Below are 70,865 nucleotides of genomic sequence, written 5' to 3' on the forward strand. Positions count from 1 at the left end.
TTTTGGTCAGTTTCCGGTTTGCTTTGGGTGTTTTGGCCTGTTTTTCGCCTTGTTTTGGTCTGTTTTGGGGCTGTTTTGGATCTGTTTTGCGGCTCTGACCTTGTATCCCATAGGAGAAGCAGGGCAAGGTGGTTTTGGGCTGGGTTTTGGGTTGTTTCTGGCCTGTTTTTGGTCTGTTTTGGGGCTCTGAAATGTGTCCCATAGGAAAAGCAGTACAAGGTTTTTTGGGGTGGTTTTGGTCAGTTTCCGGTTTGCTTTGGGTGTTTTGGCCTGTTTTTCACCTCTTTTTGGTCTGTTTTGGGGCTGTTTTGGATCTGTTTTGCGGCTCTGACCCTGTATGCCATAGCAGAAGCAGGACAAGGTGGCTTGGGGTGTTTTGGGGCTGTTTTGGGGGTTTTTGACTGTTTTTGGCATGTTTTGGGGCTGTTTTGGGGCTCTGACCCTGTATCATATAGCAGAAGCAGGAGAAGGTGGTTTTGGGGTAGGTTTGGGCCATTTTAGGGGTGTTTTTGTGTGATTTGGGGTGTGTTTTTGGCCTGTTTTGGGTCTGTTTTGGGGCTCTGACCCTGTATCCCACAGGAGAAGCAGGACAAGGTGATTCTGGGCTGGTTTTGTCCTGGTTTTTGGGTGTTTTGGGGCTGTTCTGGGGCTCTGACCTTCTATCCAATAGCAGAAGCAGGAGAAGGCGGTTTTGGGCTGTTTTTTCGGGTGTTTTGGGGGTTGTGTTTGGTCGGTTTTGGGTCTGTTTTGGGGCTCTGACCCTGTATCCCATAGGAGAAGCAGGGCATTGTGGTTTTGAGGTGTTTTGGGCCTGTTTTGGCGGTTTTGGAATGTTTTTGGCCTGGTTTTGGCCTGTTCTGGGGCTCTGATCCTATATCCCACAGAAGAAGCAGGATGAGATTTTGGGGTGGTTTTGGCCGGTTTTGGGGTTTACTTGGGGGTTTTAGGCCTGGTTTTCACCTGGTTTTGGCCAGTTTTGGGGCTATTTTGAGGCTCTGACCCTGTATCCCACAGGAGAAGCAGGACAAGGTGGTTATGGGTCTGTTTTGGGGCTCTGACCCTGTATCTCATAGCAGAAGCAGGACAAGGTGGTTTTTGGCGTTTTTTGGGGTGTTTTGGGTTGGGTTGGGGTTTATTTTGGGCCTCTGACCCTGTATCCCATAGCAGAAGCAAGACAAGGTGGGTTTGGGCTGGTTTTGGGGTGTTTTGGGTTGTTTTTGGCCTCTTTTGAATCTGTTTTGGCTCTCTGACCCTGTATCCCATAGTGGAAGAGGGACAAGTTGGTTTTGAGGCGTTTTGGGGCTGTTTTGAGGGGTTTGGTTTTTTTTTGTCCTGTTTTAGGTCTGTTTTGGGGCTCTGACCCTGTATCTCATAGCAGAAGCAGGAGAAGTTGGTTTTGGGCTATTTTTTGGGTGTTTTGGTTTGGTTTTGGCCATTTTGGGGGCTCTGACCCTGTATCCCATAGGAGAAGCAAAACAAGGTGGCTTTGGGTTGGTTTGGGGGTGTTTTGGGGCTGGTTATGGGTGATTTTCTTCTGTTTTTCTCCTGTTTTGGGGCTGTTTCGGGGCTCTGACCCTGTATCCCATAGCAGAAGCAGAACAAGGTGGGTTTGGGGTGTTTTGGGAGGTTTTTTTGGCCTGTTTTGTGTTTCTTTTTGGGCTCTGACCCTGTATCCCACAGCAGAAGCAGGACAAGGTGATTTTGGGGTGGTTTTGGCGTGTTTTGGGCTTTACTTTGCGTGTTTTGGCCTGGTTTTTGCCTGTTTTTGGCGTGGTTAGAGGCTGTTTTGAGGCTCTGACCCTGTATCCCATAGCAGAAGCATTACAAGGTGGTTTTGGGCTGGTTTTGTCTTGTAGGAGAGGGACTGGTTCGAGACCATCTTAAAAATCTGAATGTGCACAAGTCCATGTGAGATCCACCCGCGGGTCCTGAAGGAGCTGGCGAATGAAGTTGCGAAGTCGCTGGCCGTCATATTTGAGAAGTCCTGGCAGTCAGGGGAAGTTCCCAATGACTGGTGTCGTGGTTTAAACCCAGTCAGGTAACTCGTTCACTCACTTCCCCCCCTTCTTTCCCTCCCCCTACTCCCGGAGGGACGGAGAGGAGAATCGAAAAGAATGCAACTCCCATGGGTTGAGATAAGAACAGTTTAGTAACTAAGGTATAACACAAATCACTGCTGCTACCACCAATAATAATAATGATAAAGGAAATAACAAGGGAAGAGAATACAACACCTCACCACCAGCCAACTGATAACTCGCCCCCCCAGCCCGACCAAGCACCGACCGATACCTCCTCCAACCCTGCAGTCCCCCAGCCCTTCCAGCTAACTCCCAGTTACATCCTGGGCATGACGTGCTGTGGTATGGAATACCTCTTTGGTCAGTTTGGGTCAGGTGTCCTGTCTCTGCCTCCTCCTGGCTTCCCCTCCTCCCGGCTTCCCCTCCTCCCTGGCAGAGCATGAGGCTCACAAAGTCCTTGGCCAAACCAAAACATCCTTGTTATCAGCTCTGTTCCCAAGCCGAAAGTCAAAACACTGCACTGCACCAGCTACCAAGGAGAAACATGACTGCTACTGCTGAACCCAAGGACAAGGAGTCATGCAGGAGTCATGGAGGAGTCCTGAAGGATTCATGGAGGACTCATGGAGGAGTCATAGTGGAGTCATAGAGGAGTGGTATAGCTGTCATGGTGGATTCCTGGAGGAGTCATGGAGGAGTCATATAGAAGTCATCAAGTTACTCTGGTGTCATATAGTCATAGAGGAGTCATAGAAAAGTCATAGAGGAATCATAGAGGAGTCTGAGGTGCCATAGAGGAGTCAGAGGAATCATAGTGGAGACCTAGAGGAGTCATAGAGAAGTCATAGAGGAGTCATATAGAGTTCATAGACCAGTCATAGAGGGGTCATAGAGCGGTCATAGAGGAGTCACGGAGGATTCATAAAAGAGTCATAGCTGAGTCATAGAGGAGTAATAGAGGAGTCATAGAGGAGTCCTAGGCAAGTCATAGGGGAGTCATAGAGGAGCAATTGTGTCATAAAGTCTAGAGGAGTCATAGAGAATTCATAGAAGAGTCATGGAGGCGTCATAGAGGAGTCATGTAGGAGTCATAGGGGTATCATAGAGGAGTCATAGAAAAGTCTTAGAGGAGTCATAGAGGGTTCATAGTGAGGTCATAGAGGAGTCATAGATGAATCATAGTGGGGACGTACAGCACTCATACCGGAGTCATAGACAGGGCACAGAGTCATCATAGAAGCGTCATAGAGGTGTCATATTGGAGGAGCCATAGAGGGCTCCTAGAGGGCTCCTAGAGGAGTCATAGGAGTCATAGGGGTCATAGAGGCGTCATAGAGGAGTCTTAGAGGCATCATAGAGGTGTCATAGAAGAGTCAAAGAGGAGTCATAGAGGAGTCAGAGGAGTCATAGTGGAGACAAAGAAGAGTCATACAGAACTCATAGAGGTGTCATAGAAGAGTCACAGAGGAGTCATAGGGGAGTCTTAGAGGACTCATATAGGAGTCATAGAATATTCATAGAGGACTCATAGTGTCCTAGAGTCATAGAGGAGTTGGAGAGGAGTCATAGTGTCATAGAGTCATAGAGGTGACCTAGAGGAGTCATAGAGCAGTCAAGTATCATAGAAGAGTCATAGAAGGGGCCATAGAGGGGTCATAGAAGGGTCATAGAAATCATAGCAGAGTCACAGAGGTAGCATAGAGCTGTCATAAAGGCATCATAGAAACATCAGAGAGGTGCCATGGAGGAGTCATAGAGAGTAATAGAGGAGTCATAGAGTTATAGAGGAGTCATCGGAGAGTCATATTGGAGTCATAGAAGAGTCATAGAGGAGTCATGGTGAAGTCACAGAGTAGTCAGAGCAGTCATAGAGGAGTCAGAGGAGTCACAGCGGAGTCATAGAGGAGTCAGAGCAGTAACAGCAGTCATAGAGAACTCATAGAGGAGTCATACAGCAGTCAGAGCAGTCATAGAAGAGTCATAGAGTAGTCATAGAGGAGTCAAAGAAGAGTCATAGAGGAGTCATAGAGGTGTTATAGTGTCATAGAGAAGTCATAGAGGATTAAAGAGCAGTCAATTAGGGGTCATAGAGGAGTCATAGAGGAGTCTGAGATGTGTCAGAGAGGAGTCCGAAAAGAGTCTTAGGGGAGTCATAGAGAACGCATAGAGAAGTCATAGATGGGTCATAGAGGATTCAAAGAGGGGTCACTGAGGGGTCATAGAGGATACATAGAGGAGTCAGAGAGGAGTCATACTGTCATAGAGGAGTCATAGAGTCTTAGAGGAGTCATAGAGGAGTCTAAGAGAATTCATACAGGAATCATATAGGAGTTGGAGAGGAGTCATAAAGTCATAGAGTCATAGAAGTGTCATAGCAAAGTCATACAGGAGTCATAGAGTAGTCAGAGGAGTCATAGAGTAGTCATAGAGGAGTCAATAAGGAGTGATAGTGGAGTCATGGAAAAATCATAGAATCATAGAATGGTTCAGGTTGGAAAGGACCTTAAGATCATCCAGTTCCAACCCCCCTGCCATGAGCAGGGACACCTCACTCTAAACCGTATCACCCAAGGCCTCATCCAACCTGGTCTTGAACACTGCCAGAGATGGAGCATTCACAACCTCCCTGGGCAACCCATTCCAGTGCCTCACCACCCTAACAGGAAACAATTTCCTCCTTAGATCCAATCTAATCTTCCCCGGTTTCAGTTTTAACCTGTTACCTCTTGTACTGCCACTACAGTCCCTAATGAAGAGTCCCTCCACAGCATCCCCATAGCCCCCTTTCAGATACTGCAAGGCTGCTATGAGGTCTCTGCGCAGCCTTCTCTTCTCCAGACTGAACAGCCCCAGCTTCCTCAGCCTGTCTTCATACGGGAGGTGCTTCACACCCTGATCACCCTCTTTCCCTCCTCTGGAATTGTTCCAACAGTTCCATGTCCTTTTTATGTTGAGGACACCAGAACTGCACACAATGCTCCAGGTGAGGTCTCACGACAGAAGAGTAGAGGGGCAGGATGACCTCCTTTGACCTGCTGGTAATGCTCCTTTTGATGCAGTCCAGGATAAGTTTGGCTTTCTTGCCTGCACGCGCACACTGATGGCTCATGTTCATTTTCTCATCAAATACTAATACTGGGGCTCTATGGGGCTATGATGGGGCACTATGAAGCAATAATCGGGCTCTATGAGGCAATAATGGGGCTCTATGAGACAATAATGGGGCTCTGTGAGGCTATAATGCGGCTCTATGACGAAATAATGGGCTCTATGAGGCAATAATGGGGCTCTATGAAGGAATAATGGGGATCTATGAGGCAACAATGGGTACCTATGATGAAATAATGGGGCTCTATGGGGCAATAATGGGGCTCTGTGATGCAATAATGGGGCTCTATGTGGTTATAAAGAGGATCTATGATGCAATAATGGGGCTCTACGAGGTAATAATGGGGCTCTATGAGGCTATACTGGGGCTCTATGAGGCAATAATGGGAGACTATGATGCAGTAATGGGGATCTACGTGGTTATAAAGGGGCTCTCTGAGGAGATAATAGGGCTCTATGACGCAATAATGGGGCTCCGTGATGCAATCATGAGATCTATGAGGTTATAATGGGGCTATAAGAAGCAATAATGGGGCTCTAAGAAGCAATAATGGGGGTTCTATGACGCAATAACGGAGCTCTATGATGCAATAATGGGGATCTATGAGGCAATAATGGGGCTCTGTGATGCAATAATGGGGCTCTATGAGGCAATAATGGGGCTCTGTGATGCAATAATGGGGCTCTATGAGGTTATAATAGGGCTCTATGAGGCAATAAGGGGCTCTATGGGGCAATAATGGGGCCCTGTGAGGCAATAATGGGGCTCTATGAGGCTATAATGGGGTCTATGAGGCTATAATAGGGTTTACGAGGCAATAATGGGGCTCTTTGATGCAATAATGGAACTCTATGAAGCAATAATGGGGCTTTATAACCCAATAATGAGGCTGTACGAGGTAATAATAAGGCTCTATGATGCAAAACCGGAGCTCTATGATGGCTATAATGCGGTTTATGAGGCTATAATGGGGCTCTATGGGGTTACAATGAGGCTCTATGAGGCAGCAATGGGGCTCTATGAGGGAATAATGGGGCTCTACATCCAAACAATGGGGCTCCATGAGGCAATAATGGGGCTCTATGAAGCAATAATGGGGCTATATCAGGCAATAATGGGGCTTTATGAGGCTATAATGGGGCTCTATGAGGCATTAATGAGGTCTATGAGGCTATTAAGGGGCTCTATGGAGCAATAACGGGGCTCTGTGAGGCAATAATGGGGCTCTATGAGACAATAGTAGGGCTCTATGAGACAATAATGGGGCTCTACGAGGTTATAATGGTGCTCTATAGTGCAATAATGGGGCTCTATGAGGCAATTATTGGGGGTTCTATGATGCAATAATGGAGCTCTGTGACGCAATAATAGGGCTCTATCATGCAATAATGGTGCTCTATTACACAATAATGGGGCTCTACGAGGTAATAATGCGGCTCTATAAAGCCATATTGGGGATCTATGAGGCAATAATAGGGCTCTATGAGGCAATAATGCGGCTCGATGAGGAAATAACGGGCTCTATGAGGTAATAATGGGGCTCTACGAGGCAATAATGGGGCTCTATGTTGCAATAATGGGGCTCTATGATGCAATAATGGGGCTCTATTAGGCAATAATGGGGCTCTATAAGACAATAATGGGGCTCTACGAGGTTATAAGGGTGCTCTATAATGCAATAATGGGGCTCTATGAGGTAAGAATGCGGCTCTATGAAGCCATATTAGGGCTCTATGAGGCAATAATGGGACTCGATGAGGTTATAATGGTGCTCTATAACGCAATAATGAGGGTCTATGAGGCAAATATGGGGGTTCTATGACGCAATAATGGAGCTCTATCATGGATAAGAGGGTTCTATCATGCAATAATGGTGCTCTATAACGCAATAATGGGGCTCTACGCAATAATGCGGCTCTATGAAGCCGTACTGGGGCTCTATGAGGCAATAATGAGGCTCTACGAGGCAATAATGGGGCTCCACGAGGCAATAATGGGGCTCTATGAGACAATAATGGGGCTCTATGAGGCAATAATGGGGCTCTATGAGTCTATAATTGGGTATATGAGGCAATAATGGAGCTCTATGAGGCAATAACGGGGCTCTACGAGGTAATAATGCGGCTCTATGAAGCCATACAGGGGCTCTATGAGGCAATAATGGGCTCTATGAGGTAATAATGGGGCTCTAAGAGGACATACTGGGGCTCTATGAGGCAATAATGGGGGTTCTATGACGCAATAATGGAGCTCTATGACGCAATAATAGGGCTCATGAGGCAATAACGGGGCTCTATTATGCAATTATGGGGCTCTATGAGGCAATAATGGGGCTCTATGAGGCAATAATGGGGCTCTATGTCGCAACAATGGGTCTCTATCAGGCTTTAATGAAGTCTATGAGGCAATAATGGGGCTCTATGTGGTTATAAAGGGTCTCTATGATGCAATAATGTGGCTCTATGAGCCAATAATGGGGCTCTAAAACGCAATAATGGGGCTCTACGAGGTAATAATGGGGCTCTATGATGCAGTAATGGGGCTCTATGAGGCAATAATAGGGCGCTATGATGCAGTAATGCGGCTCTATGAGGCAATAATGGGGCTCTATGAGGCTATAATGGGACTCTCTGAAGCAATAATGGGGCTCTATGAGGCAATAATGGGGCACTAAAACGCAATACCGGGGCTCTACGAGGTAATAATGGGGCTCTATGAGGCTATAAATGGGTCTATGAGGCTATAATAGGATTTATGAGGCAATAATGGGGCTCTGTGATGCAATAAAGGAACACTAGGAAGCAAAAATGGGCTTTATAACGCAATAATGGGGCTCTACGAGGTAATAATGGGGCTCTATGAGGCAATAACGGGGCTCTATGATGCAATACTGGGGCTCAATGATGGCTATAATGAGGTCTATGAGGCCATAATGGGGCTCTATGGGGTTATATTTGGCCACTATGAGGCAGTAATAGGGCTCTATGAGGGAATAATGGGGCTCTATATAGCAACAATGGGACTCTATGAGGCTATAATGGGGTATATGAGGCTATTCTGGGACTCTATGGAGCAATAATGGGACTCTACGAGTAAATAATGGGGCTCTATGTTGCAATCATGGTGCTCTATGAGGTAAGAATTGGCCTCTATGATGCAATAATGGGGCTCTATGAGGCAATAACGGGGCTCTGATGCAATAATGAGGCTCTATGAGGTTATAATGGGCCTCAATGATGCAATACTGGGGCTCTATGAGGCAATAATGAGGTCTTTGAGGCTATAATGGGCCTCTATGAGGTTATAATGGGGATGTGTTAGGCTATAATAGGGTTTATGAGGCAATAATGGGGCTCTATGCAGCAATAATGGGGCTCTATGATGCAATAATGGGGCTCTATGAGGCAATAATGGGGCTCTATGCAGCAATAATGGGGCTCTATGATGCAATAATGTAGCTCTATCAGCCAATAATGGGGCTCTAAAACGCAATAATGGGGCTCTACGAGGTAATAATGGGGCTCTATGAGGCAATAATGGGGCTCTATGAGGTAATATTGGCGCTCTATGAGGCAATACTGGGGCTCTGTGAGTCAGTATTGGGGCTCTATGATTCAATAGTGGGGCTCTATGATGCAATAACAGGGCTCTATGAAGCAATAATGTGGCTCCAGAGGCTATAATGGGGTCTATGACGCAATAATGGAGCTCTCTGTTGCAATAATGGGGCTCTATGAGGCAATAATGGGGTTCTACATCGTTAGAAAGCGGCTCTATGACGCAATAGTGGGGCTCTATGAGGCAATACTGCGGCTCTATGAGGCAATAATGGAGCTCTATGTCGCAACAATGGGGCTCTATGAGGCAATAATGGGGCTCTATGAGGCAATAATGGGGCTCTAGGAGGCAATAATGGGGCTCTAAGAGGAAATAATGGGGCTCTATGAGGCAATAATAGGGGTCTATATAGCAACAATGGGGCTCTATGAGTCAATAATGCGGCTCTGTGAGGCTATAATGAGGTCTTTGAGGCTATAATGGGCCTCTATGGGGTTATAATGGGGCTCTGTTTGGCTATAAAAGAGTTTATGAGGCAATAGTGGGGCTCTATGACGCAATAATTGGGCTCTATGAGGCAATAATGGGCACAGTGGGGAAATAATTTGGCTCTATGAGGTTATAATGGGGCTCTAAAAAGCAATCATGGGGCTCTATGATGTACTAATGGGGGTTCTACGACGCAATAATGGGGCTCTATGAGGCAATAATGGGGCTCTATGTCGCAACAATGGGGCTCTATGAGGCAATAATGAAGGTCTATGAGGCTATAATGGGGCTCTATGATGTTATAATGGGGCTCTATGAAGCTATAATGGGGCTCTATGACGCAATAATGGTGCTCTACGATGCAATAATGGAGCTCTATGAGGAAATAATGGGGCTCTATGAGGCAATAATGCGGCTCTATGAGGCTATAATGAGGTCTTTGAGGCTATAATGGGCCTCTATGGGGTTATAATGGGGCTCTGTTTGGCTATAATAGGGTTTATGAGGCAATAATGCGGCTCTATGACGCAATAATGGGGCTCTATGAATCAATAATGGGCACTGTGGGGAAATAATTTGGATCTATGAGGCTATAATGGGGTCTATGAAGCAATCATGGGGCTCTATAATGCACTAATGGGGGTTCTATGACGCAATAATGGGGCTCTATCAGGCAATAATGCGGCTCTATGTCGCAACAATGTGGCTCTATGAGGCTATAATGGGGCTCTCTGATGTTATAATGGGGCTCTATGAAGCTATAATGGGGTCTATGATGCAATAATGGTGCTCTATGATGCAATAATAAAGCTCTATGAGGCAATAATGGGGCTCTATGAGGCAATAATGGGGCTCTATGTCGGAACAATGGGGCTCTATGAGGCAATAATGGGTCTCTATGTCGCAACAATGGGGCTCCATGAGGCAATAATGCGGCTCTATGAGGCTATAATGAGGTCTTTGAGGCTATAATGGGCCTCTATGGGTTATAATGGGGTTCTGTTAGGCTAAAATAGGGTTTATGAGGCAATAATGGGGCTCTATGACGCAATAATGGGGCTCTATGAGGCAATAATGGGCTCTGTGGGGAAATAATTTGGCTCTATGACGTTATAATGGGGCTCTATGAAGCAATCATGGGGCTCTATGATGCACTAATGGGGGTTCTATGACGCAATAATGGGGCTCTATGAGGCAATAATGGGGCTCTATGTCGCAACAATGGGGGTCTATGAGGCAATATTGGGGCTCTATGTCGTTATAAAGGGGCTCTATGAGGCAATAACGGGGCTCTATTAGGCAATAATGGGGCTCTATGAGGCAATAATGGGGCTCTATGTCGCAACAATGGGGGTCTATGAGGCAATATTGGGGCTCTACGTCGTTATAAAGGCGCTTTATGAAGCAATAATGGGGCTCTATGAGGCAACAATGGGGGTCTATAAGGCAATAATGGGGCTCTATTAGGCAAGAATGGGGCTCTATGAGGTAATAATCGGGCTCTATGAGGCAATAATGGGGCTCTATGTCACAACAATGGGGGTCTATGAGGCAATATTGGGGCTCTATGTCGTTATAAAGGCGCTCTATGAAGCAATAATGGGGCTCTATGAGGCAACAATGGGGGTCTATAAGGCAATAATGGGGCTCTATTAGGCAAGAATGGGGCTCTATGAGGTAATAATCGGGCTCTATAAGGCAATAATGGGGCTCTATGTCGCAAAAATGGGGCTCTATGAGGCAATAATGGGCCTCTATTAGGCAATAATGGGGCTCTATGGGATAATTATCGGGCTCTTTGAGGCAATACTGGGGCTCCATGATGCAATCATGGGGCTCTATGAGGTTTCAATGGGGCTCTATGACACAATAATGGGGCTCTATGAGGCTATAATGGGGTATATGAGGCAATAATGGGGGTCTATGAGGAAATAACGGGGCTCTATGAGGCAATAACGGGGCTCTATTAGGCAATAATGGGGCTCTATGAGGCTATAATGGGGCTCTATAAGGCAATAATGGGGCTCTATGAGGTTATAATGGGGCTCTATGAGGTTATAATGGGGCTCTGTTAGGCTATAATAGGGTTTATGAGACAATAATGCGGCTCTATGACACAATAATGGGGCTCTATGAGGCAATAACAGGCCCTATGGGAAAATAATTTGGCTCTATGAGGTTATAATGGGTCTCTATGAAGCAATCATGGGGCTCTATGATGCACTAATGGGGGTTCTATGACACAATACTGGGGCTCTACGAGGTAATAATGGGGCTCTATGAGGCAATACTGGGGCAATGTGAGTCAGTACTGGGGCTCTATGATGCAATAATGGGGCTCCATGAGGTAATAATGGGGCGCTATGACGCAATCATGGGGCTCTATGAGGCAATAATGGGGCTCTATGAGGCTATAATAAGGCTCTATGAGGCTATAATAGGATTTATGATGCAATAATGGGGCTCTGTGATGCAATACAGGAACACTATGAAGCAATAATGGGGCTCTATGTGATTATAAGGGGTCTCGATGCAATAATGGGGCTCTATGAGCCAATATTGGGACTCTAAAACGCAATACTGGGGCTCTACGAGGTAATAAGGGGGCTCTATGAGGCAATAACGGGGCTCTATGACGCAATACTGGGGCTCAATGATGGCTATAATGAGGTCTATGAGGCTATAATGGGGCTCTATGGGTTATAATTGGCCTCTATGAGGCAGTAATAGGGCTCTTTGCAGGAATAATGGGTCTCTGTATAGCAACAATGGGACTCTATGAGGCTATAATGGGGTCTATGAGGCTATTCTGGGGCTCTATGGAGCAATAATGGGAATCTACGAGTAAATAATGAGGCTCTATGTTGCAATCATGGTGCTGTATGAGGTAAGAATTGGCCTCTATGATGCAATAATGGGGCTCTATGAGGCAATAACGGGGCTCTGATGCAATAATGAGGCGCTATGAGGTTATAATGGGCCTCTAGGATGCAATAATGGGGCTCTATAAGGCAATAATGCGGCTCTATGACGCTATAATGATGTCTTTGAGGCTATAATGGGCCTCTATGAGGTTATAATGGGGATGTGTTAGGCTATAAAAGGGTTTATGAGGCAATAATGGGGCTCTACGATGCAATAATGGGGCTCTATGATGCAATAATGGGGCTCTATGAGGCAATAATGGGGCTCTATGTCGCAAAAATAGGTCTCTATGAGGCAATAATGAAGTCTATGAGCCAATAACGGGCCTCTATGTGGTTATAAACGGTCTCTATGATGCAATAATGGGGCTCTATGAGCCAATAATGGGGCTCTAAAACGCAATAATGGGGCTCTAAAACGCAATAATGGGGCTCTATGAGGCAATAATGAAGCTCTACGAGGTAATAATGGGGCTCTATGAGGCAATAATGGTACTCTATGAGGTAATAATGGGGCTCTATGAGGTAATAATGAGGCGCTATGATGCAATAATGGGGCTCTATGAGGCAATAATGTGGCTCTATGAGCCAATAATGGGGCTTTAAAACGCAATAATGGGAATCTACGAGGTAATAATGGGGCTCTATGTCGCAACGATGGGGGTCTATGAGGCAATATTGGGGCTCTATGTCGTTATAAAGGGGCTCTATGAGCCAATAATGGGGCTCTATGAGGCAATAATGGGGCTCTATGTGGTTAAGAAGGGGCTCTATGACACAATAATGGGGCTCTATGAGGCAATAATGGGCCTCTATTAGGCAATATTGAAGCTCTATGGGGTAATAATCGGGCTCTATGAGGCAATACTGGGGCTCTGTGATGCAATCATGGGGCTCTATGAGGTTTTAATGGGGCTCTATGAGGCAATAATGGGGCTCTATGAGGCAATAATGGGGCTCTATGATTCTATAATGGGGTATATGAGGCAATAATGGGGCTCTATGAGGGAATAACGGGGCTCTATTAAGCAATAATGGGGCTCTATGAGGCTATAATGCGGTCTACGAGGCTATAATGGCGTCTATGGGGTTATAATGGGGCTCTATGATGCTATAACGGTGCCCTACGAGTCTCTATGATGCAATAATGGGTCTCTATGATGCAATAATGGGGCTCTATGATGCAATAATGGGGCTCTATGAGGCAATAATGGGGCTCTATGTCGTTATAAAGGGGCTCCATGACGCAATAATGGGGCTCTATGAGGCAATAATAGGGCTCTATGTCGCAACAATAAGGGTTTATGAGGCAATATTGGGGCTCTATGTCGTTATGAAGGGGCTCTATGAGGCAATAATGGGGCTCTATGAGGCAACAATGGGGGTCTATGAGGCAATAATGTGGTTCTATTAGGCAATAATGGGGCTCTATGAGGTAATAATGGGGCTCAATGAGGCAATACTGGGGCTCTATGATGCAATAATGGGGCTCTATGAGGTTTTAATGGGGCTCTATGAGGCAATTAAGGGTGCTCTATGAGGCAATAATGGGGCTTTATGTCGAAACAATGGGGCTCTAGGAGGCTATAATGAAGTCAATGAGGCAATAATGGGGCTCTATGTGGTTTTAATAGGGCTCTATGAGGTTTTAAAGGGGCTCTATTAGGCAATAATGGGGCTCTATGACGCTGTAATGAGGTCTACGAGGTTATAATGGAGTCTACGGGGTTATAATGGGGCTCTATGAGGCTATAACGGGGCTCTACGAGGTAATGGCGCTCTGTGAGCAGTACTGGGGCTCTATGAGGCAAAAGTGGGCTCTATAAGGCAATAATGGGGCTCTATGAGGGTATAATGGGGCTCTAGGAAGCAATCATGGGGCTCTATGATGCACTAATGGGGGTTCTATGACGCAATAATGGGGCTCTATGAGGCAATAATGGGGCTCTATGTCGCAATAATGGAGCTCTAGGAGGCTATAATGAAGTCTATGAGGCAATAATGGGGCTCTATGTGGTTATAAAGGGTCTCTATGATGCAATAATGGGCCTCTATGAGGCAATAATGGGGCTCTGTGATGCAATAATGGAACACTAGGAAGCAATAATGGGGCTCTATAACGCAATAATGGGGCTCCATGAGGTAATAGTGGTGGTCTATGAGGCAATAACGGGGCTCTATGACGCAATACTGGGCCTCAATGATGGCTTTAGTGAGGTCTATGAGGCTATAATGGGGCTCTATGGGTTATAATTGGCCTCTATGAGGCAGTAATAGGGCTCTATGAGGGAATAATGGGGCTCTATATAGCAACAATGGGACTCTATGAGCTATAATGGGGTCTATGAGGCTATTCTGAGGCTCTATGGAGCAATAATGGGACTCTACGAGTAAATAATGCGGCTCTATGTTGCAATCATGGTGCTGTATGAGGTAAGAATTGGCCTCTATGATGCAATAATGGGGCTCTATGTGGCAATAATGGGGCTCTGATGCAATAATGAGGCTCTATGAGGTTATAATGGGCCTCTAGGATGCAATAATGGGCCTCTATGAGGCAATAATGCGGCTCTACGAGGCAATAATGATGTCTTTGAGGCTATAATGGGCCTCTATGAGGTTATAATGGTGATGTGTTAAGCTATAATAGGGTTTATGAGGCAATAATGGGGCTCTATGATGCAATAACGGGGCTCTCTGAGGCAATAATGGGGCTCTATGATGCAATAAAGGGGCTCTTTGTCGCAACAATGGGGGTCTATGAGGCAATATTGGGGCTCTATGTCGTTATAAAGGGGCTCTATGATGTAATAATGGGGCTCTATGCGGCAGCAATGGGGGTGTATCAGGAAATAATGGGGCTCTATGAGGCAATAATGGGGCTCTATGAGGATATATTGGGGTATATGAGGCAGTAATGGGGCTCTATGGGGTTATAATGCGGCTCTGTGGGGCAATAATGGGGCTCTATGGGGTTATAATAGGGCTCTATGACACTATAATGAGGTCTATGAGGCCACAATGTGGCTTTATGGGGTTAAAATGGGGCTCTATGAGGCTATAATGGGGGTCTATGAGGCTATAATGGGGTCTATGAGGCTATTCTGGGGCTATATGTGCAATAACGGGGCTCAATAATACAACAATGGGGCCCTATGACGCAATAATGGGGCTCTATAAGGGAATTACGGCAGTTCTATGACAAAATAATTGAGCTCCTTGACGCAATAATGAGGTTTATGATGCAATAATGGAGCTCTATGAGGCAATAATGGGGTTCTATGAGGCATTAATGGGGCTCTATGTCGCAACAATGGGGGTCTATGAGGCAATAATTGGGTTCTATGAGGCATTAATGGGGCTCTATGTCGCAACAATGGGGGTCTATGAGACAATATTGGAGCTCTATGTCGTTATAAAGGGGCTCTATTAGGCAATAATGGGGCTCTATGAGGCTATAATGAGGTATACAAGGCTATAATGGCGTCTATGGGGTTACAGTGGGGCTCTATGAGGCAATAATGGGGCTCTACGAGGTAATAATGGGGCTCTGTGAGCAATACTGGGGCTCTATGAGGCAAGAATGGTGCTCTATGAGCCAATAATGGGGCTCTATGAGGCTATAATGGGGCTCTATGAGGTTATAATGGGGCTCTGTTAGGCTATACTAGGGTTTTTGAGGCAATAATGGGGCTCTATGACGCAATAAGGGGGCTTTATGAGGCAATAATAGGCTCTATGGGGAAATAATTTGGCTCTATGAGGTTATAATGGGGCTCTATGAAGCAATCATGGGGCTCTATGATGCACTAATGGGGGTTCTATGACGCAATAATGGGGCTCTATGAGGCAATAATGGGGCTCTATGAGGCAATAATGGGTCTGTATGTGGTTATAAAGGGTCTCTATGATGCAATAATGTGGCTCTATGAGCCAATAATGGGGCTCTAAAACGCAATACTGGGGCTCTACGAGGTAATAATGGAGCTGTATGATGCAATAATGGGGCTCTATGAGGTAATAATGGGGCTCTATGAGGCAATACTGGGGCTCTGTGAGTCAGTACTGGGGCTCTATGATGCAATAATGAAGCTCTATGAGGTAATACTGGGGCGCTATGATGCAATAATGGGGTTCCATGAGGCACTAATGGGGCTATATGAGGCTATAATGGGGCTCTACGAGGTTATAATGGGGCTCTAGGAGGATATAATGAAGTCTATGAGGCTATAACGGGGCTCTACAAGGTAATAATCAGTCTCTGTGAGCAATACTGGGGCTCTATGATGCAATAATGAAGCTCTATGAGCCAAGAATGCGGGTCTATGAGGCTATAATGATGCCTTTGAGGCTATAATGGGCCTCTATGAGGTTATAATGGGGATGTGTTAGGCTATAATAGGGTTTATGAGACAATAATGGGGCTCTATGATGCAATAATGGGGCACTATGATGCAATAATGGGGCTTTATGAAGCAATAATCGGCTCCATGAGGCTATAATGGGGACTATGATGCAACAATGGAGCTCTATGTCGCAATAATGGAGCTCTATGAGGCAATAATGGGGCTCTATGAGGCTATAATGGGGCTCTATGAGGTTATAATGGGGCTCTGTTAGGCTATAATAGGGTTTATGAGGCAATAATGGGGCTCTATGATGCAATAATGGGGCTCTATGAGGCAATAATAGGTTCTATGGGGAAATAATTTGGCTCTATGAGGTTATAATGGGGCTCTATGAAGCAATCATGGGGATCTATTATGCACTAATGGGGGTTCTATGATGCAATAATGGGGCTCTATGAGGCAATAATGGGGCTCTATGTCGCAACAATGGGGCTCTAGGAAGCTATAATGAAGTCTATTGAACAATAATGGGACTCTATGTGTTTATAAAGGATCGCTATGATGCAATAATGTGGCTCTGTGAGCCAATAATGGGGCTCTAAAACGCAATAATGGGGCTCTACGGGGTAATAATGGGGCTCTATGATGCAATAATGGGGCTCTATGAGGCAATACTGGGACTCTGTGAGTCAGTAATGGGGCTCTATGATGCAATAATGGGGCTCTATGAGGTAATAATGGGGCGCTATGATGCAATAATGGGGCTCTATGAGGCAATAATGGGGCTCTATGTCGCAACAATGGGGCTCTATGTCGCAACAATGGGGCTCTAGGAGGCTATAATGAAGTCGACGAGGCAATAATGGGGCTCTATGTGGTTATAAAGGGTCTCTATGATGCAATAATGTGGCTCTATGAGCCAATAATGGGGCTCTAAAACGCAACACTGGGGCTCTGCGAGGTAATAATGGGGCTCTATTAGGCAATAATGGGGCTCTACGAGGTAATAATGGGGCTCTATGGGGCACTAACGTGGCTCTATGACGCAATACTGGGGCTCAATGATGGCTATAATGAAGTCTATGAGGCTATAATGGGGCTCTATGGGGTTATAATTGGCCTCTGTGAGGCAGTAATAGGGCCCTATGAGGGAATAATGGGGATCTATATAGCAAGAATGGGACTTTACAAGTAAATAATGGGGATCTATGTTCCAATCATGGTGCTCTATGAGGTAATAATGGGACGCTATGATGCAATAATGGGGCTCTATGATGCAATAATGGGGCTCTATGAGGCAATAATGGGGCTCTATGAGGCTATAATGGGGCTCTATGAAGCAATCATGGGGATCTATTATGCACTAATGGGGGTTCTATGATGCAATAATGGGGCTCTATGAGGCAATAATGCGGCTCTATGAGGCAATAATGGGGCTGTATGAGGCAATAATGGGGCTCTATGAGTTTATAATGGGCCTCCATGATGCAATACTGGGGCTCTATGATGCAATAATGGGGCTCTATGAATTTTTAATGGGGCTCTATGACGCAATTATGGGGCTCTATGAGGCTATAATGGGGTATATGAGGCAATAATGGGGCTCTATGAGGCAATAACGGGGCTCTGTTAGGCAATAATGGGGTTCTATGAGGCTATAATGAGGTCTACGAGGCTATAATGGCGTCTATGGGGTTATAATGGGGCTCTATGAGGCTATAACGGGACTCTACGAGGAATGGGGCTCTATGTCGTAACAATGGGGCTCTATGCGGCAATAATGGGGATCAATAAGGCTATAATGGGGAGCTATGAGGAAATAATGGGGTCTATGAGGCTTTAATGGGGCTCTAGGAGGCAATAATGGGGCTCTATGATGCAATAATGGGGCTCTATATGGCAATAATTTGGCTCTATGAGGTTATAATGGGGCTCTATGAAGCAATCATGGGGCTCTATGACGCACTAATGGGGGTTCAATGAGGCAATAATGGGGCTCTATGAGGCAATAATGGGGCTCTATGTCACAACAATGGGGCTCTAGGAGGCTATAATGAGGTCTATGAGGCAATAATGGGGCTCTGTGGTTATAAAGGGTCTCTATGATGCAATAATGGGGCTCTATGAGGTAACAATCGGGCTCTATGAGGCAATACTGGGGCTCTATGATGCAATAATGGGGCTCTATGAGGCAATAATGGGGCTCTATGATGCAATAATGGGGCTCTATGAGGCAATAATGGGGCTCTATGAGGCTATAATGGGGTATATGAGGCAATAATGGGGCTCTATGAGGCAATAACGGGGCTCTGTTAGGCAATAATGGGGTTCTATGAGGCTATAATGAGGTCTACGAGGCTATAATGGCGTCTATGGGGTTATAATGGGGCTCTATGAGGCTATAACGGGACTCTACGAGGAATGGGGCTCTATGTCGTAACAATGGGGCTCTATGCGGCAATAATGGGGATCAATAAGGCTATAATGGGGAGCTATGAGGAAATAATGGGGTCTATGAGGCTTTAATGGGGCTCTAGGAGGCAATAATGGGGCTCTATGATGCAATAATGGGGCTCTATATGGCAATAATTTGGCTCTATGAGGTTATAATGGGGCTCTATGAAGCAATCATGGGGCTCTATGACGCACTAATGGGGGTTCAATGAGGCAATAATGGGGCTCTATGAGGCAATAATGGGGCTCTATGTCACAACAATGGGGCTCTAGGAGGCTATAATGAGGTCTATGAGGCAATAATGGGGCTCGGTGGTTATAAAGGGTCTCTATGATGCAATAATGGGGCTCTATGAGGTAACAATCGGGCTCTATGAGGCAATACTGGGGCTCTATGAGGCAATAATGGGGCTCTATGAGGCAATAATGGGGCTCTATGATGCAATAATGGGGCTCTATGAGGCAATAATGGGGCTCTATGAGGCAATAATGGGGCTCTATGAGGCTATAATGGGGCTCTATGAGGCTACAATGGGGCTCTATGAGGCGATAATGGGGTCTATAAGGCAATAATGGGGGTTCTATGACGCAATAATGGAGCTCTATAAGGCAAAAATGGGGCTCTATGAGGCAATAATGGGGTATATGGGGCAATAATGGGGCTCTGTGAGGCAAGAATGAGGCTCTATGAGGCTATAATGGAGTCTGTGAGGCTACAATAGGATTTATGAGGCAATAATGGGGCTCTGTGATGCAATAATGGAACACTATGAAGCAATAATGGGGCTCTATAACGCAATAATGGGGCTCTAGGAGGTAACAATGGGGCTCTATGAGGCAATAACGGGGGTCTATGACACAATACTGGGGCTCAATGATGGCTATAATGAGGTCTATGAGGCTATAATGGGCCTCTATGAGGTTATAATGGGGATCTGTTAGGTCATAGTAGGGTTTATGAGGCAATAATGGGGCTCTATGATGCAATAATGGGGCTCTATGAGGCAATAATGGGTTCTATGAGGCTATTATGGGGCTCTATGTGGCAATAATGGGGCTCTATTAGGTTATAATGGGGTCTATGATTCCACAATGGGTCTCTATGTGGTTATAATGGGTCTCTATGTGGTTATAATGGGGCTCTATGTGGTTATAATGGGGCTCTATTGGGCAATAATCGGGCTCTATGAGGCAATAATGGGGCTCTATGAGGCAATACTGGCGCTCTATAAGGCTATAATGGGGCTCTATGAGGCAATAATGGGGGACTATGACACAATAATGGGGCTCTATGAGGTAATAATGGGGCTCTATGACTCAATAATGGGGCTCTATGAGGCAATAATGGGGATGTATGATGCAATAATGGGGCTCTATGAGGCTATAATGGGGTCTATGAGGTTATAATGGGGCAATATGTGGTTATAAACGGGCTCTATGACGCAATAATTGTGCTCTAGAAGGCAATAATACGGGTCTATGAGACAATAATGGGGCTCTATGAGGCAATAATGGGACTCTGTGGTAATAATGGGGCTCTATGAGGCAATAATGGGGCTCTATGAGGCTATAATGGGGCTCTATGTCGCAATAATGGGGGTCTATGAGGCAATATTGGTGCTCTATGTTGTTATAAAGGGGCTCTATGAGGCAATAATGGGGCTCTATGAGGCAACAATGGGGGTCTATGAGGCAATAATGGAGCTCTATTAGGCAATAATGGGGCTCTTTGAGGTAATAATGGGGCTCTATGAGGCAATACTGGGGCTCTATGTGGTTATAAAGGGGCTCTATGACACAATAATGGGGCTCTATGAGGCATTAATGGGGCTCTATAAGGCTATAATGGGGTCTATGAGGCAATAATGGGGCTCTATGAGGCAATAATGGGGCTCTATGAGGCAATAATGGGGCTCTATAAGGTAAAAATGGGCCTCTATGAGGCAATAATGGGGCTCTATGGGGCTATAATGGGGTGTATGAGGCAGTAATGGGGTGTATGAGGCAGTAATGGGGCTCTATGTGGTTATAATTGGGGTCTGGGGGGCAATAATGGGGCTCTGTGAAGCATTAATGGGGCTCTATGAGGCTACAATGGGGTTTATGAGGCAGTAATAGGGCTCTATGTGGTTATAATTGGGCTCTGGGGGGCAATAATGGGGCTCCATGAGGTAATAGTCATAGAATCATAGAATCATTATCGTTGGAAAGGCCCTTAAGATCATCCAGTTCCAACCCCCTGATACGGGCAGGGACACCTCACACTAAACCATGGCACCCAAGGCCTTGTCCAGCCTGGTCTTGAACACTGCCAGGGATGGAGCATTCACAACCTCCCTGGGCAACCCATTCCAGTGCCTCACCACCCTCACAGGAAAGAATTTCCTCCTTAGATCCAATCTAAACTTCCCCTGTTTAACTTTCAACCCATTACCCCTTGTCCTGTCACTACAGTCCCTAATGAAGAGTCCCTTCCCAGCATCCCTATAGGCCCCCTTCAGATACTGGAAGGCTGCTATCAGATCTCCACGCAGCCTTCTCTTCTCTGCTTCTGCAGAAAACCCAGAGAACTAGATGGTACTGGTATGGGTAATCAAAGCTAGGAAGTAAGATCCCGAAACATCAGCATTACAGTGCAGATGCCCTGCAAACAGTTTCCCAAATGAACTTACCCAAGTGCCCAGTCCCAGCAGAGAGCATGCCGGGTCCTGCGGCTCATGGTAGCCGGCCTGTTCGGTGCGCATGGCCACGCAACAGCACAGTCAGGATGCTCCTCTTCATACACAGCTCTGCAAACGCGCCGCAGTCCTGACCTCCAGCACTGCTTATTGTGGTTTGGAATGTTTCTGAACAGCTACTGCCAGAATTGTCAAAATGAAAGAAATGAAAAATTGACCTCCAGTGAAAAACACGCTTGAATTTTTATGACTCAAAATAAGAATATACCTTCCTACTTTTAAAGTCTGTCAAATAAGGAAAATTTAAAATTATGTAGATAATTCACAATCAGTGATAAAGTTTAAAGTCAGCCACGTGTCTCCAGTTTGTGTCAATGCGTCTGAGGAAATTCTCTCGTTCGTCTTTGGTACTCAAAGAGTTGGAAGCACGTTGGGTGGTATTGCCACCATCAGTGGGTGGTATTGCCACAAGGCATGAAAAATTCACCAACAACATGTCAAGGTTATGTTGATGTAGCATTGCATCCATTTCGGGGAAGACACCCCCAATTATTAGTGTATCGTTATATGGATGATATACTGGTGGCTGGGAAAGTAACCTAGAAGCTGTTAAACAAGAATTGTGTTCAGTGTTGCAACAACATAAATTGCAAATAGCCCCTGAAAAGGTTCAGGATACCACACCATGGAAATATTTGGGTTGGAAAATCTTAGATCATACCATTGAACCTCAGAAAGTTAGACATCAAGGTCAATATCCATACACTTAATGATGTGCAAGTCTTGTTAGGGAATATCAATTGGATTCGAACATTATTGGGAATTGACAACAAAAGTTTAGAACCATTGTTTGAATTGTTGAAGGGTGACACAGACTTCAATGCACCCAGACAATTAACACCAGCAGCAAAACAAGCAATAGTGATGGTAGAAGCCGCATTGAGAGACAGGCACATCGTGTGATGAATGGAGTTCCTACTGAGTTTTTGATTGTCAGTAATGATTTCCAGCCAGTAGGATTAACCATGCAATGGGTTGAATCTGATAAGGAGAAACTGAAAATTCTTCAGTGCCAATTTTTGTCACATCAACCATCAAAAAACATCGTGACCAGAGCTGAAACCAAAAAGAAAGCCAAACCATAATTATTCCTATGACAGAACAGTATTTGCAATGGTGTATGCAGAATAGTGTAGCACTGCAGATAGCTCTAGCAGGATTTGATGGAGCAATCAAGGTCCGTCATCCTAGCCATGGAATATTGACTTTTATTCAGCAGGAATGTATAGGGGAAAAAACCAAGTACAATCTCAAAGCTGTGAATGGTATCAGAATCTTTACAGATGGGAGTGGAAAATCAGGCAAAGCAGCTACTACATGGCAGGAACAGGGCCAGTGGAAATCACAAATAGTTTTTTCTGAGGGATCACCCCAGATTGTAGAACTGAAGGCAGTGACTGAGGTGTTTAAATGATGGAACACATGTCCAATCAATACGATTTCAGACTCAGCGTATGTAGTAGGAGTTGTGCAACCATTAGAAAAAGCTTATTTGAAACAGGTTGCAGTTGAAACCTTGTTTAGCAATATGAAACAGTTATGGTTGTTGTTAAAACAAAGAACAGAAGTGTACTCTGTATGTCACCATCGCAGTCAGACAAACTTGCCAGGATTCTATGCAGAAGGAAATGCTAGAGCGGACCATTTAACTCAACCTGTCAGTGTGTCACCTGTGCCCAACGTATGGCAACAAGCTCACATTTCTCATGAATTTTTCCACCAATCAGCAAAGGTCCTAAAACGGTGGTTTCACTTGTCAATGGCAGAGGCAAAAGCTATCATACAAACCTGTCCTGATTGTCAAAACTCACTAAGGGTCCTACATTGTCGGTTAAGCCCAGAAGTATTCAGTCACTTCAAAGATGGCAAACAGATGTCACACATATCCCTGAATTTGGCAAACTAAAATACATTCATGTTTCTATGGACATCTTTTCTCTGTCAGTTTGTATGACCGCTTTGGGAGGAAAAACTTCTAGACATGTGCAAACTCATTTTCGTCATGCCTTTGCTACTTTAGGAGTCCCAGGACAAATAAAAATGGACAATGGTCCAGCATATGTTTCACAATCAACTGAAATTTTTTTGCAAACTTGGGGAATCCAACATGTCACCGGCATTCCCCACTCACCCACAGGACAAGCCGTTGTCGAGCGCACCCATCCGACTATCAAGACATATTTGCAAAAATAAAGAAAATGGGGACTCAGAACAGCCAGTAAGTAAATTGGTAAAGGTCCAAAATGTCATGAATTTTTTTGTGCTTGCCTGGTGACAGTGTGATTCCTCCCATTATGAAACACATGCAAACCATGTCAACCGGAATACTCGAATATGAAGGTTAAATTAAGGTTATGGTAAAAGCTTGGGAAGGAAATTGGGAAGGTCCAGTACCACTGCAAACTTGGGAACGAGGATGTGCTTGTGTCATTACAGATTCAGGCCCACGCTGGCTCCCTGCGGAGACAGTGTTGTCACGGGAGAATGGATAATTGGTACATAAACTCTGAATAATCCTGAAAGATACAGCAAGGCCGTGAGAGGCCCAAGGAAGCTTAAGCAAGCAAGATAAGAAGAAGCTGGAATTCACTGAGGTAATGAGAACTGTGCACTGTTGGCAAGCTTTCAAGGTCAAGTTCCCACACCTGTGTTTAACCAATTATATGCTAGTTGCAAAGGGTCTTCAAGACATGTATCCAATCATAGTATGCCAAATCACTGTAAGTGCAAGTAGAAATAGTATTTAAGGGGTTAAGGCTTTGTAATAAACAGCTTTTGTCTGATCATATTGATCTCTGACTGAGTCCATGTATATTCTGCGGCAATTGGCACCCGAACAGGGACCCCCCATATTTTTCATATAGAAGCTGAAAGAATTAAAGTGCGTGGCACCGGAGCTGCAGGGACGTCGGCTGGGTTCGATCCGGCAGGACCAGGATCGGGAGGTAGACGCCTCGGAACGGAGCCTAGTGAGCCCGGAAGACACTGCGCAGTGCAAATAAGATAACAGCCGACGGGGTCTGGAAGAGGGTTAGGATGGGGAATCAATTGAGTAATGAAAAAACGGTCATCCTTAAGCTCTTCCAGCACATCCTCTCAGTGAGAGGGATAGAATATGTCGATAATCTGTTAAAAAGATTGTTGCTCTGGAGTAAAGAAAAAGAGCTGATCCAGGGGGTTAAGGAAACTTTTGATCTCGGGACTTGGAAAAAAATTGGGGCACGCCTGTGGGATCAAGTTACTTGTGGGTTTAAGGAGGCGAAGTCTCTTGCTGCCCCCTGGTTACTACTAAAAGGGACTCTAACCGCAAACAGGCAGCAAAATCCGTTTTTACAGCTCTCTCTGACTCACCTTCACAACAGCAGGGCTCGGCACCTACATTAGATTCAGCACCCGGTGCTACAGCCATGGTAGTGTCGTCTGTTTCGGGCATAAAACCTTCTGGTCAAAAACCGTCACGCAGTAAGGTACGAATGTTTGAGGACCCTGCGCCTTTCCCCTATCCTGTGTCGACAACGCCTTTATCGGCGGTAGCTCCAGTTGATACTCGGGAGCCTGTAGGGGCTAGTAAGGAAACGAAACAAACGGATGTTAACCCTTTTCGTGCCGCTACTGCCCCTGAACTGAGTCCCCAAGAATTTTTGCTGGGGTGGGAGTCTCCTAAGGAGGAGAGTGTAACTCCGAATAAATACCCACCTCCACCACATAAACCACCGCTTGCATCGCTCCCACTGGAGCTGCAAAATGAGTGGAACTGGCGACAATGGACGAAATCCTTAGATAAGCAATTGCAGGACTTGAGGGACCGTCTGGACAAGTTGGGGGAGGAGAGGGAGCAAGCCCCGGAAAAAACGAAAAAAATGGAAAACCCAGATAAAATCAGTCCATGTGATGTGACGTTACCACGGACTCCTACATCTAATAAAGCCAATCCGAGTGCCATGAGATGGCGAGGCTGCATTCAGGATGCAATCATAGGCGGTACTATTTTACCGATAGATGTTCCCACTGCATTCCCTGTTATTATAAATCCTCAGGGACAGTCTGTTTGGACTCCTATGGACTGGAAAGCTATGAAAGAAATTAAGGGAGCAATTACTCAGTATGGTTTGTCTTCCTCATATACCCAGCAAATGATATCTGCTTTCTTTTCTAGTAATGTTCTAACTCCAAATGATTGTCTCAGAGTGGCTGCAATTTTATTAACTCCTTCACAGCTCCTGCATTTTAAAAGTGGGTTTGAGGAGCTTGCTGCAAGGGCTGCAGATGAGAATTCAGAGTGTAATCCTCATGGCCTTTTGCACAGTGTTTCATCTGAAATGTTATTGGGAAAGGGACAATTTCACCCTGATGGAGTACAAGCTCGTATGAAAATTGAAGTTTTACAGCAAGCACAGCAATTGGCTTTAGCTGCTCTGAAAGCTGTGCCGGAAGCAGAAAGCCTAATCCTTCATATACATCAGTAAAACAGGGACCTACTGAGCCATATATGCAATTTATTGACAGATTGACAGAGGCTATCGAAAAGAATATTGATCTGGCATCTAATGCTACAGAATCGATGATATGTCTCCGGCTATGGAAAATGCTAACCCAGCTTGTAAGCATATTTTGCAGGTTTTGCCAAAATCTGCTGGTCTTCAAGAAATGATGGATACATCTTCTGAAGTGGGCACAGCAGAAGAAAAGGCTGGATACATGGCTACTGCCTTCGCCGCTGCTGTTAAACCCCTGCCACAACAAGGTCAGGGTGATCGTGCGGATCCTAAAGGTACGGGATGTTATAGTTGTGGACAGATGGGACATTTTAAAAAGCAGTGTACTGTAAAGAAAATTAGTTCAGCAACCCGACCCCCTCAGGGTGGTGTTACTGATTTTGCAGACAGATGTATTAAATGTGACAAACTTGGCTACAAGACAACTGAATATTGTTCAAAGTTTAAAAAAGACAGAACCCTGTTGGGAAACTTGAATGTGAGCGCGACGCCACCCTGCGCGACAACACAAAATCAGGGTGTCTGGACTGCATCCGCTCCGCCACCGCAGTCAAGGGCAAGACTGGGTTGGCCTCTGTGTTTGCCACCAAGAAGAACCTTTAGCTCTGCTGTTGGCTGCAACCTGGCAGGCGTGGAGTGGTGGGAACACATGCCATGCCAGACCTTGATGTGAAGGATGGCCTCCCCTGTTACCAGAGAGCCATACAGCAGAAAAAAGGGGCAGGCCCAGCAGCCTTTAGTCAGCATATATTGGAGATATGATCTAGGCCAAATCCCCTGCTCAAGTAGGGTCACCCAAAACATATATAAAACAAAAAGGGAGAGATGTGGAGGCAGTGTTCTCACGGGAGAATGCATAATTAGTACATAAACTCTGAATAATCCTGAAAGATACAGCAAGGCCATGAGAGGCCCGAAGAATATTAAGCAAGCAAGATAAGAAGCTGGAATTCACTGAGTTACTGAGAACTGTGGACTGCTGGCAAGCTTTCGAGTTTGAGTTCTCACACCTGTGTTTAACCAATTATATGTTAGTCACTAAGGGTCTTCAAGACATGTATCCAATCATAATATGCCAAATCACTGTATGTGCATGTAAGAAATAGTATATAAGGAGTTAAGGCTTTGTAATAAATTTGGCAATCGCTTGATCACATTGATCGTCTCTGCGTTGTCCGTGACTCCTGCGTCAACAATCTTGTAGTGTTCATGACTGCAGATATAGTTTATTACCTTTACATAACAATACACTGAAATCATAGAGCCATACTTTGTGAACTTACAAGAAAAACAGCCATAGAGACTACCAAATATTTTATGCAACCAGCAAATTCAAAGAAATGTCAAAGGAGGTAAAATTAAGTACCAAGAAGCATATTTTGGTGGCTTCATCCAAACCCTCTGGAGGATCAAGTTTGTTCTGCTCTAGATCTACAGGACCAACAATGGGTGGCTCCACATCTTGATCTTGTTCCCTTTCTTCCAGTTCAGTATGCTCACGTTCAGCCAGGGAACTGATCTCTCTCTTAGAGGAATACAGCATTATTGACAAAATCGAGATAGAAAAAAAGGCAGCATATGCTGTGACAGCTGTAGATATTATTAGTGTATCTGCAATCAGCATTTTCTATGAACATTTTAAGACTTGGACCGTGCTCAGTCCCCTACTCCAGAGACAGGCTGCTGCTACTGCTAAGAAATACCGAGTGGGTCATTTTGAAGGGGAACAGTGTTAAATGGTCTGCAGTGCAGTATCAGGAGCAAAATTCCTCGCTCCGACAACGCTATCGCTTTCTATTTGCTGTTTATGATGTACCTGCTGTGTAGGGACAGAGGGACAAAATGCACGGCAATCCTCTCCCTAGCAGTCCAGTCACCACTGCAGAATTAAATGCACTACTGCTACCTGATACATGAGAAAAAAAAGGAAGACAAAAGACACAAGCAGTACATTTTCCTTCCCAGCCATTAAATTGCTCTGAAGAAAAGCAGCAAAAACTTACACACTAAACCTGCTATTTGCTGTGTTCGTTCAAGCCAGGATATGATGAAAGCCCATCAAGAGCCCCAATTAACATTTCAGAACGCAAACTTCACTGGATGACCAGTGTCTAATGCTTACATCTAACACTAACATGGGACACAGCTTCTCCAAAATTCTCTCCAAAATTCTGCTGTCCTTCTGCACTAATGCTGCCATTTCAGTATCCTCATGAAGTATTTCCATTGTTAAAACTTGAAGACTATGAAAGAGAAAAAGTGGGATTCAGGAGGGATTTGGCTGGGTTTGCATGCACACTCAGGCTTCGGGATGGAAGGGGTATTTCTGGCAACCAGGTCCCTGGGGAAGGCGTGAATACAAGAGGAAGCGCAAGCCCCATAGTATGAATTAGCTGGCAAGACAAAAGAGCTCAGAGAATAACCTCCACGTCCTCCCACTCAGCGCACTTTCACATCACTGCTTTTGGTTTTGCTGAGTGTCTCTCACCAATCCCATCCTGCGCTCTCCCAGCCTGGCAAAACCCTCCCTTGGCAGCCCAGTGAGTGAGCACCGCTGGAGCTGCTCACCGCTCCCATCCAGGCAGAGCTCATTGCCTTTAGAGACCTAACAAAGTCATCCCCCTAAGAAGAGGGGTCACTTTACTGACTAGAATGGAAAGTCATCTATTAGAGACTGTCCTGGGTTCAGCAGTAGCAGTCATTTTTCTCCTTCTTGGTAGCTGGTGTAGTGCAGTGTTTTGACTTTCAGCTCGGGAACAGAGCTGATAGCGATGTTGTGGTTTGGCCAAGGACTTTGTGAGCCTCATGCTCTGCCAGGGGGGAGGGGAAGCCAGGAGGAAGCAGAGACAGGACACCTGACCCAAACTGACCAAAGAGGTATTCCATACCACAGCACGTCATGCCCAGGATGTAACTGGGATTTAGCTGGAAGGGCTGGGAGACTGCAGGGTTGGAGGAGGTATCGGTCGGAGCTTGGTCGGGCTTGGGGGGCAAGTTATCGGTCAGCTGGTGCTGAGGTGCTGTATTCTCTTCCCTTGTTATTTCCTTTATCATTATTATCATTGGTGGTAGCAGTAGTGATTTGTGTTATACCTTAGTTACTAAACTGTTCTTATCTCAATCCGTGGGAGTTGCATTCTTTTGATTCTCCTCTCCGTCCCTCCGAGAGCAGGGGGAGGGCAAGAAAGGGGGGGAAGTGAGCGAACGAATTACCTGACTGGGTTTAAACCACGACAGCAAGGTAAGGCTAGGCAAGTCCAGGACAGGCAATGCAAGGCAAGGCAAGACAAGGCTAGGCAAGTCCAGGAGAGGCAATTCAAGGCCAGGCAATGCAAGGCCAGGTAAGGCCAGGCAATGCCAGCCCAGGCCTGGACAGGCCAGGATAGGCCAAGTCATACAAAACCAGGCAAGGTTAAGCAAGGCAAAGCAAGGTAAGGCTAGGCAAGTCCAGGACAGGCAATGCAAGGCAAGGCAAGACAAGGCTAGGCAAGTCCAGGAGAGGCAATGCAAGGCCAGGCAATGCAAGGCCAGGTAAGGCCAGGCAATGCCAGCCCAGGCCTGGCCAGGCCAGGATAGGCCAAGTCATGCAAAACCAGGCCAGGCCAGGCAAGGCCTGGCAAGGCAAGGTAAGGCTAGGCAAGGCAAGGCCAGTCCAGGACTGCCCAGTCCATGCAAGGCCAGGTAAGTCCAGTTAAAGCCAGGTCAGGCAAGGCCAGGGAAGTCCATGCATGGCCAGGCCAGGCAAGGCATGGCAAGGCAAGGCAAGGCAAGACAAAGAAAGGCAAGTCAAGGCAAGGAAAGGCAAGGCAAGGTGAACTAAGCAAGGCAAGGCAATGCAAGGAAATTGCAGGACGGGCAATGCAAGGCCAGGGAAGGCCATGCAAGGCTAGGCCAGGCCAGGCTCGGCCAGGTCATACAAAAACAGGCCAGGCAAGGCAAGGCAAGGAAAGCAAGGCCAGGGAAGGCAAGGGCAGGCCAGGCAAGGCCAGGCAAGTCCAGGCAAGGACAGGCAAGGGAAGGCAAGACAAGGCCAAGCAAGGCAAGGAAGGGCAAATCAAGGGGAGGCAAGGAAAAGAAAGGCCAGGCAAGGTAAGGCCAAGCAACGACTGGCAAGGAAAGGCAAGGGGAGACAAGGCAAGGCAAGGTGAGGCAAGGCAAGGACAGGCCATGCCAGGCCAGGCCAAGCCATGCAAGGAAAGTCCAGACCACACCAGGCAAGGCAAGGCAATGCAAGGCAAGGCAAGGCAAGGCAAGGCCAGGGCAGGCCAGGAGAGGCAAGTCTAGGCAAGGCAAGGCAAAGCAAGGCAAGGCTCATCCCGGACAGTCAATGCAGGCCAGGTAAGGCCAGGTAAGGCAAGGCCAGGCCAGCCCAAGCCAGGCAAGGGCAAGGCAAGGGCAGGCCAGGTAAGGCCAGTCAAGACCAGGACTGCCAATGCAAGGCCAGATATGGCAAGTTCAGTTGAGGACAGGCCAGGACAGGCAGTGCAAGTCCAGGTAAGGCAAAGAATGGCCAGGTCAGGCAAGGGAAGGCAAGGCCAGGACAGCCCATGAAAGGCCAGGCCAGGCCATGCCAGGGAATGCAAGGACAGGCCAGTATAGGCAAACCCTTGGCAGGCCAGGCCAGGCAAGGCAAGGCAAGGCAAGACAAGGCAAGGCTCGTTCAGGACAGGCAATGCAGGCCAGGTAAGGCAAGACAAGGCCAGCCCAAGCCAGGCAAGGGCAGGTAAGGCCAGGTGAGGCTAGGCAAGCAAGGCCCGTCCAGGGCTGTCCAGTACATGCAAGGCTAGGTAAGGCCAGGTAAGGCAAGCCATGGAAAAGCCAGGCCAGGAAAGGCAAGGCAAGGCAAGGCAGGCAAGTCAAGGGAAGGGAAGGAAAGGGAAAGGAAGGGAAGGGAAGGGAAGGCAAGGCTAGGGAAGGGAAGGCAAGGCTAGGCAAGGCAAGGCCAGTCCAGGACAGGCAATGCAAGGCCAGGTTAAGCCAGGGAAGGCCAGGGGAGGCAAGGCCAAGCCAGGCAAGGCCAGGCGACTCAAGGCCAGGGAACGTAAGGCCACCCCAGGTCATGACAGGCCAGGCCAGGCAAGGTATTTCAAGTCAACGCAAATCAAGGTAAGGCATGGCAAGGCGAGGCAAGGCAAGGCAAGGCCAGGCCAGGCAGTGCAAGTCCAGGACAGGCCAGACAAGGCCAGGCAAGGCAAGGCAATACAAGGCAAGATAAGGCAAGGCAAGCAAAGCAAGGCCAGGCAAGGCAAGGCCACGAGAAGCAATGCCAGGCAAGGCAAGGCAAGGCCAGGCCAGGCAAGACAAGGAGAGGCAAGTCAAGGCCAGGCAAGGCAAGGCAAGGGAAGGCAAGGCCAGGCCAGGCAGTGCAAGTCCAGGACAGGCCAGACAAGGCCAGGCAAGGCAAGGCAATACAAGGCAAGATAAGGCAAGGCAAGCAAAGCAAGGCCAGGCAAGGCAAGGCCACGAGAAGCAATGCCAGGCAAGGCAAGGCAAGGCCAGGCCAGGCAAGACAAGGAGAGGCAAGTCAAGGCCAGGCAAGGCAAGGCAAGGGAAGGCAAGGCCAGGCAAAGCAAGGCAAGGCAAGGTAGGGCCAGGCAAAGGAAGGCAAGGCAATTCAAGGGCAGTTCAGGACAGGAAATGCTAGGCCAGGTAAGGTGAGGTAAGGCTATGCAAGGCAAGGCAAGGCCAGGCAAAGGAAGGCAAGGCAAGGATAGTCTAGGACAGGTAATGCAAGCACAGGTAAGGCCTGGTAAGTAAGGCAAGGCAAGGCCAAGCAAAGGAAGGCAAGGCAATTAAAGGGCAGTCCAGGACAGGTAATGCAAGGCCAGGTAAGGCCTGGTAAGTAAGGCAAGGCAAGGCAATTCAAGGGCAGTCCAGGACAGGCAATGCTAGGCCAGGTAAGGCAAGGTAAGGCTATGCAAGACAAGGCAAGGCCAGACATTGCAAGGCAAGGCAAGGACAGGTAATGCAAGGCCAGGTAAGGCCTGGTAAGTAAGGCAAGGCAAGGCCAGCCAAGGCAGGGCAATGCAAGGCAAGGCAAGGCAATGCAAGGCCTCTCCAGGACAGGCAATGCTAGGCCAGGTAATGCACTGCAAGGCAAGGCAAGGCCAGTCCAGGACAAGCAATGGAAGGCCAGGTAAGACAAGGGCAGGCAAGGGCAGGCAAGCCAAGGTAAGGCTAGGCAAGGCAAGGCCTGTCCAGGACAGGAAATGCAAGGCCTGGTAAGGCCAGGTAAGCCAAGGCCAGGCCAGGCCATGAATGCAGGGCCAGCCAAGGCAAGGCATAGCAAGGTAAGGCTAGGCTAGGCAAGGCAAGGCAAGGGAAGGGAAGGGAAGGACAGGCCAATCAAGGCAAGACAAGGCGAAGCAAAGCAATGCAAGGCAAGGCAAGGGTAGGCCAGGCCAGGCAAGTCAAGGCAAGGCAAGGATAGACAAGGCAAGACTACACAACGCAAGGCAAGGCAAGTTTAGGCAAGTCCAGTACCAGCAAGGGTAGGCTTGGAAAGTCCAGGCCAGGCCAGTCCAGGTCATACAAAACCAGGGCAGGCCAGGCAAATTCAGGCAAGGCAAAGTAATACAAGGCAAGTCAAGTCAAGAAAAGGCCAGGCAAGGCAAGACCAGGCCAGGCGAGGCATGGCCAGGCAAGGAAAGGCCAGGCCATGCAAGGCCATGCAAGGCTAGGCAAGGCAAGGAAAGGTAAGCCAAGGCCAGGCCAGGCCATGTAGGCAGGGCCAGGCCAGGCCAGGCCAGGCCACGCAAGGCCAGGCAAGGCAAGGCAAGGCAAGGTAAGGCCAATCCAGGCAAGGCAAGGCAAGGCAAGGCAAACTTAGGCCAGGCCAGGCCAGGCAATGCAATGCCAAGTAATATAAGGCCAGGACAGGCAAGGGAAGGCTTGGTAAGGCCAGGCCAGGCAAGGCCAGTCAAGGCCATTAAGGACAAGGCAAGGCAAGGCCAAGCAAGGCCAAGCAAGGCCAAGCAAGGCCAGGCCATGCCAGGCCAGGCTAGGCCAGAGAAGGCAAGGAAAGGCAGGGTAAGTCAGTGCAAGTCAAGGCAAGGCAAGGCGAGGCAAGGCAAGGCCAGATCAAGCCATGCAAGGCAAATCCAGACCAGAACAAGCAAGGCAAGAAAATCCAAGGCTAGGCCAGGACAGGCCAGGAGATGCAAGGGCAGGCAAGGCAAGGCAAGGCAAGGCAAGACCGGGCCAGGCCAGGCAAAGTCAGTGACGGCCTGGCAAGGCAGGCCAGGCAAGGCCAAGCCAATCAATGCTAGGCAAGGCCACGCAATGCATGGGCAGGCAAAGCAAGGCAAGACAAGGAAAAGCCAGGACAGGCAAGGCAAGTCAGTGCAAGTCAAGGCAAGGGAAGATAAGGCAACACAAGGCAAGGAAAGCCAGGCCAGGCCTGGCAAGGCAAGTCATGGCAAGGCCAGGCAAGGCAAGACAAGGCAATGAAAGGCAAGACAGAGACAGGCAATGCAAGGCCAGGTAATTCCAGGTAATTCAAGGACAGGTGAGTCCAGGCCAGGCAATCCAATTCAGAGCAATGCAAGGGAAGGGAAGGGAATGCAAGGCCAGGCCATGCCAGGCAATGCAAGGTCAGGTAAGGAAAGGCCAGGCTATGACATGCCAGGAAAAGCCAGGCCAGGCAAGGCCAGGCAAGAGCAGGGAAGGCCAGGCCAACACAGGAAATGCAAGGAAATGTAAGGCCAGCTAAGCCAAGGCCAGTCCAGGCCATAAAGGGAAGGCCAGGCCTGGCCAGGCAAGGCAAGGCAAGTCAAGGCCAGGCCAGGCAAGGGAAGGCCTGTCCAGGACTGGCCAGGCAAGGCAGGGCCAGGCAAGGCCAGGCCAGTGAAGTAAAGTAAAGTCAAGGCCAGGCAAGGCCAGGCAAGGCAGGGAAATGACAGGCAAGGCAAGGCAAGGCAAGGCACAGCAAAGCAAGGCAAGGCAAGTCCAGGACAGGCAGTGCAAATCCAGAACAGGCCAGGGAAGGCCAGGTAAGCCCAGGCCAGGCCAAATCATGAAGGCAAGGCCAGGCCAGGCAAGGCAAGGCCATGCAAGGCAAGGTAAGGCTAGGCAAGGCAAGGCCAGTCCAGGACTGGCCAGTGCATGCAAGGTCAGGGAAGGCCAGGCAAGGAAGGTAAGGCCATGTAAGGCCAGGTGAGGCAAGGAAAGGAAAGGCCAGCAAGGCAAGGCAAGGCAAGGCCAGTCCAGGACTGGACAGTGTATTCAAGGCCAGGTAAGACAAGGTAAGGCCAGGCCAGACCAGGTAAGGCCAGGTCAGGCAAGGCCAGAGAAGGCCAGCAGGGCAAGGCAAGGCAAAGCAAGGCAATGCGAGTCAAGGCCATGCAAGGCAAGGTAAGGCTAGGCAAGGCAAGGCAAGTCATGTCAATGCAAGGCAAGGCAAAGTTAGTCAAGGCAATGCAAGGCAAGGCAAGGCAAGTCATGTCAATGCAAGGCAAGGCAAAGCTAGTCAAGACAATGCAAGGCAAGGCAAGGCGAGGCAAGGCAAGGCAAGGCCAGAAAAAGCAAAGCAAGAAAATGAAAGGCCAGGGAAGCCAAGCACTGCCAGGCCACACCAGGCAAGGCAAGGCAAGGCCAGGACAGGCAAGGTAAGGGAAGGAAAGGCCAGGCCAGGCAAGGTAAGGGGAGGAAGGGGCAGACTAGGCAATGTAAGACTAGACAAGAAAAAGCCAGACAAGGCAAGGTAAGGCTAGGCAAGGCAAGACCAGTCCAGGACTGGCCAGTCGATGCAAGGCCAGGTAAGGCTAGGTAAGGCCAGGCAAGGCCAGGTAAGGCCAGGTCAGGTGTTGCAGAATGGCTCCAAGAGCAAGGCCATGGATCCTTAGAAGCCTCGTGCGAGCAAGGCAAAGTGTAGGCCTCGCAGGTAACCGGAAACTGGATGTGGGAAGAGAATGTAAAGGAAGCCATGTAGAACTAACCAATAGTGTTGTGACTAGTAGGCGTGGCTAACACCACGCAGATATAAGCGATGTGCTCCACGAATAAAGTAGAAGCTCGCTTATCACCCATATTGGGTTGGCGTGTCTTGCTTCTCCTCGCCACTAACAGCCTTGCTTTCTCTAGCCTTGCCTGGCATTGCCTTGCCTTGCCTTGGTTGCCTGGCCTGTCCTTCCCTAGCCTTACCTTGCCTTGCCTGGCATTGCCTTGCCTTGCCTGGCCTGGCCTGGCCTGGCCTGGTTTTATATGAACTGGGCAGGCCTGGTTGGTCTGGCCTTGCCTGGCCTTACCTGCCATTGCATTGACTGTCCTGGACTTGCCTTGTATTACCTTGCCTTGCCTTGCCTTGCCTAGCCTTGCCTTGCCTTGCATGGCCTTGCCTTGCCTTGCCTTGCCTGGCCTGCCCTTGCCTTCATGGCCTGGCCTGGCCTGGGCTTACCTTGCCTTACCTGGCCATGCATGGCCTTGCCTTAACCTATATTACCTTGCCTTGTTTGGCCTTGCTTTGCCCTGCCTTGCGTAGCCTTGCCTGTAGTGGCCTTGCCTGGCCTGGCCTTCCCTTGTCTGGCCTGGCCAGGCCAGGCCTTGCCTTGCCTTGTCTGGCCTGGACTTGCCAAGCCTGGCCTGGCGTGGCCTGGCCTGGCCTTTTCTTGACCTGCTTGGCCTTGCCTGGACTGGCCTTGCCTTGCCTAGCCTTATCTTGGCTTGCCTGGCCTTGCCTTGCCTTGCCTGGCCAGGCCTGGCCTTGCCTTTATGGCCTGGCCTGGACTTGGCTTAGCTGGCCTTACATGGTCTTGCATTGCCTGTCTTGGACTGGCCTTGTCTTGCCTTGCCTTGCTTTGCCTTTCCTGGCCTTGCCTGGCCTGGCTTTGCCTGGCCTGCCCTCATTTTGTATGACCTGGCCTGGCCTGGCCTGGCCTTTCCTGGGCTGGCCTTTTCTTGCCTTACCAGGCCTTCCATTGCCTGTCCTGGACATGCCTTACCTTGCCTTTCCTCGGCTTGTGTAGCCTTGCCTTGCCTTGCCTTGCCTGGCCTTGCCTTGCCTGGCCTGGCCTGGCCTTACCTTGTCTTCGCTTGCCTTGCCTTGACTGGCCTTGCCTGGCCTAGTCTTGCTTTGCATTGCCTTGCATTACCTTCCCTTGCCTTGCCTTGCCTTGCTTTGTCTTGCCTTGCCTTGGCTGGCCTTGCCTGGCGTGTCCTGGTTTTGTATGACCTGGTCTGGCCTTTCCTGGCCTGGCCTTCCCTTGCATTACCAGGGGTTCCATTGCCTGTCGTGGACTTGCCTTATCTTGTCTTGCCTTGCATTGCCTTACCTGGCCTTGCCAGACCTTCCCTGGCCTGGCCCAGCCTTGCCTTCCCTTCCCTTCCCTTGACTTGCATTGCACTGAATTGCCTTGCCTGGCCTGCCCAGGCCTGGCCTTGCCATGCCTTGCCTGTCCAGGCCTTGCCTGGATTGGCCTGGCCTGGCCTGACCTGGCCTGGCCTTTTCTTACCTGGCCTTTTATTGCCTGGTCTGGCCTGGCCTTCCCTGCTCTTGTCTGGCCTAGCCTCGCCTTTCCTGGCATGTCATAGCCTGGCCTTTCCTTACCTGGCCTTGCATTGCCTGGCATGGCCTGGCATGGCCTGGCCTTGCATTCCCTTCCCCTCCCTTGCATTGCTCTGAATTGGATTGCCTGGCCTGTCCTGGCCTCGCCTGTCCTTGAATTACCTGGAATTACCGGGCCTTGCATTGCCTGTCTCTGCATTGCCTTTCATTGCGTTGTCTTGCCTTGCCTGGCCTTGCTATGACTTGACTTGCCTTATCAGGCCTGGCCTGGCTTTCCTTGCCTTGCCTTCCCTAGCCTTGACTTGCACTGACTTACCTTGCCAGGCCTGGCCTGGCCTGGCTTTTCCTTGTCTTACTTTGCTTTGTCTGGCCTTGCATTGCCTGCCATTGCCTAGCATTGATTGGCCTGGCCTTGCCTTGCCTTGCATTGTCTTGCCTTGCTTGTCCTGGTCTGGATTTGCCTTGCATGGCTTGGCCTGGCCTTGCCTTGCCTAGCCACGCCTTGCCTTGCATTGCACTGACTTGCCCTGCCTGTCCTTGCCTTCTCTGGCCTAGTCTTCCCTGGCCTGGCCTGACCTGGCCTGGCCCTGCCTACATGGCCTGGCCTGGCCTTGGCTTACCTAGCCTTCCCAGGCCTTGCATTTCCTGTCCTGGACAGGCCTTGCCTTGCCTTGCCTAGCCTTACCTTGCCTGGCCGTGCCTTGCCTGGCCTTGTCTTGCCTTGCCTGGCCTTGTCTTGATTTGCCTTGCCTTGTATTACTTTGCCTTGCCTAGATTTGCCTGGCCTGCCCTGGTTTGTATGACCTGGCCTGGCCTTTCCTGGCCTTTCCAAGCCTACCCTTGCCGGTCCTGGACTTGTCTAAACTTGCCTTGCCTTGCGTTGTATAGTCTTGCCTTGTCTATCCTTGCCTTGCCTTGACTTGCCTTGCCTTGCCTGGCCTTGCCTGGCCTGGACCTGCCTTCATGGCCTGGCCTGGCCTTGGCTTACCTGGCCTTACCAGGCCTTGCATTTCCTGTCCTGGACAGGCCTTGCCTCTCCTAGCCTGGCCTGGCCTGGCATTGCCTTCCCTGGCCTTACCTGGCCTTGCATTGCCTTTCCTGGACTTGCCTTGGACTTGCCTTGGACTGACTTGCCTTGACTGGCCTGCCCTGGCCTGGCCTTGCCTTGCCTTGCCTTACCAGGCTTTTGTTGCCTGTCCTGGACTGGCCTTGCCTTGCCTTGCATTACCTGGCCTAGCATTGCCTGTCCTGGAGAGGCCCTGCATTGCCTTGCCTTGCCTTCCATTGCCTTGCTTTGCCCTGCCTTGCCTGGCCTTGCCTTGCCTTGCCTTACTTACCAGGCCTTACCTGGCCTTGCATTACCTGTCCTAGACTGTCCTTACCTTGCCTTGCCTTGCATAGCCTTACCTTGCCTTACCTGGGCTAGCATTGCCTGTCCTGGACTACCCTTGCCTTGCCTTGCCTTCCTTTCCCTGGCCTTGTCTTGCCTTTCGTCGCCTTGCCTTGTCTTGCCTGACCTTTCCTGGCCTTGCCTTGCCTTGCCTGGCTTTGCTTCTCGTGGCCTTGCCTTGCCTTGAATGGCCTGGCCTTGCCTTGTCTTGCCTTGCCTTGCCTTGCCTTGCCTAGCCTTGCCTTGCTTTGAATTGCCTTGCCTGGCCTTGCCTGGCCTTGACTTGCTTGGCCTTGCCTGAACTGGCCTTGCCTGGCCTTCTGTTGCTTTGCCTTGCCTTGCCTTGCCTTGCTTTGCTTTGACTTTCTGTGCCTAGCCTTTCCTTCCATGGCCTAGCCTGGACTGGCCTTGCCCTGGCTGGCCTTGATTGGCCTGAGCTTGCCTGCCCTTGCCTGGCCGTGGCTGGCCAGGCCTTGCCTTGCCTGGACTTTCCTGTCCCTTCCTGGCCTTGCCTGGTCTACCCTTGCCTTTCCTGGCATTGCCTGGCCTTGCCTTTCCTTGCCTTGCCTTGCCTTGCCATGCCGTACCTTGCCTAGCCTTGCCATGCCTTGCCTTGCCTTATATTGCCTTGCCAGGCCTTAACTGGCCTTCCATTACCTGTCCTAGACTGTCCTTGCCTTCCCTTGAGTTCCCTTGCCTTGCCTTGCCTTGTCTGGCCTTGGCTTGCCTGGCCTGGCCTTGCCTTGCCTGACCAGGCCTGGCCTTGCCTTTATGGCCTGGCCTGGATTTGGCTTAGCTGGCCTTACATGGTCTTGCATTGCCTGTCTTGGACTGGCCTTGTCTTGCCTTGCCTTGTATTGCCTTGCGTTGCCCTGATTTTGTATGACCTGGCCTGGCCTGGCCTTACCAGGGCTTCCATTGCCTGTCCTGGACTTGCTTTACCTTCTGTTGCCTTGCCTTGCCTTGCCTCGCCTTGCCTTGCCTCGCTTTCCCTTGGGGGCCTGTCCTTGCCTTGGTTGCCTGTCCTGTCCTTCCCTAGCCTTACCTTGTCTTGCCTGGCATTGCCTTGCCTAGTCTTGCCTGGCCAGGCCTTGCCTTCATGGCCTGCCCTAGCCTGGGCTTGCCTTGCCTTGCCTGGCCTTGCCTTCCCCTGTATTGCCTTGCCTTGTTTTTCCTTGCCTTGCCCTGCCTTGCCTGGCCTTGCCCGCCTGGCCTTGCCTTGCCTTGCCTGGTATTGCTTCTCCTGGCCATGCCTTGCCTTGTCTGGCCTGGCCTGGCCAAGCCTTGCTTTGCCTTCCCTTGTATTGCATTGCCTTGCCTGGCCTTGCCTGTCCTGGCCTGGTTTTATATGAACTGGGCAGGCCTGGTTGATCTGGCCTTGCCTGGCCTTACCTGGCCTTGCATTCACTGTCCTGGACTTGCCTTGTATTACCTTGCCTTGCCTTGGCTTGACTAGCCTTGCCTTGCCTTGCATTGACATGACTTGCCTTGCATGGCCTAGCCTTACCTTGCCTTGCATGGCCTTCTCTGGCCTTGCCTGACCTGGCCTTACCTTGTCTTACCTGGCCTTGCATATACTGTCCAGTCCTGGACTGGCCTTGCCTTGCCTTGCCTTACTGGCCTTACTTTTCCTTGCCTGACCTGGCCTTACATGGCCTTACCTGCCTTGCCTGGCCTTCCCTGACCTTGCATACACTGGCCAGTCCTGGACTGGCCTTGCCTTGCCTAGCCTTATCTTGCCTTGCATGGCCTTGCCTTGCCTTGCCTCCTTGCCTGGCCTGGCCTTGCCTTCATGGCCTGGCCTTACCTTGCCTTTCCTGGCCTTGCCTTCCCCTGTATTGCCTTGCCTTGGTTTGCCTTGCCTTGGTTTGCCTTGCCTTGCCCTGCCTTGCCTTGCTTTGAATTGACTTGCCTGGCCTAGCCTTGCCTTTCCTGGCATTGCCTGGCCTGGCCTTGCTTTGCCTTGACTTGCCTTGCCTAGCCTTGCCATGTATTGCCTTGCCTTATTTTGCCTTAGCAGGCCTTAACTGGCCTTCCATTACCTGTCCTAGACTATTCTTTCTTGCATTGCCTTGCCTTGCCTTGTATTGCCTTTCCTTGCCTTGCCTTGCCTGGCCTATCCTGGCCTGGCCTGGCCTTGACTGACCGTACCTGGACTTGCATTGGACGTTCGGCACTTGCCTTGCCTTGCCTTGCCTTGCCTTGCTTTCCCTCACCTTTCCTTGACTTGACTTGCCTCTCCTTGCTATCCTTGCCTTGCCTTGCCTTGTATTACCTTGCCTTGCCTTGCCTGGCCTGGCATGGCCTGGTTTTGTATGAGTTGGTCTAGCCTGGCCTGGCCTTGCCTTTCCTGTCCTGGACTTGCCTTGCCTTGCCTTGATTTCCTTTGCGTTGCCTGGCCTGGCCTGGCCTGGCTGTATCTGGCCTGGCATTACGTATCCTGGACTTCTCTGGCCTTGTCTGTCCTGGCTTTGCCTGTCCTTCCCTTTCCTGTCCTTGTCTGGCTTGGCCTTGCTTTGCCTTGCTTTGTCTTGCCTTGCCTTGCCTGCTTTGCCTTGCCTGCCTTGCCTTGCCTTGCCTTGCCTGGCCTTGCCTTGTCTTGCCTTGCTTTACCTGGCCTTTCATTGCCTGACCGGGACTGGCCTTGCCTTGCCTTGCTTTGCTTTGCCTTGCTTTTCTTGGCCTTGCCTGGCCTGCTCTGTCCAGGTTTGTCCTGGCCTTGCCTTGCCTGGTCTGTCCCAGTTTGTCCTGGCCTTGTCTTGCCTTGCCTTGCCCTGTATTGCCTTGCCTTGCCTGGCCTTGCAGTGCCCTGATTTTGCATGACCTGGCCCGGCCTGGCCTTACCAGGCCTTCCAGTGCCTGTCCTGGACTTGCTTTACCTTGTGTTGCCTTGCCTTGTCTAGCCTTGCCTTGCCTTGCCTAGCCTTACCTTGCCGTGCCTGGCCTAGCCTTACCTTGCCTTGCCTGGCCTGGCCTGGCCTGGCCTGGCCTGACCTGGTATTGCCTCTCCTGGCCTTGCCTTGACTTGTTTTAACTTGCCTTGCCTTGTATTGCCTTGCCTTGCCTGGCTTTAGCTGGCCTTGCATTGCCTGTCCTGGACTGGCATTGCCTTGCCTTGCCTTGCTTTGCCTTGCCTTGTCTTGCCTTGCCTTCCCTGTCATTGCCTTGCCTTGCCTTGCCTTGCCTGGCATTGCCTTGCATAGCCTTATCTGGCCTTACCTGGCATAGCATTGCCTGTCCTGGAGTGGTCTTCCTTGCCTTGCATGGCCTTGCCTTGTCTTGCATTGCCCTGCATTGCCTTGCCTTGCCTGGCCTGGTCTGCACTTGCCTTACATACCTTGGCCTTGCCTTGCCTGGCCTTACCTTGCCTTGCCTTGCCTTTCATTGCCTTGCCTTGCCTGGCCTGGTCTTGAGTTTCCTTGCATGGCTTGACTTGGCCTGGCCTTGCCTTGCCTTGTATTGCCTTGCCTTGCCTAGCCTTGATTGGCCTGGCCTGGCCTGGCCTGGCATAGCCTGGCCTTGCCTTGCCTGACCTTGAATGGCCTGGCCTTACCTTACCTTGCCTTGCCCTGCCTTCTATGGCCTTGCCTAGGCTGGCTTTGCCTGGCCTTGCCTTGCCTGGCCTTACGTTGCCTGGCCTTGCATTCCCTGTCCTGGACTTGCCTTTCCTTTCCTTGCCTTGCCTTGCCTTACCAGGCCTTACCTGGCCTTGCGTTGCCTGTCCTGGACTGGTCTTGCCTTGCCTTGCCTTGCCTGGCATTGCCTTGCCTTTCTTTGCCTTGCCTTGTATTGCCTGACCTGGCCCAGCCTGGCCTGGCCTGCCATTTCCTGGCCTGGCCTTGCCTTGCCTCGTTTTAACTTGCCTTGCCTTCTATTGCCTTGCCTCGTCTGGCCTTGCCTGGCCTTACCTGGCCTTGCATTGCCTGTTCTGGACTTGCTATGCTTTTCATTGCCTTGCCTTACCTAGCCTTGCCTTGCTTTGAATTCCCTTGCCTGGCCTGGCCTGTCGTGTCCTGGCCTGGCCTTGAATTCCCTGGTCTTGCCTGGCCTATCCTTGCCTGGCCTGGCCTGGCCTTGCCTTCCCTGCCCTTTTCTGGCCTTGCATTGCCTTGATTGGTAAGGCCTGGCCTTGACCTGCTTGGCCTTGCCTGGACTGGCCTTGCCTGGCCATGCCTGGCATAGCATGACCAAGACTGGCATGGCCTGGCCTTGCCTTTCCTAGCCTAGCCTGCCATGCATGGCCTAACCTGGCCTGGCCTTGCCCTAGCTGGCCTTGATCGGCCTGCCCTTGCCTGCCCTTCCCTGTCCTGGCCTTGCCTTACCTGCCCTTCCCTGTCCTGCACTGCTACTACTGTATGGGCCTTGCCTGGGCTTTACCTGTCCTTGCATGGACTGGCCAGTCCTGGACTAGCCTTGCCTTGCTTGGCCTTGCCTTGCCTGACCTGGTGTGGTCTTCCCTTGCATGGCTTGGCCTGGCCTTTCCTTGTCTTCCCTTGCCTTGCCTTGCCTTGCCTGGCCTGGCCTGGCCTGGCCCCTTGTCCCATCCCGACAGGCCCTTGCTCTCCCCACAAGAAATGAGGGCAGATCCCAGGATCATCCCTCGGCAGCCGCAGCGCTCCGCTGCCGGCTCAGCCAGCCCAACTCACACACCGAGTCCAAAGCAGGCACTCTGGGGAAGTCTCTTGAGGTGTTCTGGCAACTCCTACAGCACCCCAAGATCGCCATCGCCACCCACCTCCTTCCACGCTCCTCTGTCCACAGGCGTCACCAGCTCTGAGACACCAAGACAGGAACCACCAGAGGAGCTGCTCTTGCCTCCTCCACCGGTAGCTTGTGTTCCGTGGGGCAGCTGTTGTCTCCCGGTGCCTCCTCTGAAGAGTTCCATGGGGTTCTGTGACCTCACACACCTGAACACGGGGAGTTCCAGAATCAGCCACCCCTGTGGTCTCCATGTCCCCAAGGTCATTGTGATGCAGGAGCTCTGACTGGGTCCATGGGGTGCTCTGGAGGTGCTGCAGGCATTCTCTGGGATTCTCTAGGGGTATCCCCAGGATGCCCTGGGAGTGCACAGAGACACAGGGCCGTGGAGCAAGCTGCTCTAGTGGAAGGTGTCCCTGCCCGTGCCTTTGGGGGTTGGAGCTGGGTGAGCTTTAAGGTCCCTTCCAGCCCACTCTGGGATTCCATGACTCTCTGCTGTGCCAATGTCGGTCCCTCTCCACTCCTCGTAGGTGGCCGTGACGCCCTGTTCCATGGCCCACGTTGAGCTGTGACCCCTCGCATGCTCCACCTCCGGACCAAAGGCACTGAGGAAGAGCAGCCCGTGAGGGACCTCCCCGAGCCGGCTGGGCAGAGGCTGGTCCCCCCGCAGCGACTCCCGGAGCACCCCTGGGTGCCCAGCGGCCATGGGCACGATGCTGCCGCCATCACAAAGCCCCAGTGATCTTTGGGGTGGTCTCTGGTGGCTGTAGCCCCTGTTTGAGGCCTCCATTTGTCCCCTGCAGAGCTTGGGCACATTCCCATGAACCTCCTAATCCCCCTAAACCTCCAGTTCCCTTCCGAACCCCAAATCCCTTCCATTTGCTGCCATGGGCCAACAGGGGCACTGAAGAGTCAGGGTACTCTGGGTAAAATATAACCCCTAGCTTTGGGACACTGGCTGTTCCCCAAATCCCTGCACCACCCCGGGGAGCTTTGGGGATCTCCCCCAATGCCAAAATCCCCTCTGAACCCCCAAACTCTTCCCCTCAACACATCTCCATGCTGGGGGAATGTTGCTCACCCAAAAGCGACTGAGGGGGCCCTGGGACCCAGGTACATGGGAGATCTCCCAATATAATGTGCCCCCTACAGAACATTTTGGGGATCCCCCCCTGAACCTCAAAATGTTCCTTGAACCCTCAAATCCCTCTGAACACCCAAATTCCTCCCGCTTCTGTCAACGGGGCTCCCTAGGGCATCCAATGTGATTCAGCTGCCCTGGGATTGATGGACACCCCAGTCTCGGTAGACAGGGAGTCCCCCAAATAAATGAGCCACCCCAAAGAGTTTTGTGGACCAGCCTGAATCCCCAAATCCTCCCTGCATCCCCCCAAATCCCCCCAAACCCAAAGCCCACAGCTCCAAAGCCACCCCGGCTCAGCACAGTGGCACAGACTTGCTAAAAAAGGGGTGTTCCGAAAAGTGGTGTTCCCCCAACACCTGCCCTGGGGATCCATCAAGATGCTCTGGAACCCCGAACACACTGGGGGGACCCCAACATTGCTTTCGGTTCAGTAGTGAATTAGGTGGGCCTAAGGGGGTGGATCCCCCAAAAGGGTCACCCCAATAAAGGGGCAAACCAAAACCACACAGCACCCCAAAGGGCCCTGGAGGCACCCAAAGCAATCGTGGTGCCCCTAAATCCTAGGGTAACCCCAAATTTCCCTGAAGCAGCACAAAAGCAGGCAGGACCCCCAAGTGGGGGCCTGGGGCAGCACAAAAGTCACCCACACACTTCCATCACCCCGGGCCCCCCCAGATGAACCCAGGGACCCAAAAACCTGGAGGAGCCCCACCAAACACCCGCCCCCAACTGGGGTACCCCAGAAAAGCTGCTCCCCCCCTCCAATGCCACCCAGCCCCAAATTGCTCCTCGTTGCTCCCAAACCACACCCCATGGGGCACCCCAGCTCCCCCGTCCCTGGTATCAGGGAGTTGGGGGGGCCAGCCCCAGAGTGGGGGTTGCCTAATTTGGGATGTCCCACCAAAAGACCAGGGAGGTGTGGTGGCGGATGGAGGGTAGGAAGCTCTGCAGAGGGATCTGGGCAGGCTGGATCCATGGGCTGTGGCCAATGTGTTGAGGGTCAAGAAGGCAAAGTGCAGGGTCCTGCGCTTGGGCCACAACAACCCCCTGCAACGCTCCAGGTTTGGGGAAGAGGGGCTGAAAACTGCTCATGGGAAAGGAGCTGGGGGTGCTGAGTGATGGAGCTGAACATGAGCAGCTTGTGCCCAGGCAGCCAGGAAGCCACCAGCATCCTGGCCTGGATCAGCACCAGTGCGGCAGCAGGGCCAGGGCAGTGGTGGTGCCCCTGCACTGAGCACTGCTGAGGCCGCACCTCGAATCCTGGGTTCACCTCTGGGCCCCTCACTACAAGAGAGACATTGAGGTGCTGGAGCGGGGCCAGAGAAGGGCAATGGAGATGGTGCAGGGCCTGGAGCACAAATGTGATGGGGAAGGGCTGAGGAACCCTGGGGGGGGACCTGATCACTGCCTACAACTGCCTGAGAGGAGGATGGAGCCAGGAGGGGCTGGGCTCTGCTCCCAAGGAACAAGGGATGGAACAAGAGGAAATGGCCTCAAGCTGCACCAGGGCAGGTTTAGATGGAGCTGAGGAAGAATTTCTCCGGGAAGCTAGGGACCAGGTTAGGAAAGCTGAGACCCAGTTAGAATTCAGATAGGCTCGGGATGTTAAGGATAACAGGAAGGGATTCTTCAGGTATGTAGCAAATAAAAAACAGACTAGGGAGAACATAGCCCCCTTCCGGAAGCTCTCGGGAGAACTGGCTACACGGGATTTGGAGAAGGCTGAGGTTCTGAATGACTTCTTTGCCTCGCTCTTCACTGCCAAAGGCTCTGACCACACCACCCAAGTCTTGGAAGGCAGATGCAGGGACTGTGAGAATGAAGACCTTGGGCCCACTGTAGGAGAGGAGCTGGCTCGAGACCATCTTAAAAACCTGAACATGCACAAGTCCATGGGGCCTAATGAAATCCATGCATGAGTCCTGAAGGAGCGGGCGAATGAAGTTGCTAAGCCACTGGTCTTCATATTTGAAAAAACATGGAAGTCAGGTGAAGTTCCTGACGACTGGAAAAAGGGAACTATAACCCCCATTTTCAAGAAGGGGAAAATGGATGACCTGGGGAATGACAGAGCAGTCAGTCTCACCTCTGTGCCTGGCAAAATTTTGGAGCAGGTTCTCCTGGAAGGCATGCTAAGGCACATGAAAATCAACAAGGTGCTTGGTGACAGCCAGCATGGCTTCACTGAGGGGAAATCCTGCCTGACCAATGTGGTGGCCTTCTATGATGGGGCTACAGAACTGATGGACAGGGGAAGAGCAGTTGATGGCATCTACCTGGACTTGTGCAAAGCGTTCAACATCGTCCCACACGACATCCTTGTCTCTAAATTGGAGAGACATCAACTTGATGGATGGACCACTCGGTGGATAAAGAACTGGCTGGATGGCCGCACACAGAGAGTTGTGGTCAATGGCTCAGTGTCCGGCTGGAGACCAGTAACGAGTGGGGTCCCTCAGGGATCGGGGTTGGGACCAGTCTCGTTCAACAGCCTGTGGCCGTTACAGGGGGCGGAGTCAGCTGAGGGGAGCAGAGGGGTTACTCTCCCACCCTGCGCTCTGATTGGCTCCGTGGCGCAGTGCGCGGGGCCAGGGGCTGATTGGCTGCCGTGGAAGTGGGCGGGGCGACAGGAACAGAGCGCGCGTTGGCTGGGGGGGGAAAGGAGGGAGATGGGGGGCGATGGGACCCCTATGGACCCCTATAGAACCCTATGGGGCAGGGACAGGTTCACACCCACTGCTGGCTCCCCCCATGGCTTTATATGGGGGCAATGGCGGTAATGGGGCAATAGGAGCAATTTGGGGTAACGGGGGGCAATGGGGGTAAAAGGGGGGTCTCGGGGTCTCGAGCTCTGCCCCCTGCATCCTGGTACTGGAGCTGCTGCTGCTTCCCCCTCCAAGGGACTCGTAAAGAGACACCCCCTCCATGTGCGGATTGACTCCACAACTCATTAAAAGTTGTAAAGTAGGTATGCTTTTTATTCAGCGCTGAGACGCACGGGGATAATTCCTCAAAGTCATGCGTACCTCAGTGTTGTTTCCCTCTACATTTATTCTCTAAAGTTATATATGTTCATAAGGTTGCACAATACGCCTATACATATTCATGTCCTATCCCTGCTTCGTATTATAATGAGCCAGAAGGTCCTCTGCGCCTGCGCAGTGCCCCCTCTGGTCATGGGCAGGGGTCTTCAAGATGAAGTAAATGAGTCTTCCTCTTCTTGCACTTTTCACCTTTTTAGTCTTATGTGTGGCCTTAGAGTTTGGTCAGTGTCCCAGCCGTAAATCCTCTACTTCTCCCCTTTATCAGTAGAGTTTGATCAGTGTCCCAGCCGTAAATCCTCTGCTTCTCCCCTTTATCAGTAGATTCAGGCGTCTGCTTATTAACAGGACCGGAGGTCTCTGTTCTGCTTAGCAGGCATTTACAACAGATAGTCCTTTTGTTTAAACAAATTCCTCTAACCCCCTTGTACAACCCCCCTGTATAACTCCCTTGTACAATGGTCAACCCTCTGTATCAGTCAGACCCTGCAGGAACCCATAGAGACCCCATAGGGAGACCCATAGAGGCCAAACAGAGAGACCCATAGAGACCATATAGATCCACAGCCCACAGAGACTCATAGAGACCCCACAGAGACTCATAGAGACCCATAGAGATCCATAGACACCGCAGAGATCCTGAAAGCGACCCAAAGTGAACCATAGAGACGCCCCATAGAGACCCCATAGAGACCCCATAGAGACCCATAGACTACAGGCACTACAACCCTGATCATGCAACGCGGCACCCATAGAGCCCCTTTACGGTGGCGCCCAGCCGGGAATACTACTCCCATCATGCAGCGCGGCACCCATTGAGCCCTGTTATGGCGGCGCCCAGTTATGACTACAACTCCCATCATACCCCGCGGCTCCCATAGAACACCATTATACAGCCGCCAGGCGGTACTACGACTCCCATCATGCCGCGCGGCAAGCATAGAGCACCACGAGGGCGTCGCCCAGCCTGGACTACAACTCCCATGATGCAGTGCGACACCCCTGCAGCACCACTAAGGCACTGCCCGGCTTGGACTACAACTCCCGTCGTGCCGCGCGGCGCTCCCAGCGTTTCAATTTCGCCCATCATGGCGGAGGTGGAGTTGCCCTCCGATCCCGAGCTGCGCAGGTTGGAGCCCGCGGGACCCCCCAGTGGGGGCTTTTGGGGTCCTGGGGGGGTTGGGGTGCTCCTGACCCCCTCTCTTTGTCTCCCCCCCACCTCCAGGCTGTGCACGGGGCCCTGTGCCCCCATCCGGGAGTACATCATGGGCCATGTGCGGCACCCGCGGTGAGGGGGGCACCCCAACATGTTGGGGGGAGGAACCGCAACATCTGGAGGGACCCCAAACCTCGGATCGGTCACTCAAATACATGGGGGGGGGTGTGTTCCTATAGGAATGTGAAGAAGATCAAAGGGAACCTGCTGTGGTATCCGCTGCACCCAAAAAAGGGGTGGGGACCCAAAGCTGCCCCCTCTGGGGACCCCCAAGCTCCTTGGAGAGCCTCCAAAATCCCTCCAAAATTGCATTGGGATCCCAAGACCCACGCCAGCACCCCCCAATTCCCCCTGTGACCCCCCCCAACCTCTTTTCTCCTCCCAAATCCATGCACAGGAGCCCCAAATTCCTTTAAGACAACTCTAAATCCCATTGGGATCCCCAGGAACCCCCAATTCCCTCCCATGACACCCCCACCGACCCCCCCCAACTCCTCCTTTAACCCCCGTTTCCTCCTTAACTCGGGGCTCAGGTACCGGCACCTCGAGGAGATTCAGGTTTGGGGGGGGGGAGGGTTTTTGGGGGGCTGTATGGGGTTTTGGGGGGTCCCAGAGGGACGGGGGGGGGGCAAGATTTGGGCGGGGGTGCAAATTTCAGGGGTGGTGGAGGGAGAAAAATGGGACTTAAGGATAGGGGGGGTGGTGTCCTCAGGTGACCTTTGGTGTCTCTCCCCAGCGAGGGGCGGGGTCAAGCACGCCTTATATGGAAGTGCATGAGGCCTTGGAGCAGGTAAGGGCGGAGCTTAAAGTGATGGGCGGGGCCGTGGGCGAGGCCGGGGCAGCGGTGCTGGAGTTGGGTGAGTTGACTGGGGGGTGGGATGGGGGGTAAAGGGGCGGGGCTACCGGTCACCTGACCTGAGGCTCTGCCCCCTTAGTTTCCTTGTAGAAGAGGCACTGGGGGCGGAGCGTCGCCGAGGGGCGGAGCTTCGCGCCCTGGGGGCGGAGTCGGCGCAGGAGGGGCTGTGGCTGCGGAGGGAGCGGGCCCAGATAAGCTCCGCCCACTCGTAAGCGAGGAGTGGGCGGGGCTTCCCCATGGGTATCCCAATGGGGGCGGGGGGCAGCATTCCCATGATGCTCTGCGCTTGCAGGGAGCCGGGGCCAAAGGTGGGACTAACGTCGAAATTGGCGGTAAGAAGGGGCGGGGCTTATTGGGAAGGAGGAGGGGCTTATGGACGGGGGAGGGGTCTGAGCTTGGCCACGCCCCCATTGCCCCGCCCGCCCTCCCCCCCAGGCCGTGTGCAAGCTGCGGGAGGAGGCCCTATAGGAGCTTATGAGGGGTGGGGCTTAGGGGGAGGAGCTTAGGAGAAGGGAGGGACTTAAGAAATGGGGCTTTGGGAGGGGGTGGAGCTTAGAGAAGGGGCAGAGCCAGTGGGCTGCTGGGGGTGTGGCTTAAAGGGGGCAGGACTTCCCTTATAAGGTTCTGAGGGTGTGGCCCCAGGGCACTAGGGAAGGGGCGGGGCTACCGGTGGGTGGAGCCAACAGAGGGGCGGGGTTGCGTCCTCCCTCCATTCCCCGTTGTTCCATTGCAGGAAGGGGTATCCCAAAATCAGCCCTGACCTTGACCCCAACCCTGACCCTGATGCTCAGCCCCCTATGAAGACCCTCATCCAGGTAAATGGGGAGACTTGAGGGGCACATTTGGGGGTGCTTTAGGGCTCGGAGCTCCCCATTGATGTGGGATCCCCCCTTTGCACCTCCCAGGACTGCTGGGTGGATGTGGGGGGACTCTGGGACTCTCCACTCCTTGGCTTCCCGCCTGTCCCCCCTGAAGCTCCGGCTCCTCCAGCTGCCGGTGGAGATCCTGCAGCGCCTGGAGGGGGACCCCAAAGCCCAGCAGGCTGCCAGGTAAAACCCTGCACCCCAAAACACCTCCCTGAACCCCAAAACCACCCCTCTGCACCCCAAAACACCCACTTGCACTCCAAAACCATTCCCCCTGCACCCCAAAGCACACCCCCTGCATCTGAAAACACCCCCTCTGCACCCCAAAACCATCCCCCCTGCACCCCAAAACAATCCACTACATTTCAAACCACCTCCCCTGCACCCCAAAACCTTATCCCCTGCACCTCAGAACACACCCCCTGCACCCTAAAACCACCCCCATGCACCCCAGAACCCACACGGCACCGCAAAACAACCCCCCTGCACCCCAAAACCTCCCTATGGAGTCCCTCATGCACCCAAAACCCTCTCAAGGACCCCCTGAATGCGTCCTGCAGCCCGGTTTCCCCCCCTGCACCCCAAAACTGCCCCTGGGTCCTCCCCCATAACTTTTTCCTCCCCACTCCTGAACCTCAGAACCCTTTAGGGACTCTCTCTGTACTTTAAACCCCACTGGGTTTCCTTCTGAAGCGGGTGCTGGGCTCATAGGGGTCCTTAAAGCCCCCCAGATTCTCCCTAAACCCAGTGCTGGGACCTTTTGGGGTGCCCCCAATCCCTCCATGGTCCCTGCAGTCCTTTTATGGTCCCGTCCCCCCCCCCCAAAAAGGGTTCTTGAACCCCTTCGGGCCTCCCAAACTCCCCTCAACGTTTGGCTTTGGGGCCTCATTGCCCCCCAGGTCGATGCTGGAGGCCGCAGGGCTCTCAGGGGCTCGGGACGCCCTGATCAAGCAGGTCCTGGAGCTACGGGGCAGCCCCATGGACTCCCCAGAAGCTGCCCTGGGGCCACTGAGGAGGCAGCTGCAGGAGGGGAAGCAGCGGCTGGTGGGTGCCAACGGGGGAATGTGGGGATTTGGGGGGGGTCCTGATGGGCTTGGGGGGGGCTGGGGGGTGGAATCTGATGGTTATGGGGAGGGGTTGGGGTCCCTAAAGAGTCCCAGCACCACTTTTTGGGAGGGATGAGGGATATCTGGGGGTCCTGGAGGGGGATTTTGGGTCTATAGGGGATGATCTGGGGGAGTTTGGGGCTTTAGAGGGGATTTGGGGGATTCAGCATTGCTGGGAGGGGTATCTGGGGTTCTGGATTGGTTTGGGGTGAAGGGAGAGGTTTTGGGGAGAAATATGGGGCGATATTTAAGGTGTTTGGGGGTCTTGGGGGGTATTTGGGTCCCTCCCATGGCTTTGGGGTCCCTCATTTCCTTGTGTCCCCCCTCCCCACCCCTTCCAGTCCCGCCGCTGGATCCAGCTCCGGGCTCTGGCCGCATCCAATGGGAAGCTCCGGGCGCAGCTGTGCCCCCTGCAGGCCCAGGTGAGGAACGAGGGGGAGGGAAGTGGGGCGGGGCTTAATGGTGAGTGGGCGAGGCCTCAGAGCTTTGGCCACGCCTCTTTCAGGCCCGAGGAGCTGTGCGGCTCCCCCCAGGGCTGCAGGGGGAAGGGCAGCGGCTGCAGGTAGCGCTGAGCATGCTGGGAAAGGAGAGAGTGCCCCTCCCCCCGAGGTGAGTGAATTGGGGGGGGGGAGGGTGGTGGGGGAGGAGGGGGAAGGGCTGTGCTGACCCCTCCATTCTCCCTTTAGCCCCGCCCACTACCCACTGCAGCCAATCAGACCTGCCCTAGGAATGTCAGAGAGTGAGGTGGTGGAGGGGCCATAGACGGGGAGGGGAATTGGAAGGAGGGGCCATAGAGGGGGCAGGGGTCATAAAGAGGGGGAAGGCCATAAAGGGGGAAGGGCAATGCGAGAAGGGGACATAAAGGGGGGCGGGGCAATGGAAGGAGGGGACATAGAGGGGGGAGGGGCAATGGTGCCGTTGCTCAGGGGTGTTTGTGCCTCAGCCCCCACAGGGGGCGCTGTTGCGGGCGGCAGTGCTGCAGGGGGAGCTGGAACAGCTGCAGGAGGTGAGGTCAGCACAAGGGGCGTGGTCAGCGCAAGGGGCGGGACCCGGGAAGCCCCGCCCACCCCGCGGTGAGTGAGGGGGACGAGCTGGGGGGTGAGGGTGTGGCCTGCGCTGACCCTGTCCCTTTGCAGCACCCGTGGAGGGCGTGGCCATCGCCGAGCTCCTCCCCCAGCTGCAGGCGCTGTCCATTCGGGTCCAGCAGTGCCTCGAGGGCTGGCCCCACCTCCAGGACGTCATCAGCCAATGGTGAGACGGCGAGGGTGGGTCTGTGAGAGGCCACGCCCACCATGTGTGATGTCAGTCACATTCCCCCTTCCCCCCTCCTTCGTCTCCCTTAGGTGGGAGCAGCCGGCTCAGTGGATACCGGCCACCCCCCCCAGCAACATCCCCTTCTCCCATTGGCTGAAGCGCTGGTCCCAGGCCACCCGTACCCTAAACTTGCACCGCCCCCTCCCCTTAGCGCCGCCCACCAGCGACAAGGAAGGGCGTGACCAGAGCAAGCCCCACCCCTGAGCCTCGGTTTCATCAGATGCTCCTATTGGATGGGGTGCAGGAGGCAGGGCTTGGAGGGGGGTGTGGCCACAAGGCTGCGGTCCTGGGAGCGGAATAGAGTAGGTCCTATAGAAATAGAGCAGTAAATAAAGCAGGTCCTCTGCTAATTACATGTAAATGAGGTTGCACCCATGTTAATGAGATGCAAAGCAGGTCTTGTGTTAATAAATTCGTCCCGCCTGCAGTAACAGCATGTCAGCAGAGCAGAGCCTCCAATAACAATGCACAGATAACATGTGGCCTACAGTAACACATAAATAAAGCAGGTCCTACAGTAACGAAAGTGTAAACAAAGCAGGTCCTGACATACTAAATTCCCTTATAAAGCACGACCTACAGTAACAGCCTGGGAATAAAGTAGGACGTACAGGAATATGTAAATTAGACAGGCTCTATGTTAATGACAGGTACATAAAAGTAGATCCTACATTAAGAACTTGTAAATAAGTTACTCAGTAAAGCGGGTCCTGACATCACAACCACCCCCAATACAGTAGGTCCTACAGGAATGAAACTGTAAATACAACATGTAAATAAAGTAGGCCCTACATTAATAACTCCCTCAAAAAAATGGGTCCTACAATAATACCTCCTCGATAAAGTAGGACCTACAATAAGGGCCCATAAATGAAGTAGGTCCTGCCCCAATACCCTGTCAATAGAGCAGATCCGACAGCAACTGTACATAAAATAGGTCCTACATTAATAAGTGAGTAAATACAGGAGGTCCTGGCACAGCACCATGTAAATACAGGAGGTCCTACAGTAAGAACGTGCAAATGCGAGTGGCTCCATGTTAATAACATGTAAATAAAGCAGGTCCTCCACTAAAAGGACGCAAATTAAGTAGGCCCTCCATTAATAACATGTAAATAAGGAAGGGTCTGTGTTAGTAACATGTAAATAAGTTCAACCCTACATGAACTGCGTGTGAGTAAAGCAGGTCCTACGCTAATTGCATGTAAATAAGGGGGGGGGTAACGATGGTGGGATGAGAAATGGGGAGGGATGGAGGGAGAGGGGGAGAAATGGCAGGAATGTGGGGAATGGGGGTGGGAAAAAGGGGAGGGTGAATGGGGGGCATAAGGGGGGGAGGAGAAGAGGGGACAAATGGGGGGCAGGGGCAAGGAAAAGCCCCATATTCAGGGCCATGGGGGGGGCAGCCGGGACGGGGTTAAATGGGGACACGAGTTGGGGAGCTCAGAGCTGATTGGCTGTTGACTGGGCAACGGTCGCCAGAACGAGGCGGGGGGCGGGGGCAAGGTTGCCTGGCAACGCGCAGCGCGGTGGAAGCTCACTGGCCGTCACCTGGCAACGCAGGGGAAGCGGTACGCGGAGACCCCGTTGCCTAGCAACCAACCCGGAAGTGCGGCGAGCATCACCGAACGGGGATGGGGAAAGGCCGAAATTTGGGAGCTAGGGGGGAAAAGAGGCCTCGATTTCCTGTGAAATCTTTATTTATTGGTTAATTTTCCTTTTTATACAGTCTTAAGGTGACGCCTCCCGCCTTCCCTCCCCTTCCCCCCCTCCCCCCCCCCGCTATTTACATTGGTGTCAACAAGGCTTCGGATCGACCCCCCGCCATCCCCCCATTTTGGAAGCTGAGGGCACCCAGGGGTGCTCCGGGAGTCGCAGCAGGGGGACCAGCCTCTGCCCAGCCAGCTCGGGGAGGTCCCTCACGGGCTGCTCTTCCTCAGTGCCTTTGGTCCGGAGGTGGAGCATGCGAGGGGTCACAGCTCAACGTGGGCCATGGAACAGGGCGTCACGGCCACCTACGAGGAGTGGAGAGGGACCGACATTGGCACAGCAGAGAATCATGGAATCCCAGAGTGGGCTGGGCTGGAAGGGACCTTAAAGCTCACCCAGCTCCAATCCCCAAAGGCACGGGCAGGGAAACCTTCCACTAGAGCAGCTTGCTCCACGGCCCTGTGTCTCTGTGCACTCCCAGGGCATCCTGGGGATACCCCTAGAGAATCCCAGAGAATGCCTGCAGCAGCTCCAGAGCACCCCATGGACCCAGTCAGAGCTCATGCATCACAATGACCTTGGGGACATGGAGACCACAGGGGTGGCTGATTCTGGAACTCCCCGTGTTCAGGTGTGTGAGGTCACAGAACCCCACAGAACCCTCCAGCAGAGGCACCGGGAGACGACAGCTGCCCCACGGAACACAAGCTACTGGTGGAGGAGGCAAGAGCAGCTCCTCTGGTGGTTCCTGTCTTGGTGTCTCGGAGCCGGTGCCGCCTGTGGACACAGGAGCGTGGAAGGAGGTGGGTGGCGATGGCGATCTTGGGGTGCTGTAGGAGTTTCCAGAACACCTCAAGAGACTTCCCCAGAGTGGCTGCCGAGGGATGATCCTGGGATCTGCCCTCATTTCTTGTGGGGAGAGCAAGGGCCTGTGGGGATGGGACAAGGGGGAACGATTTTAACGTGACAGAGAGGGGAGATTGAGATGAGATCTTAGAAGTTGTTCCCTGTGAGGTGGTGGGACAGTGGCACAGGGTGCCCAGAGAAGTTGTGGCTGCCCCATAGCTGGCAGTGTTCAAGGCCAGGTTGAATGGAGCTTGGAGCAAGCTGCTCCAGTGGAAGTTGTCTCTGGCAGTGGCAGGGGTTGGAGCTGGAGGAGCTTTAAGGACCCTCCGAATCCAAACCATTGTGTGCTTCCGTGATATCCTCAAGTCCCCTGGGGGGAAGTGAGTGAACAAGCTGTCTGTCTGCGTTTAAACCAGGACAGCAAGGCAAGGCAAGGCAAGGCAACGCCAGGCGAGACCAGGCCAGGAGATGCAAGACAAGGGAAGGCAAGCCCCATGAAGGGAAGGCCAGGCCAGGTCAGGAAAGGAAAGGCAAGGCCAGTTAAGGCAAGGTAAGGCTAGGCAAGGCAAGGCTAGTCCAGGTCTAGACAGGCCATGTAAGGCCAGGCAAGGCCAGGTAAGGAAAGGCCAGGCAAGGCCAAGCAGGTCAGGGAAAGGCCAGGCCAGGCCAGGCTAATAAAGGCAATGCAAGGCCAGGAAATCACAGGGAAGGCAAAGCCAGGCCAGGCCAGAAAAGGCCAGGCCACACAAGGCCAGGCCAGGCAAGGCCAGGGAAGGCAAGGCCAGGCCAGGCCACTCCAGGCCAGGCAATGCTAGGCCAGGTAAGGCAGGGTAAAGCAATGCAAGGCACGGCCAGTCGAGGGCAGGCAACCCAAGGCCAGGTTAGGCCAGGTAAGTCAAGGCAAGGAAAGACCAGGCAAGGCAAGGCAAGACAAGGCAAGGCAAGCGAAGGCAAGGCCAGGCCAGGGCAGGCAAGGCAAGGCAAGGGAAGACAAGACAAGGCAAGGCCAGGCCAGGCCAAGCCGTGCAAGAGAAGACCAGACCAGGCCAGGCAAGGCAAGGCCAAGCAAGGCAAGGCTAGTCCAGGACTGGCCAGTCTATGCAAGGCCAGGGAAAGGCCAGGTAAGGCAAGGTAAAGCAAGGCAAGGCCCATACAGTAGTAGCAGTGCAGGACAGGTAAGGGCAGGTAACGCAAGGCCAGGACAGGTAAGGCCAGGCAAGGGCAGGTAAGGTCAGCCCAATCAAGGCCAGACAGGGCAAGGCCAGGCCAGGTTAGGCCATGCAAGGCAAGGCTAGGCAAGGAAAGGCAAGGCCAGTCCATGCCAGTCTTGGTCAGGCTATACCAAGCACGGCCAGGCAAGGCCAGTTCAGGCAAGGCCAAGCAGGTCAAGGCCAGGCCAGGCCAGGCCAGGCCAGGAAAGGCCAGGATAGGCCAATCATGGCAATGCAAGGCCAGAAAAGGACAAGGAAGGCAAGGCCAGGCCAGGCCAGGCCATGACGGGCCAGGCCAGGCAAGGGAATTCAAAGCAAGGCAAGGCACGGCCAGGCCATGTCAAGCCATGCAAGGAAAGTCAAGACCAGGCCAGTCAAGGCAAGGCAACCAAAGGCAAGGCAAGGCAAGGCAAGGCCAGGCTAGGCCAAGGCATGCAAGGCAAGTGCAGACCAGGCCAGGCAAAACAAGGCAATGCAAGACAAGGCAAGGCAAGGCAAGGGAAGACCACTCCAGGAAACGCAATGCCATGCCAGGTAAGGCTATGCAAGGCAATGCCAGGCAAGGCAAGGAAAGGCAAGGCAAGGCAAGGCAATGCCAGGGAAGGCAAGGAAAGGCAAGGCAAGGCAAGGCAATGCTAGGGAAGGCAAGGCAAGGCAAGGCAATGCCAGGGAAGGCAAGGAAAGACGAGGCAAGGCCCAGCAAGGCAATGCCAGTCCAGGACGGGCAATGCAAGGCCAGCTAAGGCCAGGCAAGGCAAGTTAAAACAAGGCAAAGCAAGGCCAGGAGAGTCCATGCAAGGTCAGGCCAGGCCAGGCCAGGCCTGGCAAGGCCAGGCAAGATAAGGCAAGTCAAGGGAAGGCAAGGCTAGGCAAGGCAAGGCAAGGCACGGCCAGTCCAGGACAGGCAATGCAAGGCCTGGTAAAGCCAGGGAAGGCCAGGCCAGGCAAGGTCAGGCCACGTTAGTCAAGGCCTGGGAAGGCAAGGCCAGGACAGGTCATGACAGGCCAGGCCAAGCAAGGCAATTCAACTCAAGGAAAGTCAAGACAAGTCAAGGAAAGGCTAGGCAAGGAACGGGAAAGCAAGGCAAGTCCAGGATAGGCAATGCAAGGGCAGGTAAGGCCAGGCAAGGAAACACAAGGGAAGGCAAGGCAAGGCAAGGCAATGTCAGGCATGGCAAGGCCAGGCCAGGCAAGTCATGGCAAGGCTAGGCCAGGCAAGGCAAGACAAGACAAGGCAAGGCAAGGCCAGGCCAGGCCAGGCCAGGCCAAGCCATGCAAGGGAAGACCAGACCAGGCCAGGCAAGGCAAGGCCAAGCAAGGCAAGGCGAGTCCAGGACTGGCCAGTCCATGCAAGGACAGGGAAAGGCCAGGTAAGGCAAGGTAAGGCAAGGCCCATACAGTAGTAGCAGTGCAGGACAGGTAAGGCAAGGTAAGGCAAGGCAAGGCCCATACAGTAGTAGCAGTGCAGGACAGGTAAGGCAAGGTAAGGCAAGGTAAGACAAGGCATGGCCCATACAGTAGTAGAAATGCAGGACAGGTACGGCCAGGTAAGAAAGGCCGGGAGAGCCCCGTCCAGGCAAGGGCAGGCAAGGTCAGGCCAATCAAGGCCAGCCAGGGCAAGGCCAGGGCAGGCCAGGCAAGACAAGGCAAGGCAAGGTAAGGCTAGGCAAGGCATGGTAAGGTAAGGCTAGGCAAGGCAAGGCAAGCCCAAGCCAGGCAAGGCAAGGCTAGGCTAGGGAAGGCAAACTTAGGCCAGGCCAGGCCAGGCAACGCAATGCCAGGTAATATAAGGCCAGGCAAGGCAACGTAAGGCAATGCAAAGCAATGCAAGGCCAGGCCAGGAAATGCAATGCCAGGTAATATAAGGCCAGGACAGGCAAGGGAAGGCTTGGGAAGGCCAGGCCAGGCAAGGCCTGTCAAGGCCATTAAAGACAAGGCAAGGCAGAGCAAGGCAAAGCAAGGCCAAGCATGGCCAGGCCATGCCAGGCCAGGCTAGGCCAGAGAAGGAAAGCAAAGGCAGGGCAAGTCAGTGCAAGGCAAGGCAAGGCGTGGCTAGGCAAGGCAAGGCCAGGCCAAGCCATGCAAGGCAAATCCAGACCAGGACAAGCAAGGCAAGACAATGCAAGGCAAGGCCAGGCCAGGGCAGGATAGGAGATGCAAGGCCAGGTAAGGCAAAGCAAGGCAAGGCACAGCAAGGCCAGGACAGGGCAGGCCAGTCCAGGCAAGGGCTGGCCAGGCAAGGCACGGGAAGGCCAGGCCTGGGCACGCCAGGCAAAGCAATTCAGTGCAATGCAAGTCAAGGGAAGGGAAGGCAAGGCCGGGCCAGGTGAGGCCATGACAGGCAATGCAAGGCCAGGCAAGGCAAGGCCAAACCACGCCAGGCCTGGCAAGGCCAGGTAAGGCAATGCAAGGGAAGACAAGGTAAGGCAAGTCCACGACAGGCAATGGAAGGCCTGGTAATGCAAGGCAGGGCCAGGCCAGGAAAGGCCGGGCCAGGAAAGGCCGGGCCAGGTCATACAAAACCAGGGCACGCCATTCAAGGCCAGGCAAGGCAAGGGAAGTAAGGGAAGGTAATGCAAGGCAATGCAAAGCAAGACTAGGCCAGGCAAGGCCAGTCAAGACAAGGCAAGCAAAGACAAGGTAAGGCCAGGCCAGGCAAGGCAAGGCAAGGCTACACAAGGCGAGGAAAGGCAAGGTAAGGCATGTCCAGGACAGGCAATGGAAGGCCTGATAAGGCAAGACAAGGCCAGCCCAGGAAAGGCCAGGCCAGGCCAGGTCATACAAAAGGAGGGCAGGCCAGGCAAGGCCAGGCAAGGAAAGGCAAGGCAAGACAAGGCCAGTCCAAGACAGGCAATGCAAGATCATGTAAGGACAGCTAAGTCAAGGCCAGGCCAGGCCATAAAGGCAAGGCAAGGCCAGGCCAGGCAAGGCAAAGCTAGGCAAGGGAAAGCCTGTCCACGACTGGCCAGGCAAGGCAAGGTAAGGCAAGGCCAGGCAAGGCAAGGCCAGGACAGGCAGTGCAAATCCAGGACAGGCCAGGCAAGGCCAGGTAAGGCAAGGCCAGGAGAAGCCATGCCAGGCAAGGCAAGACCAGGCCAGGCCAGGAGAGGCAAGGCCAGGCAAGGCAAGGCAAGGCAAGGAGAGGCAAGGCAAGGCAAGGCCAGTGTAGGACAGGTAATGGAAGGCCAGTTAAGGCCTGGTAAGGCAATGTAAGGCAAGGCAAGGCATGGCAAGGCTAGGCAAGGCAAGGCAAGGCAAGGCAAGGACTGTCTAGGACAGGTAATGCAAGGCCAGGTAATGCCTGGTAAGTAAGGCAAGGCAATGCAAGGCAAGGCAAGGCAATGCAAAGCAACTCCAGGACAGTGACTGCTAGGCCAGGTAGGGCCAGGTAAGGCAATGCAAGGCAAGGCCAGTCCAGGACAGGCAACACAAGGCCAGATAAGGCCAGGTAGGGCAAGGCAAGAAAAAAGCCAGGCAAGGCAAGGCAAGGCAAGACAAGTGAATGCAAGGCAAGGCCAGACCAGGCCAGGCCAGGCCACGAAGGCAAGGCCCGGCCAGGCCAGGCAAGGCAAGTTAAGGCCAGGCATGGCAAGGAAAGTCTGGGCAGGGCAAAGCAAGGCCAGTCCAGGACTGGCCAGTCCATGCAAGGCCAGGTAAAGGCCATGTAAGGCAACGTAAGGCAAGGCAAGGCCCATACAGTAGTTGCAGTTCAGGCCAAGTAAGGCCAGGTAAGGCAAGCCCAGGACAGGTAAGGCCAAGTAAGGCAAGGCCTGGCCAGCCAAGGCCAGGCAAGGGCAGGCAAGCTCAGGCCAATCAAGGCCAGCCAGGGCAACGCCAGTCCAGGCTAGGCCATGCAAGGAAAGGCTAGGCAGGGAAAAGCAAGGCAAGGCAAGGCAACAGAAGGCCAGGCAAGGCCAGTCCAGGCAAGGCCAGGCCAGGCAAGGCAATTCAAAGCAAGGCAAGGCTAGGCAAGGCTAGGCAAAGCAAGGCAAGGCTAGGCAAGGCAAGGCAATGCAAGGCAAGGCAAGTCCAGGACAGGCAATGCTAGGCCAGGTAAGGCCAGGTAAGTTAATGCAAGGCAATACAAGCCCAGGACAGGCAATGCAAGGCCTGGTAAGGCCAGGTAAGGCAAGGCAAGGAAAGGCCAGGCAAGGAAAGGCAAGACAAGGCAAGGAAAGGCAAGACAAGGCAAGGAAAGGGAAGGCCAGGCCAGGCCAGGCAATGCAATGCCAAGTAATATAAGGGCAGGACAGGCAAGGGAAGGCTTGGTAAGGGCAGGCCAGGCAAAGCCAGTCAAGGCCATTAAAGACAAGGCAAGGCAAGGCAAGGCAAAGCAAGGCAAAGCAAGGACAAGCAAGGCCAGGCCATGCCAGGCCAGGCTAGGCCAGAGAAGGCAAGGACAGGCAGCGCAAGTGAGTGCAATGCAAGGTAAGGCAAGGCCAGGCCAAGCCATGCAAGGCAAATCCAGACCAGGACAAGCAAGGCAAGACAATGCAAGGCCAGGCAGCGCAAGTGAGTGCAATGCAAGGTAAGGCAAGGCCAGGCCAAGCCATGCAAGGCAAATCCAGACCAGGACAAGCAAGGCAAGACAATGCAAGGCCAGGCCAGGCCAGGCCAGGCCCGACCAGGAGATGCAAGGCCAGGCAAGGAAAGGTAAGGCAAGGCAAGGCCAGGCTAGGCCAGGCCAGGCCAATAAAGGCAAGGCAAGGAAAGGTGAGGAAAATGAAGGCCAGGCCTAGCAAGTCAAGGCCAGGCCAGGTAAGGACAATCAAGGCAAGGCAAGGAAAGGCAAGTCAAGGCCAGGCCAGGCCAGGCCAGGCAAGTCAAGGCCAGGCCAGGCAAGGACAATCAAGGCAAGGCAAGGGAAGGCAAGGCAAAGCAAGGCAAGGAAAGCCAGGCCAGGCCTGGCAAGGCAAGGCAAGTCATGGCAAGGCCAGGCAAGGCAAGACAAGGCAATGAAAGGCAAGACCAAGACAGGCAATGCAAGGCCAGGTAATTCCAGGTAATTCAAGGACGGGTGAGTCCAGGCCAGGCAATCCAATTCAGAGCAATGCAAGGGAAGGGAAGGGAATGCAAGGCCAGGCCATGCCAAGGAAAGGCCAGGCTATGACATGCCAGGAAAAACCAGGCCAGACAAGGCCAGACAAGAGCAGGGAAGGCCAGGACAGACCAGGCAATAAAAGGTCAGGTAAGAAAAGGCCAGGCCAGACGAGGCCAGAGAAGGTCAGGAAAGACAAGGCCAGGCCAGGTCAGGCCATGGCAGGACAGGCAATCTCAGGCCAGGCCAGGCCAGGGATTGCCAGGCAAGACAAGGTCAGGCCCGGCCAATGTAGGCAAGGCCTGGCCAGCAAGGCACGGCAAGGCCTGGACAGGGCAGGCCAGTCCAGGCAAGGGCTGGCCAGGCAAGGCATGGCAAGGCCAGGCCTAGGCAGGCCAGGCCAGGCAATTCAGTGCAATGCAAGTCAAGGGAAGAGAAGGCAAGGCTGGGCCAGATGAGGCCATGACAGGCAATGCAAGGCCAGGCAAGACAAGACCAAACCAGGCCAGGCCTGGCAAGGCCAGGTAAGGCAATGCAAGGGAAGACAAGGTAAGGCAAGTCCACGACAGGCAATGGAAGGGCGGGTAACGCAAAGCAAGGCCAGGCTAGGAAAGGCCAGGCCAGGAAAGGCCAGGCCAGGCCAGGTCATACAAAACCAGGGCATGCCAGGCAAGGCCAGCCGAGGCGAGGCAAGGCAAGGCAAAGCGAGGCAAGGCAAGCGAAGACAAGGTAAGTCCAGGCAAGGCAAGGCAAGGCAAGGGAAGGTAATGCATGGCAATGCAAGGCAAGACTAGGACAGTCCAGGCCAGTCAAGACAAGGCAAGCGAAGGCAAGGTAAGGCCAGGCAAGGCAAGGCAAGGGAAGGTAAGGCTAGGGAAGGACAGGCCAGGCAATGAAGGCAAGGCAAGGCAAGGCGAGGCAAGGCTAGACAAGGCAAGGCTGTTAGCGGTGAGGAGAAGCAAGACACGCCAACCCAATATGGGTGATAAGCAAGCTTCTACTTTATTCATGGCGCACATCCCTTATATCCACATGGTGTTAGCGACGCCTACTAGTCACAGCGGTATTGGTTAGTTCTACATGGCTTCCTTTACATTCTCTTCCCATGTCTGGTTTCTGGTTACCTGTGAGGCCTACACTTTGCTTTGCTCGCACAAGGCCTCTAAGGATCCATGGCCTTGCTCTTGGCGCCATTCTGCAACACCTGACCTGGCCTTGCCTGGCCTTACCTATCCTTACCTGGCCTTGCATGGACTGGCCAGTCCTGGACTGGTCTTGCCTTGCCTAGCCTTACCTTGCCTTGTCTGGCTATTTCTTGTCTAGTCTTACATTGCCTAGCCTGCCCTTTCCTTCCCTTACCTTGCCTGGCCTGGCCTTTCCTTCCCTTACCTTGCCTGGCCTGACCTTGCCTTGCCTGGTGTGGACTGGCAGCACCTGGCTTGCCTGGCCTTTCATTTTCTTGCCTTGCTTTTTCTGGCCTGGCCTTGCCTTGCCTTGCCTTCCCCTGCCCTGCCCTGCCCTGCCATGCCCTGCCTTTCCCTGCCTTGCCTTTCCTGGCCTTGCCTTGCCTCTCATTTCCTTGCCTTGCCTTGCCTGGCTTTGCCTTGCCTTGAATTTCCTTTACTGGCCTGGCCTGGCCTGGCGTTGGCTGGCCTTGTCTGTCCTGATATTACCTATCCTTACCTGGCCTTACCTGGTCTTATCTGGCATTGCAATGCCTGTCCTGGCATGTCCTGGAGTGGCCTTGCACTGCCTTGCATTGCTGTGCTTTGCCTTGCCTTGCTTTGATTTGCCTAGACTCACCTGTCCTTACCTGGCCTGGCCTGGCCTGCCCTTAACTGGACTGTCCTAGCTTGTCTGGCCTGGCCTTGCCTTGACTGTCCTTGCCTTGCCTGGCCAGTCCTGGACAGACCTTGCCTTGCTATCCTTACCTTGCCTTGCCTGGCCTTGCCTTGCTTTGCCTGGCTTGGCCTAGACTTGCCTTCATAACCTGGCCTGGCCTTGGCTTACCTGGCCTTACCAGGCCTTGCATTGCCTGTCCTGGACTGGCCTTGCTTTGCCTAGCCTTACCTTGCCTTGCCTTGCCTGGACTTGAATGGCCTGGCATGGCCTGGCATGGCCTTTCCTTGCCTGCCCATGTCTTGCCTCGCCTGGCCTTGTCTTGACTTGCCTTGCCTTGTATTACCTTGCCTTGCCTGGACTTGCCTGGCCTGCCCTGGTTTTGTATGACCTGGACTGGCTTGGCTTGGCCTTGCCTGGCCTTACCAAGCTTTCCATTGCCTGTCCTGGAGCTGCCTAAACTTGCCTTTCCTTGCGTTGTGTAGCCTTGCCTTGTCTAGGCTTGCCTTGCTTTGCATTGATTGTCTGGCCTGTCCTTCCCTTGCCTTGCCTTGCCTTGCCTTGCCTTGCCTTGTCTTGACTTGCCTTGACTTGCATGGCCTTGCCTGGCCTGGACTGGCCTGGACTTGCCTTGCCGTGCCTTGCATTGCTTTGCTTTGCCTGGCCTTGTATTCACGGACTGGCCTGTCCTGGCCTTGGTTTACCTGGCTTTACCTGGCCTTGCATTGCCTGTCCTGGACTGGCCTCGCCTTGCCTTGCTTTGCTTTGCCTTGCTTTTCCTGGCCTTGCCTGGCCTGGTCTGTCCTGGTTTGTCCTGGCCTTGCCTTGCCTGGCCATGCCTGGCCTGGCCTTCTCTTACCTTGCCTTGCCTTGTATTGCCTTGCCTTGCCTGGCCTTGCATTGCCCTGATTTTGTATGACCTGGCCCGGCCTGGCCTTACCAGGCCATCCATTGCCTGTCTTGGACTTGCTTTACTTTGTGTTGCCTTGCCTTTCCTAGCCTGGCCTTGCTTTGCGTAACCAGGCCTTCTATTGCCTGTTGTGGACTTGCCTTACCTTGTCTTGCCTTGCATCTCCTTACCTGGCCTTGCCAGGCCTGGCCTGGTTTGGTCTTGCCTTGCCTGGCCTTGCATTGCCTGTCATGGCCTGGCCTGGCCCGGCCTTGCCTTCCCTTCCCTTGACTTGCATTTCACTGAATTGCCTGGCCTGGCCTGCCTAGGCCTGGCCTTGCCGTGCCTTGCTGGCCAGGCCTTGCCTGACCTGGCCTGCCCTGGCCTTGCCTGTCCAGGCCTTGCCTGGACTGGCGTGGCCTGGTCTGGCCTGGCCTGACCTCTTCTTGACTGGCAATCCCTGGCCTGCCCTTACATCTCCCTGCCTGCCCTGGCCTGGCCTGCCCTGAGATTGCCTGTCCTGCCGTGCCTGACCTGGCCTGGCCTTGTCTTTCCTGACCTTCTCTGGTCTCGTCTGGCCTGGCCTTTTCTTACCTGGCCTTTTCTTGCCTGGTCTGGCCTGGCCTTCCCTGCTCTTGTCTGGCCTTGCCTGTCCTGGCTTTTCCTGGCATGTCATAGCCTGGCCGTTCCTTACCTGGCCTTGCATTGCCTGGCATGCCTTGGCATGCCCTGGCCTTGCATTCCCTTCCCTTCCCTTGCATTGCTCTGAATTGGATTGCCTGGCCTGGACTCACCTGTCCTTGAATTACCTGGAATTACCTGGCCTTGCATTGCCTGTCTTGGTCTTGCCTTTCATTGCCTTGCCTGGATTTGCCTGGCCTGCCCTGGTTTTGTATGACCTGGACTGGCCTGGACTGGACTTTTCCTGGACTTTCCAAGCCTACCCTTGCTGGTCCTGGACTTGCCTAAACTTGCCTTGCCTTGACTTGTGTAGTCTTGCCTTGTCAATCCTTGCCTTGCCTTGACTTGCCTGGCCTGGCCTGCCCTTGCCTTGCCTTGCCTTGCATTGCCTTGCTTCGCCTTGTCTTGCTTTGGTTGTCTTCCCTTCCCTTCCCTTCCCTTCCCTTCCCTTCCCTTCCCTTCCCTTCCCTTCCCTTCCCTTCCCTTCCCTTCCCTTCCCTTCCCTTCCCTTCCCTTGCCTAGCCTAGCCTTACCTTGCTTTGCCTTGCCTTGCCTGGCCCTGCCTTCATGGCCTGGCCTGGCCTTGTCTTACCTGGCCTTACCAGGCCTTGCATTTCCTGTCCTGGACAGGCCTTGCCTTGTCTAGCCTTACCTTGCCTTGCCTGGCCTTGCCTGGCCTGGCCTGGCCTTTCCTTCCCTGGCCTAGCCTGGCCTTTCCTTCCCTGGCCTTACCTGGCCTTGCATTGCCTGTCCTGGGACTTGCCTTTGACTGACTTGCCTTGACTGGCCTGCCCTGGCCTGGCCTTTCCTTGCCTTGCCTTATCTGGCCTTCCGTTGCCTGTCCTGGACTGGCCTCGCCTTGCCTTGCAGTGCATTACCTGGCCTAGCATTGCCTGTCCTGGAGAGGCCTTGCATTGCATTGCCTTGCCTTGCATTGCCTTGCCTTGCCTTACTTACCAGGCCCTACCTGGCCTTGCATTACCTGTCCTAGACTGTCCTTGCCTTGCCTTGCAATGTCTGGCCTTGCCTTGCCTTGCATATCCTTACCTCACCTTACCTGGCCTAGCATTGCCTGTCCTGGACTGCCCTTGAATTGCCTTGCCTTGCCTTGCCTTGCTTTGCTTTGCCTGGCCTTGCCTTGCCTCTCCTTGTCTTGCCTGGCCTGGCCTGGCCTGGCCTTGCCTTACATGGCATTGCTTCTTGTGGCCTTGGCTTGCCTGGCCTTGAATGGCCTGGCCTTGCCTTGTCTTGCCTTGTATTGCCTTGCCTTTCCTGGCCTTGTCTGGCCTGTCCTGGACTTGCACTGCCTGTCCTGGACTTGCCTTACCTTGCCTTGCCTTGCTTTGCTTGCCTTGCCTTGCTTTGCCTTGCCTTGCCTAGCCTTGCCTTGCCCTACCTTGATTTGCCTTGACTTGAAATACCTTGCCTGGCCTATCCTGTTATGACCTGGCCTGGCCTTGCGTTCCCTGGCCTTGAGTTGCCTGGCCTTGCCTGTCTTGGCCTTGCCTCCCCTGGCCTTCCCTGGCTTAACCTGGCCTTGCATTGCCTGTCCTGGACTGGCCTTGCCTTGCCTTGCCTAGCCTTGTTTTCCCTTACCTTACCTTACCTTGACGTGCCTGCCTTGCCTTGCCTTGCCTTTCCTGGCCTTTCCTTGCCTTTCCTGGCCTGGCCTTTCCATGGCTTGCCTTACCTGGCCTTACCTGGCCTTGCATGTACTGGCCAGTCCTGGACTGGCCTTGCTTGCCTAGCCTCACCTGGCCTTACCTGCCCTTGCCTGGCTTGGGCTGGCCTTGTCTTGCCTTACCTGGCCTGCATTGCCTGTCCTGAACGAGCCTTGCCTTGTCTTGCCTTGCCTTGCCTTGCCTTGCCTGGCCTTCCAAGGGTTTGCCTATACTGGCCTGTCCTTGCATTTCCTGGCATAGGCTGTCCTGGCCTTTCATGGGCTGTCCTGGCCTTGCCTTCCCTTGCCTGACCTGGCCTTTCCTTGCCTTACCTGTCCTTACCTGGACTTGCACTGCCTGTCCTGGCCTGTCCTCAACTGAACTTGCCATATCTGGCCTTGCATTGGCAGTCCTGGTCTTGACTGGCCTTGCCTGGCCTGGCCTTGCCTGCCCTTGCCTGGCTTGGGCTGGCCTGGCCTTGCCTTACCTGGCCTGCATTGCCTGTTCAGGACGAGCCTTGCCTTGCTTTGCCTTGCCTTGCCTAGCCTTGCCTCTCCTGGCCTGGCCTGGCCTGGCCTGCCTTGCATTCCCTGGCCTTGCCTTGCCTTGCATTGCCTTGCCTTGCCTGGCATGGTCTGGACTTTCCTTGCATGGCTTGGCCTGGCCTGGCATGGCCTGGCCTTGCCTTGCCTCACCTTGCCTTGCCTTGCCTTGCCTGGACTTGCCTGGACTTGCCTGGACTTGCCTGGCCTGCCTTTCTTTTCCTTGCCTTCCCTTGATTTGCCTTTCCTTGCCTTGCTTGGCCTTTCCTTGCCTTGCTTGGCCTTTCCTTGCCTTCCCTTGCCTGTCCTTGCCTTGCCTTGCCTGGACTTGCCTGGACTTGCCTGGCCTGCCTTTGCCTTGCCTTCCCTGGCCTTGCTTGCCTTCCCTTGCCTTGCCTGGCCTGGCCTGGCCTGTTTTTGTATGACCTGGCCTAGCCTGGCCTGGATTTGCATTGCATGGCCTTACCTGGCCTTGCATTGCCAGTCCTGGACTTGCCTAGCCTTGCCTTGCCTTGCCTTGCCTGGCCTGGCCTTCCCTTGCATGATCTGGCCTATCATGGCATGGGCTAGCATGGCCTTGCCTGATCTTTACCTGGCCTGGCCTGGCCTGGCTTTGTCTTGCCTGTCCTTGCCTGGCTTGGCCTTACCTTGCCTGGCATTGCCTAGCCTTGCCTTGCCTTCCTTTGCCTTGCCTTGCCTGGCCTTGACTGGCTTGGCCTTTCCTGGTCTTACTTGGCCTTACCTGGTCTTGCATTGTATGTCCTGGACTGTCCTGGACTGGACTGGGCTTGCCTTGTCTTGCCTGGCCTAGTCTGGCCTTGCCTTGCCTTGCATTGCCTGCCCTGGTCTGGCCTTGCTTACCTGGCCTGGCCTGGCCTGGCCTGGTCTTGCCTGGCCTTACCTGGTTTTGCTTTGCCTTGCCTTGTCTGCCTGGGCTCCCTTGGTGTGGACTGGCCTTGCCTGGCCTGGCCTGGTCTTGCCTGGCCTGTCCTTAATGGCCTATCCTTACCTGGCCTGGCCTTGCCTGGCCCCGACTAGGCTGCCTTGCCTTGCCTTGCCTTGCCTAGCATTTCCTGGCCTGGCCTGGATTTCCTTGCCTTGTCTTGCCTGGCCTTGCCTTGCCTCTCATTTCCTTGCCTTGCCTGGCCTTGCCTTGCCTCTCATTTCTTTGCCTTGCCTGGCCTTGCCTTGCCTTGAATTTCCTTTACTGGCCTGGCGTGGCCTGGCATTGGCTGGCCTTGTCTGTCCTGATATTACCTATCCTTACCTGGCCTTACCTGGTCTTATCTGGCATTGCAATGCCTGTCCTGGTATGTCCCAGAGTGGCCTTGCACTGCCTTGCATTGCCTTGCCTTGCCTGGCCTTGCTTTGATTTGCCTAGACTCACCTGGCCTTCCCTGGCCTGGCCTGGCCTGCCCTTGACTGGACTGTCCTAGCTTGCCTGGCCTGGCCTGGCCTTGCCTGTCCTTGCCTTGCGTGGCCAGTCCTGGACAGGCCTTGCCTTGCTAGCCTTACCTTGCCTTGCCTGGCCTGGCCTGGCCTTGCCTTCATGGTCTGGCCTGGCCTTGGCTTACCTGGCCTTACCAGGCCTTGCATTGCCTGTCCTGGACTGGCCTTGCCTTGCCTAGTCTTACCTTGCCTTGCCTGGCCTTGCATGGCCTGGCCTGGCCTTTCCTTGCCTGCCCATGTCTTGCCTGGCCATGTCTTACCTCACCTGGCCTTGTCTTGCCTTGCCTTGTATTACCTTACCTTGCCTGGCATTGCCTAGCCTTGCCTTGCCTTCCTTTGCCTTGCCTTGCCTGGCCTTGACTGGCTTGGCCTTTCCTGGTCTTACCTGGCCTTACCTCGTCTTGCCTTGCATGTCCTGGCCTCTCCTGGACTGGACTGGGCTTGCCTTGCCTTGCCTTGCCTGGCCTAGTCTGGCCTTGCCTTACATTGCCTGTCCTGGACTGGCCTTGCCTTGCCTAGCCTTTCCTTGCCTTGCCTTGCCTGGGCTTGCATGGCCTGGCATGGCCTGGCCTGGCCTTTCCTTGCCTGCCCATGTCTCGCCTGGCCATGTCTTGCCTCACCTGGCCTTGTCTTGACTTGCCTTGCCTTGTATTACCTTACCTTGCCTGGCATTGCCTAGCCTTGCCTTGCCTTCCTTTGCCTTGCCTTGCCTGGCCTTGACTGGCTTGGCCTTTCCTGGTCTTACCTGGCATTACCTGGTCTTGCCTTGCATGTCCTGGCCTCTCCTGGACTGGACTGGGCTTGCCTTGCCTTGCCTTGCCTTGCCTGGCCTTGCCTGGCCTAGTCTGGCCTTGCCTTGCATTGCCTGTCCTGGACTGGCCTTGCCTTGCCTAGCCTTACCTTGCCTTGCCTGGGCTTGCATGGCCTGGCATGGCCTGGCCTGGCCTTTCCTTGCCTGCCCATGTCTCGCCTGGCCATGTCTTGCCTCGCCTGGCCTTGTCTTGACTTGCCTTGCCTTGTATTACCTTGCCTTGCCTGGACTTGCCTGGCCTGCCCTGGTTTTGCATGACCTGGACTGGCTTGGCTTGGCCTTGCCTGGCCTTACCAAGCTTTCCATTGCCTGTCCTGGAGCTGCCTAAACTTGCCTTTCCTTGCGTTGTGTAGCCTTGCCTTGACTAGGCTTGCCTTGCCTAGGCTTGCCTTGCTTTGCCTTGATTGTCTGGACTGTCCTTCCCTTGCCTTGCCTTGCCTTCCCGTCCCTTGCCTTGCCTTGCCTTGAATGGCCTTGCCTTGCCTGGCCTGGCCTGGCCTTGACCTGCTTGGCCTTGCCTGGCCTGGCCTTGCCTTGCCTAGCCTTATGTTGCCTTTCCTTGCCTTGCCTGGCCTGGCCTGGCCTTGCCTTCCCTTTCTTTGCCTTGTCTCGTATTTTCTTGCCTTGACTTACCTGGCCTTACCTCGCCTTGCGTTGCCTGTCCTGGACTGGCCTTGCCTTGCATTACCTTGCCTGGCCTTACCTGGCCTAGCATTGCCTTCTCCTGCCTTGCCTTGCCTTGCCTTCCTTGCCTTGCCTTGCCTGCCCTGGCCTGGCCTCGCCTGGCTTGCCTGGTGTTGCCTTGCCTTGCCTTCCCTTGCCCTGCCTTGCCTTGCCTTGCCTTTTCTTGGCTTCCCTTACCTGCCGTTGCCTTGCCTTGCCTTGCAAAGCCTTACCTGGCCTTACCTGGCATAGCATTGCCTTTCCTGGAGTGGCTTTGCCTTCCTTGCCTTGCATTGCCTTGCCTTGCTTGGCCTGGTCTGCACTTGTCTTGCATGGCTTGGCGTGGCCTGACCTTACCAGGCCTTGCATTCCTTGTCCTGGACCTGCCTTGCCATGCCTTGCCTTGCCTTGCCTCGCCTTGCCTCGCCTGGCCTTACCTGGCCTTCCATTTCCTGGCCTGGCCTGGCATTGCATTCCCATCCCTTGCCTTACATTGCACTGAATTGCCTTGCCTGGCCTTACCTGGCCTGCCCTTGTATTACCTTTCCTTACCTGGCCTTGCAGTGCCTGGCCTTGCCTGGAATGGCCTGGCGTTGCCTTGCCTTGCCTTCCTTCACTTCCCCTGCCTTGCCTTGACTTGCTTGACTTGCCCTGCCTTGCCTTGCCTGGCCTTGCCTTGCCTGGCTTTGATTGGCCTGTCCTTGACTGTCCTTTCCTAGCCTTCCATAACCTATCCTTGAATTGCCTTGCCCTGCCTAGATTGTCCTCACCTGGCCTAGCCTGGCCTGGTCTGGCCTGGCCTGACCTTGCCTTGCCTTGCCTTGCCTTGCCTTGCATGGACTGTCCTGTCCTGTCCTTGCCTTGCCTTGCTTTGCCTTGCCTTACCTTGCCTTGCCTCGCCTCGCCTCGTCTTGCCTTGCCATGCCTGCCTGGACTGTCTTTCCCTTGCCTTGCCTTGCCTTACCTTGCCTTGTATGGCCTTGCCTTGCCTGGCCTTGCCTGGCCTTACCTGGCCTTACCTGGCCTTGCATTGCCTGTCCTGGCCTGTCCTGGACTTGCGTTGCCTTGCCTTGCGTTGCCTTGCCTTGCCTAACCTTGCCTTACTTACCAGGCCTTACCTGGCCTTGCATTGGACTTGGACTTTGCCTGTCCTGGACTTGCCTTGCCTTGTCTGGCCTTGCCTGGACTAGCCTGCCTTGCCTTGCCTTGCCTTGCCTGGCCTTTCCTGTCCCTTCCTGGCCTGGCCTGGTCTAGC

Source organism: Pezoporus flaviventris, unplaced genomic scaffold (genome assembly GCF_033815535.1).
Source record: "Pezoporus flaviventris isolate CSIRO_AGI_PZ_B2104156 unplaced genomic scaffold, CSIRO_AGI_Pfla_v1 ptg000116l, whole genome shotgun sequence".
Lineage (NCBI taxonomy): Eukaryota > Metazoa > Chordata > Aves > Psittaciformes > Psittacidae > Pezoporus > Pezoporus flaviventris.